The 68,998-nt window shown below is 41.0% G+C and overlaps 1 protein-coding gene across 1 annotated transcript; it reads right to left on the bottom strand.

Annotated features, from left to right (window-relative positions):
• Nucleotides 1-8,756: 8,756 nt before the first annotated feature.
• On the bottom strand, nt 8,757-39,488 carry LOC139352800 (trichohyalin-like). The gene is made up of 4 exons (XM_070995430.1): nt 39,391-39,488; nt 38,266-38,519; nt 10,912-11,226; nt 8,757-9,643 (listed from the first exon to the last, which is right to left on the bottom strand). Exons 1-4 carry the CDS (start codon nt 39,486-39,488, stop codon nt 8,757-8,759), a joined length of 1,554 nt encoding a protein of 517 aa, XP_070851531.1.
• Nucleotides 39,489-68,998: the final 29,510 nt, after the last annotated feature.

The following is a 68,998-nucleotide window of genomic DNA, read 5'->3' as shown; positions in this document are numbered from 1 at the left end:
GACATACAGACATACAGACATACAGACATACAGACATACAGACATACAGACATACAGACATACAGACATACAGACATACAGACATACAGACATACACACATACAGACATACAGACATACAGACATACAGACATACAGACATACAGACATACAGACATACAGACATACAGACATACAGACATACAGACATACAGACATACAGACATACAGACATACAGACATACAGACATATAGACATACAGACATACAGACATACAGACATACAGACATACAGACATACAGACATACAGACATACAGACATACAGACATACAGACATACAGACATACAGACATACAGACTTACAGACATACAGACATACAGACATACAGACATACAGACATACAGACATACAGAAATACGGACATACAGACATACAGAAATACAGACATACAGACTTACAGATTTACAGACATACAGACATACAGACATACAGACATACAGACATACAGACATACAGACATACAGACATACAGACATACAGACATACAGACATACAGACATACAGACATACAGACATACAGACATACAGACATACAGACATACAGACATACAGACATACAGACATACAGAAATACAGACATACAGACATACAGACATACAGACATACAGACATACAGACATACAGACATACAGACATACAGACATACAGACATACAGACATACAGACATACAGACATACAGACATACAGACATACAGACATACAGACATACAGACATACAGACATACAGACATACAGACATACAGACATACAGACATACAGACATACAGACATACAGACATACAGACATACAGACATACAGACATACAGACATACAGACATACAGACATACAGACATACAGACATACAGACATACAGACATACAGACATACAGACATACAGACATACAGACATACAGACATACAGACATACAGACATACAGACATACAGACATACAGACATACAGACATACAGACATACAGACATACAGACATACAGACATACAGACATACAGACATACAGACATACAGACATACAGACATACAGACATACAGACATACAGACATACAGACATACAGACATACAGACATACAGACATACAGACATACAGACATACAGACATACAGACATACAGACATACAGACATACAGACATACAGACATACAGACATACAGAAAAACAGACATTCAGACAGACAGAAATTCAGAAAGACAGACATTCAGATAGACAGACATTCAGATAGACAGACAGACATTCAGACAGACAGACAGACAGACAGACATTCAGACAGACAGACAGACAGACAGCCAGCCAGCCAGACAGCCAGACCGACAGACAAACATTCAGACAGACATTCGGACAGACATTCAGACAGAAAGACAGACAGACAGACAGACAGTCAAACAGACAGACAGACAGACATTCGGACAGACAGACAGACAGCCATTCAGACAGACACAGTCAGACAGACAGACAGACGGACATTCAGACAGACATACAGACTTTCAGACAGACAGACAGACAGACATTCAGACAGACAGACATTCAGACAGACATACAGACTTTCAGACAGACAGACAGACAGACATTCAGACAGACAGACATTCAGACAGACAGACAGACATTCAGACAGACAGACATTCAGACAGAGAGTCAGTCAGACATTCAGACAGACAGACATTCAGACAGACATTCAGACAAACAGACAGACAGACAGACAGACAGACAGACAGTCAGACAGACAGACAGTCAGGCAGACAGACAGACAGACATTCAGACAGACAGACTTTCAGACAGACAGACAGACAGACATTCAGACAGACAGACATTCAGACTGACAGACAGACAGACATTCAGACAGACAGACAGACAGTCAGACAGACATTCAGACAGACAGACAGACAGACAGACAGACATTCAGACAGACAGACATTCAGACAGACAGACATTCAGACAGACATACAGACATACAGACATACAGACATACAGACATACAGACATACAGACATACAGACATACAGACATACAGACATACAGACATACAGACATATAGACATACAGACATACAGACATACAGACATACAGACATACAGACATACAGACATACAGACATACAGACATACAGACATACAGACATACAGACATACAGACATACAGACATACAGACATACAGACATACAGACATACAGACATACAGACATACAGACATACAGACATACAGACATACAGACATACAGACATACAGACATACAGACATACAGACATACAGACATACAGACATACAGACATACAGACATACAGACATACAGACATACAGACATACAGACATACAGACATACAGACATACAGACATACAGACATACAGACATACAGACATACAGACATACAGACATACAGACATACAGACATACAGACATACAGACATACAGACATACAGACATACAGACATACAGACATACAGACATAAAGACATACAGACATACAGACATACAGACATACAGACATACAGACATACAGACATACAGACATACAGACATACAGACATACAGACATACAGACATACAGACATACAGACATACAGACATACAGACATACAGACATACAGACATACAGACATACAGACATACAGACATACAGACATACAGACATACAGACATACAGACATACAGACATACAGACATACAGACATACAGACATACAGACATACAGACATACAGACATACAGACATACAGACATACAGACATACAGACATACAGACATACAGACATACAGACATACAGACATACAGACATACAGACATACAGACATACAGACATACAGACATACAGACATACAGACATACAGACATACAGACATACAGACATACAGACATACAGACATACAGACATACAGACATACAGACATACAGACATACAGACATACAGACATACAGACATACAGACATACAGACATACAGACATACAGACATACAGACATACAGACATACAGACATACAGACATATAGACAGTCAGACAGACATTTAGACAGACAGACAGGCAGAAATTCAGACAGACAGACAGACATTCAGACAGACACACAGACAAACAGACAGACAGACAGTAAGACAGACAGACATTCAGACAGACAGACAGACATTCAGACAAATAGACAGACATTCAGACAGACAGACAGACAGGCAGACATTCAGTCAGACAGACAGACAGCAGGCAGACAGACAGGCAGACAGACAGACAGACAGACACACAGACAGCCATTCAGACAGTCAGACAGACAGACAGACATTCAGACAAACAGACAGACAGACATTCAGACAGACAGAAAGACAGACATTCAGACAGACAGACAGACATTCAGACAAACAGACAGACAGACAGACAGACAGACATTCAGACAGACTGACATTCAGACAGACAGACAGACAGCCATTCAGACAGACAGACAGACCGACAGACATTCAGACAGACAGACAGACATTCAGACAGACAGACAGACAGACATTCAGACAGACAGACAGACAGACAGACAGACAGACAGACAGTCAGACAGACAGACCGACAGACATACAGACAGACATTCAGACAGACAGACAGACAGACAGACAGACAGACAGACAGACAGGCAGACAGACATACAGACATACAGACATACAGACAGATTAACCTAAACCATTGCGAGGTTGCCCAATCGTTGCTAGAGCAAAATGTCATCGAGAAAAACGTAGACATGGCACTCATAAGCGAGCAATACAGGAATAAAAATTCCGGAGAATGGGTAACAAATAATAGTAAAAAATCGGCAATATGGAGCTGCGGTAATCCAAGGCGACAGATTAGCAAGAAAAAATGCGGAAATTGCTTCGCTAGGGCCCAAGTGAATGGTATAGCTTTCTATAGCTGTTACCTGCCGCCAAGCCTTAGCCTCCCCCAGGCAACATCTGCGCTCGAAGAGATTGCAGAAGACGCCCGGGAAAATCGCCCCGCCGTAATTGCCGGGGACTTTAATGCCTGGGCTACGGAGTGGGGCTCCCCCCGAACCAACGCGAGGGGAAAGGCGCTACTCGAGAGCTTCGCCGCACTTGACCTAGTGCTGCTGAACTCTGGAACAAAACCGACTTTTTCAAGAGCCGGCACCAGTTCCATCATTGACCTCACATTTGTGAACACTGGATTGGCCTCGGGCTCCAGCTGGGAGGTTAGTGACACCTACACGGGTAGTGACCATGCAGCAATAATCTGCACGATAAATTCTAGAAGTGGCCCACCACGAGTCCCTAAGACCGTGCCAGGGTACAAAATAGAAACGCTAGACGTGGAGATGGTACAGATGTTGTTCGAGGACCTCTCCACAAGCGGCTCAGCTGAAGAAAGGGCAAACCACATCGCAGAGTATACCAAGGTAGCCTGTGATGCATCTATGCAGAGAAGAGGGAAAAACCCATCAAGAAGAAGACCTGCATACTGGTGGAACCAATCCATTGCGGAAGCCAGGAAAGACTGCCACAGGGCAAGACGCGCATACCAACGCTCAAGAGGAAGGCCCGAATTTGAGGCACTCCAAATATACTTCAGGGAAAAGAGACGAGCCCTGGAAAAAACTATAAAAGAGAGCAAACGCAGGTGCTTTAACAATATCTGCGAGGAAATAGACTCCAACCCATGGGGCTTCGCATACAAACTCGTCACAAAACGGCTGCGGGTATTTAGTCGGCCATCACCGACATGCCCAGTCAGCCTAAAAAGGATCGTGGAAACACTATTCCCAGAGCAAGAAGGTATGGCGCGGACCTCACTGATCGTGAACAGGGCGAGCATAAAGCTCACAAGTGCCGAAGAAGTCCTCCAGGTATTGAAGACAATACTGGACGACAAGGCACCGGGACCAGATGGAATCCCGAATAAAGTTCTCAAAATTGCCATAAAAGCAAATACTAAAGAGTACGTTGACATGTATAACGCATGCCTAACGGAAGGTGTGTTCCCTAGCCGCTGGAAAACACAGCGGCTGGTACTCATACCAAAGGGGGAAAAACCCGCGGATGAGCCTTCTTCGTATAGGCCACTCTGCATGCTGGACACGGTGGGTAAAATTCTCGAAAGAATAATCCACTCCCGGCTAGAAGGTGCCCTTGCCGAAACCAACGGCCTCTCAGAGATGCAGTATGGTTTTCGGAAGGGGCTATCCACCATCGACGCCGTCGGTAAACTGTGTGAAATCGCAGATAAAGCCATTGAGGGGAAAAGGTGGTTGTACGGCACTAAGCAGTACTGCTTAGCGGCAACGTTGGATGTAAAAAACGCTTTCAACTCCGCCAGCTGGCACCACACACTAAATGCACTGAGCAACCTAAATGTACCAGTGTATATACAGAGAGTAATAGCGAGCTACTTTGAAGGCCGCCTGCTCCTGTACGATACTGATTCCGGGCAATCGACCCACAGGGTCACCGGGGGAGTTCCCCAAGGATCAGTCCTAAGCCCTTTGTTATGGAATGTCATGTACGATGGGATACTTAGGATCACGATGCCCGAAGGGGCACGACTCATTGGTTTCGCGGATGACGTGGCCATAGTGGTTACGGCAAAGAAACTCCCAGATACGGAAGAAATCTGCAATGAAGCGGGGAAAAGAGCAAGCGCATGGCTCGACTCCAAGGGACTCGCCTTGGCAGCGCACAAGACTGAAGCAGTCCTGATAAGTAGCAGGCAGAAAGTGGAGGCAGCTACTATCAAAATTGGAGAAGCCACAATTACATCGCGTCCAAGCCTAAAATACTTGGGCGTCATGATCGACCACCGGCTTTCTTTCAAAGAACATCTAGCGTACGCTAGTGGCAAGGCAAGTAGGACCGCGGCCGCGATATCGCGAATTATGGCGAACACTCGGGGACCAAGGCAACCAGGACGTAGATTACTGGTTAGTGCTGTCACATCGACGCTGATGTACGCTGCTCCCATATGGGCTCGAGCCACAAAAAATGGAAGTTATATGCAAGACGGCGACTCCGTGCAGAGATTGTGTGCACTACGGGTATGCTGTGCGTTCCGCACGGTATCCCATGACGCGGCGCTGGTAATATCGGGAGGCATACCGATTGATCTGCTGGCAGTGGAATCAGCTAACATCCGCGCGGGCAGCACAGGGGTCGCAACTGCAGAATCCGTACGGAAAAGGTGCAGAGAACTCACCATTGCTAAGTGGCAAGAGAGGTGGGTAAATAGTAGCAAAGGACGATGGACGTATAAGCTTATCCCAGAACTGCAGAGATGGCTGGGACGGAAGCATGGACATGTGGACTACTACTTAACGCAACTGTTGACGGGACATGGATGCTTTAAATACTATCTGAATAGGTTTAAGCATGAACGTTATCCGCACTGCCCACTCTGCGAGTCGGATAATGAAGACGCAGAACACGTGTTTTTTGTCTGTCCGAGATTCGAAAATGAACGAAGAGATCTGAGCATAAGGGTTGGGAGGACGCCAGCCGCTTGTAACCTGGTGGACATTATGCTTGAATCAGAAGTAAATTGGTCTGCGGTTTGCAACATGGCCACAATAGTACTCAAAAAACTGCGCATCGCAGAAAGACTGCGAAATTCCAATAGGATAGAATCCTAGAGAGCCCTAAGGGCATTCCCCCCCCGGCGAAGTAATACCTAACGGCAGTACCGCCGGGGAAGCGGGGAGGGGGTGGAGTTTTTACTGGGTTAGAGTCCCAGACTTCGGCAAGCTAGTTCAGCTCCGAGTTGGCTTTCGATGCTTTAAACCACCACTAACACAAAAAAAAAAAAAAAAAACAGACATACAGACATACAGACATACAGACATACAGACATACAGACATACAGACATACAGACAAACAGACATACAGACATACAGACATACAGACATACAGACATACAGACATACAGACATACAGACATACAGACATACAGACATACAGACATACAGACATACAGACATACAGACATACAGACATACAGACATACAGACATACAGACATACAGACATACAGACATACAGACATACAGACATACAGACATACAGACATACAGACATACAGACATACAGACATACAGACATACAGACATACAGACATACAGACATACAGACATACAGACATACAGACATACAGACATACAGACATACAGACATACAGACATACAGACATACAGACATACAGACATACAGACATACAGACATACAGACATACAGACATACAGACATACAGACATACAGACATACAGACATACAGACATACAGACATACAGACATACAGACATACAGACATACAGACATACAGACATACAGACATACAGACATACAGACATACAGACATACAGACATACAGACATACAGACATACAGACATACAGACATACAGACATACAGACATACAGACATACAGACATACAGACATACAGACATACAGACATACAGACATACAGACATACAGACATACAGACATACAGAAAAACAGACATTCAGACAGACAGAAATTCAGAAAGACAGACATTCAGATAGACAGACATTCAGATAGACAGACAGACATTCAGACAGACAGACAGACAGACAGACATTCAGACAGACAGACAGACAGACAGCCAGCCAGCCAGACAGTCAGACCGACAGACAAACATTCAGACAGACATTCGGACAGACATTCAGACAGAAAGACATACAGACATACAGACATACAGACATACAGACATACAGACATACAGACATACAGACATACAGACATACAGACATACAGACATACAGACATACAGACATACAGACATACAGACATACAGACATACAGACATACAGACATACAGACATACAGACATACAGACATACAGACATACAGACATACAGACATACAGACATACAGACATACAGACATACAGACATACAGACATACAGACATACAGACATACAGACATACAGACATACAGACATACAGACATACAGACATACAGACATACAGACATACAGACATACAGACATACAGACATACAGACATACAGACATACAGACATACAGACATACAGACATACAGACATACAGACATACAGACATACAGACATACAGACATACAGACATACAGACATACAGACATACAGACATACAGACATACAGACATACAGACATAAAGACATACAGACATACAGACATACAGACATACAGACATACAGACATACAGACATACAGACATACAGACATACAGACATACAGACATACAGACATACAGACATACAGACATACAGACATACAGACATACAGACATACAGACATACAGACATACAGACATACAGACATACAGACATATAGACATACAGACATACAGACATACAGACATACAGACATACAGACATACAGACATACAGACATACAGACATACAGACATACAGACATACAGACATACAGACATACAGACATACAGACATACAGACATACAGACATACAGACATACAGACATACAGACATACAGACATACAGACATACAGACATACAGACATACAGACATACAGACATACAGACATACAGACATACAGACATACAGACATACAGACATACAGACATACAGACATACAGACATACAGACATACAGACATATAGACAGTCAGACAGACATTTAGACAGACAGACAGGCAGAAATTCAGACAGACAGACAGACATTCAGACAGACACACAGACAAACAGACAGACAGACAATAAGACAGACAGACATTCAGACAGACAGACAGACATTCATGCTTCCCTGTTTCCACTAAGGCTTCTATACTGACTAACTCTTTGACTTATATTTTGAATTGCATCGATGGCTGCTTGTCGAGCAGCTATACGTGCACTTCGTCGAGCCAGTGTATTCCTCGCCTGCTCGACGACCCTGCGATCCCTAACACTTCTAGCTGTAGCTCTCCTAGCCCTATCCTGCGCTCTTTCCAACAGGCGATCCTGTGTTGATCTAACCTGTGCTCGTTGCACGGTATTTGCTTCTTGCTCACCCGCACGATACGTAGGATCCAAGCGCCTAATTGAACGACGCCGAGTATCGGCTGCTTGCTCATCCGCACGGAAAGCAGGATTCGAGCGCCTTTCCGAGTGGTCAGCAGTATTTTGCACCAGCTCTGTAGCTCGGACTTGGCTATTTTGCCGCCTAATAAAACGAAGCCTTGTATCGGCTGCTTGTTCACCCGCATGAAAAACAGGATCCAAGCGCCTCCTCAAGTGGTCAGCAGTGTTTTGAGCCTGCTCTGTAGCTCGCACTTGGCTATTTCGCCGTCTAATAGAACGACGCCGAGTATCGGCTGCTTGCTCATCCGCACGGAAAGCAGGATTCAAGCGCCTTTCCGAGTGGTCAGCAGTATTTTGAACCTGCTCTGTAGCTCGGACTTGGCTATTTTGCCGCCTAATAGAACGACGACTAGTATCGGCTGCTTGTTCACCCGCACGAAAAACAGGATCCAAGCGCCTCTCCAAGTGGTCAGCAGTGTTTTGAGCCTGCTCTGTAGCTCGCACTTGGCTATTTCGCCGCCTTTCCCTACGGTTCGCTGTGTCTTGATCCTGCTCTATATCTCTAAGCTCGCTAATCTGTCGCCTTTCTGAACGACGCTGAGTATCGGCAGCTTGTTCGACTGCACGAGCGGTAAGATTAAGGCGTCTTGACCTACGAGACGCTGTATTAACGCCCTGCTCTTCATCCCTGACTAAAATATTTTCCCTTCGCCTACGATGAGCTTCTACTTTTTCTATACTCTCCATCTCTGCATACTCAATGTTTTCCCTATTTGCCCTATTTCTTAATAATTGATTCCTAGCTCGTTGAGACGCAGTAGGTCTATTTAAACGAGGCATTTTTATACAATTTTTTTAATTTCCCCAATGGAAAATATACCTTTAAAATATTAATAGTAAATATAATTTTTTAAAAAGGATTATATAATAAAATTAATAGAACTATTTTATTAGTATATAGAAATATTGAAAATGTAAAATAATATTAATCAAAGAAAAAGTCTTTAAAAAATCCTAGTCTTCAAATATTATTATAATATCTATTTAACTACCTAACAAATATTATTAAAATATTAAAACACTTAATTAAGTGAATTTAATTATAAATAGCCTTAATTTATAAATAGAATTATAAGTGTTAGTCTTTAAAAAGACTAAAACTTATAGGACTATTAGATAATAAATACGTAAATTTATAAAATATAAAAAAAGCCTTTAAAAAGGCAATTTTTTTATATTTCTATAAGTAAGAAAAAAGTGCGAAGCGATTAGAAAAATTTAAAATCAAAATTTAATCGGAAAAAGATTTAAATATGAAAATATAAATATTTATAATTGTCAATGAAACTACTTTAAAATGAAAAATGAACAAATGAAAACAATTTAAAATTGGAAATTTACCAGAAAAAATTTACAACATGAAAATAGAAATGTTTGTTATTGTTAATAAAATTACTTTAAAAAGGGTACTTAGCAAAGTGCGCAGCAACCAGTCATCAGCAAATCGCGGCAGCGACGTCGGCAAAAGCAGCAACAACTCGCGTGCGCGCAACAACACAAATTTATGTTAACTTTTAGCAAAGGAAAAACACAAATTTACGTTAACTTCTTAGCAAAGGAAAATTAATTTATTGAGTTTACGTTAAATTGCCTGCAAAGGTTAATTTACGTTAGGAATATCGCTTTTAAATTGGAAGACACTTGAAAAATTCGCAAAAATCGCATTCAGCACACGGGCAGTAGATTCGCTTACGATGGTTAGGCGTAGACTAAAGAGATAACAGAAGATTTACAGCGCTGTAAAGTTTTTGCCCGCCAATTTTATGTGCTCGGACTTGGCTATTTTGCCGCCTAATAGAACGACGACTAGTATCGGCTGCTTGTTCACCCGCACGAAAAACAGGATCCAAGCGCCTCTCCAAGTGGTCAGCAGTGTTTTGAGCCTGCTCTGTAGCTCGCACTTGGCTATTTCGCCGTATAATAGAACGACGCCTAGTATCGGCTGCTTGCTCATCCGCACGGAAAGCAGGATTCGAGCGCCTTTCCGAGTGGTCAGCAGTATTTTGAACCTGCTCTGTAGCTCGGACTTGGCTATTTCGCCGCCTCTCCCTACGGTTCGCTGTGTCTTTATCCTGCTCTATATCTCTAAGCTCGTTAATCTGTCGCCTTTCTGAACGACGCTGAGTATCGGCATCTTGTTCGACTGCACGAGCGGTAAGATTAAGGCGTCTTGACCTACGAGACGCTGTATTAACGCCCTACTCTGCATCCCTGACTAAAATATTTTCCCTTCGCCTACGATGAGCTTCTACTTTTTCTATGCTCTCCATCTCTGCATACTCAATGTTTTCCCTATTTGCCCTATTTCTTAATAATTGATTCCTAGCCCGTTGAGACGCAGTAGGTCTATTTAAACGAGGCATTTTTATACAATTTTTTAAATTTCCCCAATGGAAAATATATCTTTAAAATATTAATAATAAATATAATTTTTTAAAAAAGGATTATTTAATAAAATTAATAGAACTATTTTATTAGTATATAGAAATATTGAAAATGTAAAATAATAGTAATCAAAGAAAAAGTCTTTAAAAAGACCTAGTCTTCAAATATTATTATAATATCTACTTTAACTACCTAACAAATATTATTAAAATATTAAATCACTTAATTAAGTGAATTTAATTATAAATAGCCTTAATTTATAAATAGAATTATAAGTGTTAGTCTTTAAAAAGACTAAAACTTATAGGACTATTAGATAATAGATACGTAAATTTATAAAAATATAAAAAAAGCCTTTAAAAAGGCAATTTTTTTATATTTCTATAAGTAAGAAAAAAGTGCGAAGCGATTAGAAAAATGTAAAATCAAAATTTAATCGGAAAAAAATTTAAATATGAAAATATAAATATTTATAATTGTCAATGAAACTACTTTAAAATGAAAAATGAACAAATGAAAACAATTTAAAATTGGAAAATTACTTTAAAAAGGGTACTTAGCAAAGTGCGCAGCAACCAGTCATCAGCAAATCGCGGCAGCGACGTCGGCAAAAGCAGCAACAACTCGCGTGCGCGCAAAAACACAAATTTACGTTAACTTCTTTGTAAAGAAAAATTAATTTATTGAGTTTACGTTAAATTGCTTGCAAAGGTTAATTTACGTTAGGATTATCGCTTTTAAATTGGAAGACACTTGAAAAATTCGCAAAAATCGCATTCGGCACACGGGCAGTAGATTCGCTTACGATGGTTAGTCGTAGACTAAAGAGATAACAGAAGATTTACAGCGCTGTAAAGTTTTTACCTGCCAATTTTATGTGCACGGATTTTCGGTCCTTTTCCCCGAAATATACTTCTCTTTTGGCGCATAAAAATGCACAAAGAGAAAAAATGCTAGGAGCAAAAAGCCCTCCCTCCCGCGCCCTTTCTATTGTTTTTGCAATTTAAATCATACATTAACCTGATCGGAATTTGGTAAATACAACTGGTAGACCAATGAACTGGTGTTCGGGTAGAGCCAAAAGGGGAAAAAATTAAGTTGTTTATTATTCAATAGAGTAAGTTAGCCGCGCACTGTGCTCTCTCTTAGCGTTGGCAGCGCTTTTCATTCTCATTTTCTTGTCCCGCTTTTGTTTCAGCCTGCACCAAGTAAGAGAGAGCATGACATAAAACAGACTGAAAACATTTATATTAATGTATGTTTGTTAAGCATCAATAAACAACAAAATAATAGCAATTAGTAAATTGGCCAGAGGACAGAGGGGAAAAGGACAAATAGTTTGAATTGCTAAATATTCAATAGAATAAGTTAGCCCCGCACTGTGCTGTCTCTTAGCGTTGGCAGCGCTTTTCATTCTCATTTTGTTGTCCCGCTTTTGTTTTAGCCTGCGCCAAGGAAGAGAGAGCAAGACTTAAAACAGACTGAAAACATTTATATTAATGTATGTTTGTTAAGCAACAACAGATAGCAAAATAATAGCAATAAGTAAATTGGCCAGAGGAAAGACGGGAAAAGGATAAATAGTTTAAATTGTCAAATATTCAATATAACATGTGAGCCACGCACTCTGCTCTCTCTTTGCGTTGGCAGCGCTTTACATTATCATTTTTTTTGTTTCAGCTTGCGCCGAGAAAGAGAGAGCAAAACATACATAGTTTAAAAGAGTTATATTCGCCGCGCAATTCAGTTTGCAACTATTTACACGCAAACATACATATGTAAATATATGTCATTATATGGCCTGACGTCATTGCTTTTCCTAACTCCTTGGGAAATTTGTAGGCGTTGGAGTGGGCGTGGCAAATATTTTATGGGACAGTCTATAGGTATTGGTTAAAACAGTGCATATGCATATCTGATCTGATATCTGAAGACAGAACGATTTACAGAGCTGTAAAGTTTTTCGCGCCAATTTTGCGTGCTCGGATTTTCGGTCCTTTTACTTCAATCTTCCGTCTCATTTGGCCCATGTGAATGCACTGCGGTAAGAGCAAATGCAAAGAGCGAAAAGCCCTCCCTCCCGCGCCCATACCATTGTTTGTCAGGCACTTAAATCTTATATTAACCTAATCGGAATTAAGTAGACCAATAACATGGTGTAAGGGTAGAAAACAGGGGAGTCTAAAACGACGAGCAAAACATAAAATAGACTGAAAACCTTAATATTTATGTATGTTTGCTTAATATGAACAATTTTAGAGCCTATAATGTTTTCTTCAATTTAAATGTTTCATGTTCAATTTAAAAGTTCTAATCGCTGCTTAAGTCAGTTTGCAACTATTTACATACAAACATGCAGAAATAAAGTGATGTATACATATGTACATTGTCTGAGTGACGTCTGACGTCATTGCTTTTCTCAACTCCTTGGGCGGTTTGTGGGCGTTGGAGTGAACTGGCTATTTTGTTTGACAATCAAAGGCATTGATTAAACATACAAACAACATAAATAAACATACATATCTTTAAAAAGACAACAGAAATATGTACAGCGCTGTAAACTTTTAGCCCGCCAATTTAACGTGCACGGATTTCGGTCCTTTTCCCCCAAATATACCTCTCCTTTGGCGTATAAAAATGCACTAAGAAGGGAAAAAATGCAAAGAGCAAAAGCCCTCCCTCCCGCGACCATGCTGTTGCTTTTCAGCAATTTAAATCTAACGATAATCAGAAATAGGTAATTGAAATTGGTAGACCAATGAATTGGTGTTAGGGTAGAGAACAGGAGTAAATTGTTTACTATTAAATAGAATAAGTTAGCTGCGCACTGTACGCTCTTATCGTTTGCAGCGCTTTTCATTCTCTTTTTTTTGACCTGCTCTCTCTTAGCGTTGGCAGCGCTGTAATTGCCATTGTTTATTTGACCAGCATTTGTTACAGCCTGCGCCAAGAAAGAGAGAGCACAACATAAAATAGAATAAAAACATTTGTATTAATATATGTTCGTTGAACATATGCTATGCTATGCTTTTGTTTCAGCCAGCGCCAAGAATGAGAAAGCAACACATAAAATAGACAAAAAACATTTATATTTATGTATGCAACAATTTTAAGGCACATTCTGTACATTTAAATATACATAAATGTTTGCACTAGTTATTCAATAAAATATTGGGTTGAATAGCTTTGTTTGAAAAAGTTCTATTCGCCCCGGATATTAGCTTGCAATTTTTACACCCACACACATGCATAAATACATGTGTATGTATGTATGTCATTTTCTGGCTCTAGTGTCAAGGCTTGTATTAACTACCTTGGTTTGAGGGCATTGGACTGAAAACGGGAAAGTTTGTCTGGCTCTGACGACATAGCTTTTTTTCTTGGAAGGTTTGTGGGCGTTAGAGTGGGCGTTGCAAATTTTTTTTTGGGTCAATCGATAGGTATTGACAAGACTAATACATTTCAGTTAAAATGTTCTATCTAGCATCAAAACTGTAGGAGTTACAGTTTTGGGCGGTTTGTGGGCGTTAGGGTGGGCGTGGCAGTCTACTGAAACAAACTTGCGCTGCGTTAGAAGCTCAGGAATCTGTACGCCAAATCTCAATAGCCTAGCTCTCATAATTTACGAGATCCAGCGTTCATCCGGACAGACAGAAGGACAGACGGACATGGCTAGATCGACTCGGCTAGTCATCCTGATCAAGAATATATATACTTTATGGGGTCGGAAGCGCTTCCTTCTGCCTGTTACATATTTTCCGACGAATCTAGTATACCCTTTTACTCTACGAGTAACGGGTATAAAAATATGACCGGTTTTATGTCATTGATTTTAATTTTGCTAAAGTTTATAGAAAAGGGCCTTCCTCCATCTCTAAAAGCCCATAACTTGGTCAAACGGACTCGGATTTCGATATGGCATACCTTTATGGGCTTGTGGAATGAGTATGTTGTTATCTGCATTAAAACATTTAACTTTAAAGGTAGTAAAATATATTACAGTTTTTATGTCATTGATTTTAATTTTGCGATGGTTTACAGACATGGGCCTTCTTTCCATCTTTAAAAGCCCATACCTGGGTCAAAATGACTCTGACTTCGATATGGCATACCTTTATGGGCTTGTGGTATGATTATGCAAAATGGTATTATGGTATGCAAAAAAATATATAACTTTAAAGGTAGTAAAAAATATGACCATTTCTATGTAATTGATTTTAATTTTGTGCAGGTTTACAGAAATGGGCCTCCTTTTAAACTTTAAAAGCCCATAACTTGGTAGAAAGGACTCGGATTTCGATATGGCATACCTTTATGGGCTTGTAGAATGATTATGTTGCTATCTGCATTAAAATATGACCGTTTTTATGTCACTGATTTTAATTTTGCAAAGGTTTATAGAAGTGGGCCTTCCTCCATCTTTAAAAGCCAAAAGCTTGGTCAAAGGGACTCTGATTTCGATATGGCATACCTTTATGGGCTTGTGGAATGATTATGTTGTCATCTGCATTAAAAAATTTAACTTCACTATCAGATACCCTTTACTCAGCTAAAGGGACCAAAGGGAAATGGAGATATGCCAGCAGCAAATCGAGATTTAAATACGTCACCTACCGGCGGTAGACAGATTTAAGCGTTATGGGCGTTAGAGTGGGCGTGCCAAAATAGCATCAAAACTGTAGGAGCCACAGTTTTGGACGGTTTGTGGGCGTAAGAGTGGGCGTGGCACATTGTTGAAACAAACTTGCGCTGCGTAAGAAGCTCAGGAATCTCCACGCCAAATCTCAATAGCCTAGCTCCCATAGTTTCCGAGATCTCAGCGTTCATCCGGACAGACAGACAGACGGACAGACGGACATGGCTAGATCGACTCGGCTAGTGATCCTGCTCAAGAATATATATACTTTATGGAGTCGGAAACGCTTCCTTCTGCCTGATACATACTTTCTGACGAATCTAGTATACCCTTTTACTCTACGAGTAACGGGTATAAATATGACCGTTTTTATGTCACTGATTTTAATTTTGTTATCTGCATTAAAACATTCAACTTTAAAGGAAGTAAAAATATGATACCCGTTACTCAGCTAAAGGGACCAAAGGAAAATGGAGATATGCAAGCAGCAAATCGAGATTTAAATACGCCACCTACCGGCGGTAGACAGATTTAAGCGTTATGGGCGTTAGAGTGGGCATAATTTTTTGGATCAATCGATAGGTATTGACGAGACCAATACATTTCAGTTAAAATTTTTTATCTAGCATGAAAACTGTGGCTGTCACAGGTTTTGGCGGTTTGTGGGCGTTAGAGTGGGCGTGGAAAACTTTTTTTGGGTCACTCGATAGGTATTAATGAGAAGAATACACTTCTGTTAAAATTTTTATTTTAGCATCAAAACTGTAGGAGCCACAGTTTTGGGCGGTTTGTGGGCGTAAGAGTGGGCGTGGCACATTGCTGAAACAAACTTGCGCTGCGTAAGAAGCTCAGGAATCTCCACGCCAAATCTCAATAGCCATAGTTTCCGAGATCTCAGCGTTCATCTGGACAGACAGACAGAGGGACAGACGGACATGGCTAGATCGACTCGGCTAGTGATCCTGATCAAGAATATATATACTTTATGGGGTCGGAAACGCTTCCTTCTGCCTGTTACATACTTTCCGACGACTTTTGTGGGCGTTAGGGTGGGCGTGGCAGTCTACTGAAACAAACTTGCGCTGCGTTAGAAGCTCAGGAATCTGTACTCCAAGTCTCAATAGCCTAGCTCTCATAATTTACGAGATCCAGCGTTCATCCGGACAGACAGAAGGACAGACGGACATGGCTAGATCGACTCGGCTAGTCATCCTGATCAAGAATATATATACTTTATGGGGTCGGAAGCGCTTCCTTCTGCCTGTTACATATTTTCCGACGAATCTAGTATACCCTTTTACTCTACGAGTAACGGGTATAAAAATATGACCGGTTTTATGTCATTGATTTTAATTTTGCTAAAGTTTATAGAAAAGGGCCTTCCTCCATCTCTAAAAGCCCATAACTTGGTCAAGCGGACTCGGATTTCGATATGGCATACCTTTATGGGCTTGTGGAATGAGTATGTTGTTACTGCATTAAAGCATTTAACTTTAAAGGTAGTAAAATATATTACAGTTTTTATGTCATTGATTTTAATTTTGCGATGGTTTACAGACATGGGCCTTCTTTCCATCTTTAAAAGCCCATACCTGGGTCAAAAGGACTCTGACTTCGATATGGCATACCTTTATGGGCCTGTGAAATGATTATGTTGTTATCTGCATTAAAATATATAACTTTAAAGGTAGTAAAAAATATGACCATTTCTATGTAATTGATTTTAATTTTGTACAGGTTTACAGAAATGGGCCTCCTTTTAAACTTTAAAAGCCCATAACTTGGTAGAAAGGACTCGGATTTCGATATGGCATACCTTTATGGGCTTGTGGAATGATTATGTTGCTATCTGCATTAAAATATGACCGTTTTTATGTCACTGATTTTAATTTTGCAAAGGTTTATAGAAGTGGGCCTTCCTCCATCTTTAAAAGCCAAAAGCTTGGTCAAAGGGACTCTGATTTCGATATGGCATACCTTTATGGGCTTGTGGAATGATTATGTTGTCATCTGCATTAAAAAATTTAACTTCACTATCAGATACCCTTTACTCAGCTAAAGGGACCAAAGGGAAATGGAGATATGCCAGCAGCAAATCGAGATTTAAATACGTCACCTACCGGCGGTAGACAGATTTAAGCGTTAGAGTGGGCGTGCCAAAATAGCATCAAAACTGTAGGAGCCACAGTTTTGGACGGTTTGTGGGCGTAAGAGTGGGCGTGGCACATTGTTGAAACAAACTTGCGCTGCGTAAGAAGCTCAGGAATCTCCACGCCAAATCTCAATAGCCTAGCTCCCATAGTTTCCGAGATCTCAGCGTTCATCCGGACAGACAGACAGACGGACAGACGGACATGGCTAGATCGACTCGGCTAGTGATCCTGCTCAAGAATATATATACTTTATGGAGTCGGAAACGCTTCCTTCTGCCTGTTACATACTTTCCGACGAATCTAGTATACCCTTTTACTCTACGAGTAACGGGTATAAATATGACCGTTTTTATGTCACTGATTTTAATTTTGTTATCTGCATTAAAACATTCAACTTTAAAGGAAGTAAAAATATGATACCCGTTACTCAGCTAAAGGGACCAAAGGAAAATGGAGATATGCAAGCAGCAAATCGAGATTTAAATACGCCACCTACCGGCGGTAGACAGATTTAAGCGTTATGGGCGTTAGAGTGGGCATAATTTTTTGGATCAATCGATAGGTATTGACGAGACCAATACATTTCAGTTAAAATTTTTTATCTAGCATGAAAACTGTGGCTGTCACAGGTTTTGGCGGTTTGTGGGCGTTAGAGTGGGCGTGGAAAACTTTTTTTGGGTCACTCGATAGGTATTAATGAGAAGAATACACTTCTGTTAAAATTTTTATTTTAGCATCAAAACTGTAGGAGCCACAGTTTTGGGCGGTTTGTGGGCGTAAGAGTGGGCGTGGCACATTGCTGAAACAAACTTGCGCTGCGTAAGAAGCTCAGGAATCTCCACGCCAAATCTCAATAGCCATAGTTTCCGAGATCTCAGCGTTCATCTGGACAGACAGACAGAGGGACAGACGGACATGGCTAGATCGACTCGGCTAGTGATCCTGATCAAGAATATATATACTTTATGGGGTCGGAAACGCTTCCTTCTGCCTGTTACATACTTTCCGACGAATCTAGTATACCCTTTTAGTCTACGAGTAACGGGTATAAATATGACCGTTCATATTTATGATGACCATTCATCTTTAAAGGAAGTAAAAATATGACCGTTTTTATGTCATTGATTTTAATTTTGCAAAGGCTTACAGAAATGGGCCTTCCTCCATCTTTAAAAGCCGATAACTTGGTCAAACGGGCTTGTGGAATGATTATGTTGTTATCTGCATTAAAATATATAACTTTAAAGGTAGTACAAAATATGACCGTTTTTATGTCACTGATTTTAATTTTGCAAAGGTTTATAGAAATGGGCCTTCCTTCATCTCTAAAAGCCCATAACTTGGTCAAACTGACTCGGATTTCGATATGGCAAACCTTTATGGGCTTGTGGAATGATTATGTTCCTATCTGCATTAAAATATATAACTTTAAAGGTCGTAAAAATATGACCGTTTTTATGTCATTGATTTTAATTTTGCAAAGGCTTACAGAAATGGGCCTTCTTTTCATCTTTAAAAGCCCATTACTTGGTCAAAAGGACTCGGATATCGATATGGCATACCTTCATGGGCTTGTGAAATGATTATGTTTTTATCTGCATTAAAACATTAAACTTTAAAGGTAGTACATATATGACCGTTTTTATGTCATTGATTTTAATTTTGCGAAGGTTTAAAGAAATGGGCCTTCTTTCTATCCTTTAAAGCCAATAACTTGATCAAAAGGACTCGAATTTCAGTATGGCATACCATTACAAGCTTGAGTAATTATTATACTGCTATCCGCACTTAAACATTTCAATTTAAAGGTAGTCAAAAATATCACCGTTTTTATGTCATTGGTTTTAATTTTGCGATGGCTTACAGAAATGGGACTTCTTTCCATATTTAAAAGCCCATAACTTGGTCAAAAGGACTCGAATTTCAATAGGTCATACCTTAATGGGCTCGAATTTCGATATGGCATACCTTTATGAGCTTGTGGGATGATTGTGTTGTTATCTGCATTAAAATATATAACTTTAGAGGTAGTAAAAACAAGGAAGAACGCTATAGTCGAGTACCTCGGCTGTCAGATACCCGTTACTCAGCTAAATAGAGATATGCAAGTAGCAAAGCGAGATTAAAATGCGCCACCTACCGGCGGTATACAGATTTAAGCGTTATGGGCGTTAGAGTGGGCGTGGCAAATTTTTTTTGGACCAATCGATAGGTATTGACGAGACCAATACATTTCAGTTAAATTTGTTTATCTAGCATGAAAATTGTGGGCGTCACAGGTTTTGGCGGTTTATGGGCGTTTAAGTGGGCGTGGCAAACTTTTTTTCAGGTCAATCGATAGGTATTGATGAGAACAATACATTTCAGTTAAAATTTTCTATCTAACATCAAAACTGTAGGAGCCACAGTTTTGGGCGGTTTGTGGGCGTAAGAGTGGGCGTGGCACTCTACTGAAACAAACTTGCGCTGCGCAGGAATCTCAGGAATCTGCGTGCCTAATCCCAGTATTGTAACTCTCATAGTTTCCGAGATCTCAGCGTTCATACGGACAGACGAACAGACGGACAGACGGACAGACGGACATGGCTAGATCGACTCGGCTAGTGATCCTGATCAAGAATATGTATACTTTATGGGGTCGGAAACGCTTCTTTCTGCCTGTTACATACTTTCCGACGAATCTAGTATACCCTTTTACTCTACGAGTAACGGGTATAAAAACAAGAAAGAACGCTATAGTCGAGTACCTCGGCTATCAGATACCCGTTACTCAGCTAAATAGAGATACGCAAGTAGCAAAGCGAGATTAAAATGCGCCACCTACCGGCGGTATACAGATTTAAGCGTTATGGGCGTTAGAGTGGGCGTGGCAAATTTTTTTGGACCAATCGTTAGGTATTGACGAGATCAATACATTTCAGTTAAATTTGTTTATCTAGCATGAAAATTGTGGGCGTCACAGGCTTGTGGGATGATTATGTTGCTATCTGCATTAAAATATATAACCTTAAAGGTAGTAAAAAATATGACCGTTTTTATGTCGTTGATTTTAATTTTGTTATCTGCATTAAAACATTCAACTTTAAAGGAAGTAAAAATATTACCGTTTTTATGTCATTGATTTTAATTTTGCAAAAGTTTATAGAAATGGGCCTTCCTCCATCTTTAAAAGCCCATAGCTTGGTCAAACGTACTCGGATTTTGATCTGGCATACCTTTATGGGCTTGTGGAATGATTATGTTGTTATCTGCATTAAAATACACAACTTAAAGTTAGTAAAAATATGACCGCTTTTATGTCATTGGTTTTAATTTTTGGAAGGCTTACAGAAATGAGACTTCTTTCCATATTTAAAAGCCAATAACTTGATCAAAAAGACTTGAATTTCGATATGGCATACCTTTATGAGCTTGTGGGATGATTGTGTTGTTATCTGCATTAAAATATTTTATTTATTTATTTATTTATTTAAGATGATAGTAAAGTTTACAAAACTACTACTAACATAGGGAATGTAGTGCTAGCTACGAGGCCTTCGACTACGAATTTATTTACTTAATTTAACAATTTATTTATTTACTTAATTTAACAATTTTTTTTTTTTTAACATTTAGGATTACATATATTTTTAATTTGAGGGATGTGAGGAGTTTTTATATGCTATGATATAATTTTATTTCTTTTAAATATGTTGTTATTGTTTTGATGTTTTCTATTGATGGGTTTCTAAGGTACTGTATGGCGTTAATGTTATTGAGGATATTAAGTTTTGTTTGGGCTTTGGCGGGGCATGAATTAAGGATGTGATCCATATTAATTGGGAAGTGTATAAGGCAAATTGGGCAGTTTTGTGGGGTGGTGCGATCTAAATAATATTTATGTGTCAGGTTTGTATGTCCTAGACGCAGTCTAGTAAATTTAATTTGATCAAGGCGAGTTATTTGTTGTTGTGTTACGTTTGAGTAGAAAGATGTGTGTGTGTTGTTTGTGTTGATGTTTTGGTACCAATTATTGCATTTAACAAGTATATTCTTTTTGGTTTCGTTGAGTTGTTGTTTTAAGAATTTGTTAATGTCTTTTGTGCTTAAGTTTTGTGTGTATATTAGTGGCATATTTAGTGCTAACTTTGCTGCTTTGTCGGCCATCTCGTTCCCTTTAATGTTGCAGTGTCCTGGGGTCCATAAGATTTTGAATTTTGGGTAGTGTTTTGTTAGGATTGATCGGATTAGGGCTGGGTATATGTTATTGTTTTGTGTGTTTTTTATGGCTTCGATGGCTCCTAGAGAGTCGGAGCATATTACGAATTTACCGTGCATTTTTTGTATTATTTTTAGGGCTTCAAGGATGCCTAAGATTTCCGCTGATTGAATTGAAGAGTAGGGAGGTAAACTTCCGAATGCTAAGCTTTCTGTTTCTGTGGTGATTGCGAATGTTGTTATGGAGTTTTGTTGGGATCCGTCGGTGTATATGAAGATGTGATTTTGGAAAAGTGATTTTGCTTCGTTAAAGAGTGTTTGGTATGTTTCTGGTGTTGTTTTATTCATGTTGTAAATGTGTAATGATGTATTGATAGTGTTGCTAGGTAGTTGCCAGGCGGGTTTTAATTTGTTGATTATTTTTGGTTTATAGGGTATGTTGTATTTTTGACATATTTTAATTGATCGCTGAATTGTTGAGGTCCATTTTTTCGTATTCTTTTTTGGTTTAATTAATTTATGAATCGGGGTGTCTTTTGAATGTAGTAAGGATTTAAAGATTTTTGCTGTAAGATAGTCGCGCTTTTGTTCTATTGTTGGTGTATCTGTTTCGTATAAAAGATTGTGAATAGGTGTTGTATAGAATGCTCCCAGAGATAGCCGGATAGCGGAGTTAAATGATGTTTTTAGTTTGTTTAGAGAACTTTTTGAGGTGTGTCCATATATGTGAAGTCCGTAGTCAATTTTTGATATTAGAATTGCTTTTGTGACATTTAGCAGGGTATGTGTGTTACAATTAAATCTAGGGCTAGCTAGGCATTTTATGATGTTCAGTTTGGAGGAGAGTGCAGGGATGAGAGCATTGATATGGGTGTCCAGTTGTATTTTTTGTTAATCCAAAGTCCGAGGACTTTGATTGATGTTGTGTTGTTTATAATGTTGTTCTTGCAGATGATAGTGCAGTTACAATTGTGTTTTTTTTACAAATGTGTAGGTGCTGGCATTTTGTTGGAGAAAGAGAGGCACCTGAGTAGTTGCCCCAATTTTCGATGTCTAGAAAGAGTGGGTTTAGGTTGTAATTTATGTTTTTGTTTTTTTTTAGGTTTATTATTATAAAAAAATCGTCTGCATATGCGCTGAAGTTAATTTGTTTGTGTCGGGAGATTATGTTTGCGAGTTTGTTAAAAGCTATTATAAATAAGACGACTGATATCGGCGAGCCTTGAGGTATGCCGTTATCAAGAGGACGTATGGAAGAGTTTTAAGTTCCTACTCGGACTGTTATTTTGCGGTTGCTCATAAAATTTTTAACGTAGTTTATTATTTTTGGTCCACATTTCCAATCGATAAGTTTGTCTATTATTGAGTGTGCACCCACTCGATCAAATGCTCTTGCAAAGTCAAGAGAGACGAGTGAGATGTGTTTTTTTTTGTTTAGTGACTTCGTTATGAGATGGTCTACAAAGAGTAGACTATCTGAAGTCGATTTTCCTTTTTTGAAGCCGAATTGGTTTGGATGTATAAGTTTGTTATTGGTTAAAAACCACCAAAGTCTTTGCGATATTATTTTGTCCAATATTTTTCCTATGCAGCAGTTAAGAGAAATGGGTCTGTAGGAGGATATGTCTGTTTTATTCTTATTTATTCTTATTTGTATGATTGTGGTATGTATGTGTTAAAAATGTTGTTAAATTGGGATACTATTCTATCTTGTACTATTGAAGAGCTATTTTTAATCATCGGGTATGACAATCTGTTGAGTCCTGGTGTGGATCCTTTCAATGATTGTAAAGCTATTGTAAGTTCTATTTTTGTTATGTTTTTTCTATTTGTATTGCAGATGTGGATGGGGTGTGGTTTATAATTATTGGTTTATATTTCTGAGATGTGAATTGTAGGTCGAAATTGTAATCTGTGGCAAGGCTAGACCAGTGTTGTGCGAATTGGTTTGCTATTTCATGTGTGTTAGTTGTGTTGTTTATGCAGTGTATTTGTTTACATTGTTTTAAGCCGCAGAATCGTCTAATGTTGTTCCATATTGTTGATGTCGGTGTGTTACTTTGTATAGTAGATGTAAATGCGATGGTGGCTTCTCGTTTTCTTATTTTAATTTCTCTTTTAAGAAGTGCGTTGGCTCTACGATAGTTTATGATGTTGGCTTGCGAAATGTCTCTCTTAAGGGTTTTCCAGGTGTTTTTCTTCGTTTGATGCATTTGTGTAAGTTTTTTGTTCCACCAAGGAACTTTGTGTGAGTGTAGGTTTTGTGAAGATTGTGGTATACTGAAGTGCGCGCTTTGTATTAATATTTTGTTGATGGTGGCTGCTTCTTTGTTGATGTTTGTAGTTATGGGGTATATTTTTCCCAATTGGCTTCTTTGATTTTAAAGAATGGTTTGTTGTAGTTGTTTTGTGGTTCGAAAGGAAATAAGGAAGTTAGAATAGGTTAGGATAGATTGTCCAGTTTGCGACAGGAGTTAACGAAGGTGAGCAGAAAGTAAGGTCTATATGAGTGAAGGTGTTGTGTGTGGTGAAATGAGTGGGAGATTTATCATTTAGGAGTGTAAGGTGTGATTGTTCTATGAATTTGCAGATTATTTTACCTCTTGTGTTTGTGTGTGGCGATCCCCAGTTGGGATGCCATCCGTTGAAGTCTCCTGTTACGACTATTGTTTGATTATTTGTATTTATAACGTTATTAAGGTTATTGCGTGAAAGTGGTTTATTTGGTGCTATGTATGCTGAGTATATTATTATAGTTTGTTTGGATTCTATTTTGGCCGCTATTGCTTCAAAGTCTTCATTGATGATGTGTTGCGTATGTTGGATAGAATTGTGGACTAGAAGAGCTACCCCTCCGAATCTGTTAGTTGCTATGTTAGTGATTAATGTGTAGTTAATTGGTGTTGGTAAATTGTGTGTGGAATGTATGTGTGTTTCTTGAAGGGATATTACATGGGGTGAGTTTTTTTTAATTATGGTGAGAAGTTCGTTGTAGTGGTTAGTGTAACCTTTTATGTTCCACTGCAATATTTTCAATGACATGTATTAGGGTTATAGTTCTTCGTCGTCGTCGTCGTTTTGGCTAGGTTTTGTTTTTGAGTTCTTTATGAAATCAGTTTTGTGCTGGTTTGATTTGGTGTCTTTCGATTTAAGGGTTTTTGTGAGAGTGTTGTATTTTTCTTTGTAGGTACTTCTAAGTATTCTGTGAGTCACGGGTTTGTTTTGTGGGTGAAGACTTGTACAAGGTAGGGTGTTTATTGCTTCAGTGTCTGATTCGTAAGATATGTGTGTTCTCTGTTGTTGTGATGAGGATGATGCTTGTGGTTTGGAGGGGGCTTGTTGGCTTCTTATTGTGTTGTTTTGTTTAGTTTTGTCGAGATTTGTGTTAGCTGGTTTGATAGTTGATGTGTTTGGGGGTGTGGGTTGGGTGATAACCTCGCTTGGAGGTGGGTTTGCCAAGGTTTGGGAGAAGGTAATTTCCTGATTGTGCTTATGGCGCGAAAAATAAATTGAGAGAGCTGTTTTATGGTCAACTTTTTCAGTAGTTTTAATTGCAATTAATTCTTGCTGTTTGATGTATACTGGGCATTTCTTATTATTTGGCTTGTGGTTGTTTTTGCAGCTTATGCAATTGGGTTCTCTGTAGCATTGTTCGGTTTCAGACGTGTGTTTGGTTTGAGAGCAATTGTTACAAATAAAGTTTTCTTGTTTGCAAATTGGTGTGGGGTGACCGTAACGAAGGCACTTGTTGCATCTGCGTGGCTTTGGGATGTATGGGCGAGTAAAGACTACTTCGTACCCTATCATTACTTTCTCGGGAAGAGTAACTGAGTCAAATGTTAGTGTAATTAGGCCCATTAATGTTTCGGTTTTGTCTGCTTCAATTTTTTTCCATTTGTATACGTCTATAACTTTTTGCGATTTTAACTCTTTAAGGATTTCTTCTTCGGATATATTTCTAAGTTGGTTGCAGTATATTACTCCTTTTGATGAATTTAGGGTTTTGTGTTCGGTAGCTATTACTTCTAAGTCTCCAATTTTATTTAATTTCAGTAGTTTTGTGGCTTGAATTATGTGTATTGTTTGAACTAGTAATGTTCCGGATCTTGTTTTTTTGCATGATAGAACTTCGCCTGCACATGTAAAGTCTATTGATTTTTTAATAATAAATGGGTTAACGTTTTCGAATGATTGGTTATCTTTACGAGAAATTACTATACATTTTTGTTGGTTCAGTAAGCTTGCGTTCGTTGCAAATAGTTTGTTTTTGTCGGGTGGAATCATCTCGGTGCACTTGGGGCGAGCCCCGCGTTGTTATTGTTGCTGTGGGCTGTGTGTGTTTTGTTATTGTTTTTTCTGGTTCTGCTTTAGTCACTTGTTTGTTTGTCACAATAATTTTGGCTGAGCACTTGCGTAGCAGGTGTTTAATTGTCGTAGTTACACGTCTTTACTCGGTGAGATCTGGACTGTTACTGTGGATTAAAATATATAACTTTAAAGGTAGTAAAGAAAATGACCGTGTGTATGTTGTTGGCTTTAATTTTGCGAAGGCTTACAGAAATGGGCCTTCTTTCCATCTATAAAAGCCCATAACTTGGTCAAAAGAGCTCGGACTTCGATATGGCATACCTTTATGGGCTTTTGGGATGATTATGTTGTTATCTGCATTAAAATATATAACTTTAAAGGTAGTAAAAGCAAGGAAGAACGCTATAGTCGAGTTCCTCGACTATCAGATACCCTTTACTCAGCTAAAGGGACCAAAGGGAAATGGAGATATGCCAGCAGCAAATCGAGATTTAAATACGTCACCTACCTGCGGTAGACAGATTTAAGCGTTATGGGCGTTAGAGTGGGCGTGGCTAGATCGACTCGGCTAGTGATCCTGATCAAGAATATATATACTTTATGGGGTCGGAAGCGCTTCCTTCTGCCTGTTACATAATTTCCGACGAATCTAGTATACCCTTTTACTCTACGAGTAACGGGTATAAAAATATGACCGTTTTTATGTCATTGATTTTAATTTTGCAAAAGTTTATAGAAATGGGCCTTCCTCCATCTTTAAAAGCCCATAACTTGGTCAAACGTGCTTGTGGAATGATTATGTTGCTATCTGCATTAAAGTATATAACTTTAAAGGTCGTAAAAATATGACCGTTTTTATGTCATTGGTTTTAATTTTGGGAAGGCTTACAGAAAAGGGACTTCTTTCCATATTTAAAAGCCAATAACTTGATCAAAAAGACTCGAATTTCGATATGGCATACCTTTATGAGCTTGTGGGATGATTATGTTGTTATCTGCATTAAAATATTTATTTATTTATTTATAAAGAGCTAACAAATAATTAAAATTATGAGCTAGTAATGATATTGAGCAATGGCGACGTGGGCCTTTAGCTCGAATTGTACATAATATTATTTTTTAGGGTTTTTTATAGGTATTTATTTCTATTGTTAAGCTTAGATAGAGTCATCCTATATGCGGTGGTATAAATTTGTGTTTTTTAGAAATTGTATAATTTTTAATATGTTTGGTGGTGTGGGATTGGACAGTGCTTCTAGTGGGTTGGTGTTATTAAATATTTGTTGTCTTTGGATGTTTAGCGCGTTGCAAGTGGAGAGTAAGTGTCTTATTGATACAATGTCGTTGCAGAATGGGCAGGTATTGCTATGGTTCGGATCGATGTAGTGTGTGTGGGTTATTTTGGTGTGTCCAAGTCTGAGTCTTGTTATTTTTATCTGGTCTAAACGTGAGATGGATAAGTGGTTATCCTTTGTGATGTGGTAGCTATTGAGTTGGAGTTTGTTAATTGACTGGTACCAGGCTGATGTCTTCGTTATGTATGATAGTGTTTTGGCTTGGTGTGTGTTTTTTATATATTTTAGTATGTCTTTTGTGTTAAGATTTTCAATAGTCATAAGTGGTTGTTTAATGCGTCTTTTGCTAGGGTGTCCGCCAGTTCATTTCCTGGTATTCCTACGTGGCCGGGTATCCAAATAGTTTGAATTTGTTAGGGAATTTTCGTAGCAGGTTGCGGGCGTGTGAAGTGTAATGTTCAATATTGTTTGTGTTTTTTATTGCGTCGATGGCAGAGAGAGAGTCAGAGCATATGCAAAACTTGCCTCTTTTGTTCTTTAATATCTCGAGTCCCTCTACTATTGCTAGTAGCTCAGCGGAAAACACTGACGAGTATTGTGGTAGAAGGTCTATTTTTATGCAGTGCGTTTCGTTTGTGATTGCGAGGCTGGTAATTGAGTTTGTGTGCGATCCATCTGTGTAAATGTAGGTGAATTTCTGACTGTCTTTTGTCTTAATTTCTGTGAATAGTTTCCGAAAAATTTGTGGTGTTGTGTTTTTTTTGTTGTATGTACTTAGCGTTGTGTCGATTTTTAACATATCAGTGTTCCAGGGCGGTGTGGTCTGTGCACGTTGAGTAGCTTGTTTGAGGGGGAGGTTGTGGGCTCTGGAGTTTTCTATTATGCGGTCTATTTTTGATTTGTATTGTGGTCGTTTTGGTGGTCGGTATGATTTAAGAATTTTTATTATTGGGGAGTTTTTGGCGTTAATCAAAGATTTTATATTTTTAATAATAATTAATAATAATAATAATTAATAATTTTTGTTGTTGGGAGGTCACGTCTATCTTCTAGTGGGTCTGCGCGTGCTTCGTAAAGTATGTTGTCAATAGATGTCGTCCTGAATGCGCCAAGAGCAGTTCTAAAGGCAGTGTTTATTGGTGATTTTATTTTTCGTAATGTTGTTTGTGGGCAATATCCGTAGATTGGGAGGCTGTAGTCTGCTTTTGTGACGTTTAGAAGTGTAGACGTATTGCAGTTGAATTTTGGGCTTGAGAGGCATTTTATTATGTTAATTGATTGGGGCTGTGTGCGAGTAGTTCTGTGTGCGTATTCCACCTGTATTTGTTATTGAAATGTACGCCAAGTATTTTTAGTGATGTTTCGTTTTGTATTTGTATGTTACCCGTGGATAAAGTGCAGTTGCAGTTGTGCTTTCTGCAAACGTGCAGGTGTTTACATTTTGTGGTCGAGAGCTTGGCACCAGAGTATTTGGCCCAGTCTAGAATGGTGATATGATGGGGTTAAGGCTTACGTTGATATTTTTTCTGTTTTTTAGTTTTAGTATTGAGTGCATTCCAATTCTGTCGAAAGCTTTTGCGAAATCTAGGGATATGATGGATGCGTGGTTTCTTTTTGAGATAGCTCTTGCTAAAAGATGGTCAACTAGCAGTAGACTTGCCATAGCTGATTTACCTTTTCTGAAACCAGTTTGGCTGTTTTGGATAAGTTTGTCGTTTAGTACAAACCACCACAGTCGATTTGCTATAATTTTATCCAGATTTTTTGATAGTCATGAGTTTAGTGAGATTGGCCGGTATGAATTTAGGTTGGTTTTGTCAGTGTTTGGTTTTATTATTGGTATTATCAGACTATTTTTGTAGGCTTGTGGGATGTAGTTATTTAGTATTGAGTTTTGCAGGTTTATTATTCAATTTTTTGTTGTTTTATCTATGTTTTTTTATCATTGTATAGTTAATTCTGTCCAGTCCGGGTGTGTTTCCTTTTAGTGTGTTTAGTGCTGCTGAGAATTCTATTGATGATATGGGCTTTTCTATTTCTATTGCTCTCTTGCTGGGAATGTATGACAGGGTGTGTGTGTTATTAAGTGATGTTTGCTTTTGATGTATGAATGTAGTGGTAAAATTTATATCGGATGAAATTTCTGAAAAATTTTTGCAAAATAAGTCTGCGATTTCTGGTTTATGGGTGGTGTTTTGATTTTTGGTTGGGTTAAATATGCAGTGTATGTTTTTTTGAGGGTTGAGTCCGCAAAATTGTCGGATGTTGCTCCAGATTGTTTTTGGGGGTGTCTCGGGTGAGATTTGGGAAGTGAAGTTGTTTATACTTTGTTTTTTATCTTGTTTTAGTGTTAGTCTAAATAGTGCATTTGCTTTTTTGTACTTCAGGATGTTTTCTGTAGTTATGTTTCTTTTTAGATCGTTCCATTTCTTCATTTTGTCTACTCTCAATCGGCTAAGGTTATTGTTCCACCATGGTACATTTTGGGTCTTTCTTATCGGGTGTGTTTGGGGTATTGCCTTGTGGGCGCTGGAGAGGACGATTTTAAAATATATAACTTTAAAGGTAGTAAAAAATATAACAGTGTGTATGTCGTTGGCTTTAATTTTGCAAAGGCCTACAGAAATGGGTCTTCTTTCCATTTTTGAAAACCCATTACTTGGTCAAAAGGACTCGGATTTCGATATGGCATACCTTCATGGGCTTGTGAAATGATTGTGTTGCTATCTGCATTAAAGGTCGTAAAAATATGACCGTTTTTATGTCATTGGTTTTAATTTTGCGAAGGCTTACAGAAATGGGACTTCTTTCCATACTTCAAAGACCATAACTTGGTCAAAAGGACTCGGATTTCGATATGGCATACCTTTATGGGCCTGTGGGATGATTATGTTGCAATCTGCATTAATATATATAACTTTAAAGGTAGTAAAAAATATGACATTTTTAAGCTATGAAAAAATAAAAAGCGTGCTAGATTAGATAATGTATGAGCTTTGATAGCTGAAATAAAATACAGTTTCTGTAAAACATAGAAAAATTAAAATAAGTACCAAATAATAAAAAAATTAAATTAAATGTTTTCCTAGAGGTTCCAGAACATTGTTAAGCTATGGAAAATTATAAATTGTGCTAGATTAGCCAATATATGAGCTTTGATAGCTAATATAAAATACAGTTTCTGTAAAACTTAGCAAAATTAAAATCAGTAACAAATAATAAAAAAAAATAAAATTAGGCCATGGAAAATTAAAACCCGTGCTAGATTAGCCAATATATAACCTTTGATAGTGGAAATAAAAGACAGTTTCTGTAAAACTTAGCAAAATTAAAATCAGTACCAAATTATAAAAACATAAAATTTAATGTTTTAATATGGGTTCCAGAACATTTTCAAGCTGTGGAAAATTAAAATCCGTGCTAGATTAGCCAATATATGAGCTTTGATAGCTGAAATAAAATACAGTTTCTGTAAAACTTGGCAATATTAAAATTAGTACCAAATAATAAATCAATAAAAATTATTGTTTCCCTAGAGGTTCCAAAACATTTCTAAGCTGTGGAAAATTCAAATCCGTGCTAGATTAGCCTATTGGCTAATATTTTTTTATTAAAATATTTAATAGTTGAAATAAAATACAGTTTCTATAAAACTTAGCAAAATTAACATTAGTACCAAATAATAAAAAAACAAGGAAGAACGCTATAGTCGAGTAACTCGACTATCAGATACCCGTTACTTAGATAACAAATTTTTAAATGAATATGCCTTCATGTATGTTTTTCGCCGCTCGAATTTGCTCCCGATTACTATGTTAAAATCGGTACCCATGGAACACCACGAGGAGGCCGTTGCTTTGCAACGGGTCTTTCAAACCAAAATTTAATTTTGGGGACCTTCGAGTCGACTTCAGATGTCTAACTTTGTACAAATTTAAAAACTCCATGTTCCCCAAAAATTTTGTTTATCCGTACCGTACGGAAGGCATAATTATTAATGGTACCAAATAAATTAAAATATATATTACTTATTTTACGTTACTACAACCTACTCATACTTTTTTTTTGTTTTTTAGTTTTTTCAACAATTTGCTACATTAATACCTATTTAGTTTTTATAAAATAAAGTTAAATGTAATAAATATTTTTTTGGCTTTTTGGTTTTTTTTTTAATAAGAAAAGAAAAAACATAAACAATTGAATAGTTAGCAATAAGCTAACTACTTAATTTTCTATGTTTTTTCTAGGAATATTTATTTTACCTTATTATTAGTTAATATTTGTGTTTTTTTGTAAGACATACAGACAGACATACCGACAGACATTCCGACAGACAGACAGACAGTCAGACAGACAGACAGACAGACAGACAGACAGACAGACATTCAGACAGACAGACATTCAGACAGGCAGACATTCAGACAGACAGACATTCAGACAGACAGACAGTCAGACAGACAGACAGACAGACATTCAGACAGACATTCAGACAGACAGACAGACAGACATTCAGACAGACAGGACAGACAGACAGACAGACGACAGACGACAGACGACAGACGACAGACGACAGACGACAGACGACAGACGACAGACGACAGACGACAGACGACAGACGACAGACGACAGACGACAGACGACAGACGACAGACGACAGACAGACAGTCAGTCAGACAGACAGACAGACATTCAGACAGACAGACAGACAGACATTCAGACAGACAGACATTCAGACAGACAGACGGACATTCAGACAGACAGACAGACAGACAGACAGACAGACAGTCAGACAGACAGACAGACAGACAGACAGACAGACAGACATTCAGACAGACAGACATTCAGACAGACAGACAGACAGACATACAGACAGACAGACAGACAGACAGTCAGACAGACAGACAGACAGACATTCAGACAGACAGACAGACAGACAGACAGACATTCAGACAGACAGACAGACATTCAGACAGACAGACAGTCAGACATACAGACAGACAGACAGACAGACAGACAGACAGTCAGACAGACAGACAGACAGACAGACAGACAGACAGACATTCAGACAGACAGACAGACAGACAGACATTCAGACAGACAGACATACAGACAGACAGACATTCAGACAGGCATTCAGACAGACAGACAGACATTCAGACGGACAGACAGACAGACATTCAGACAGACATACAGACATTCAGACATACAGACATACAGACATACAGACATACAGACATACAGACATACAGACATACAGACATACAGACATACAGACATACAGACATACAGACATACAGACATACAGACATACAGACATACAGACATACAGACATACAGACATACAGACATACAGACATACAGACATACAGACATACAGACATACAGACATACAGACATACAGACATACAGACATACAGACATACAGACATACAGACATACAGACATACAGACATACAGACATACAGACATACAGACATACAGACATACAGACATACAGACATACAGACATACAGACATACAGACATACAGACATACAGACATACAGACATACAGACATACAGACATACAGACATACAGACATACAGACATACAGACATACAGACAGACATTCAGACAGACATTCAGACAGACATTCAGACAGACAGACAGACATTCAGACAGACAGACACAGACATTCAGACAGACAGACAGACAGACATTCAGACAAACAGACAGACAGACACACAGACAGCCACACACAATTTTTGTTTTTAATTTTTTTTTTTGTTAATAAATAGTTAATTAAATTTTAATTACTAATTTTTTTTTTGGTTTTTTTGTTTTTTTTTGGAAATATATATTATTAATATTATATTTAAGTATATACATATGTACACTACCTACTCTGCCTCCCTTATGCTAACTAATATACCACTGTGGTAGCTATACGTGGTCTCAAATGTGCGCGCAGTGGCCCTATTATAGAAAATATTTGAAAACGCAATTGCAATTGGTTGTGGACGAATCCAAATCTAGTAATGAGCTAAAACCTTTTGCATCTGCTAAAAAATCCAAACATTCAGACAGACAGACAGACATTCAGACAGACAGACGCAGACATTCAGACAGACAGACAGACAGACATTCAGACAAACAGACAGACAGACACACAGACAGCCACACACAATTTTTGTTTTTAATTTTTTTTTTTGTTAATAAATAGTTAATTAAATTTTAATTACTAATTTTTTTTTTGTTTTTTTTGTTTTTTTTTGTTCCTACAGCAGGCAGAGATGGAAGGAAGGCACAAATTAAAATCTCCTAACACTAAACAATTACTATTTAAAAACGTGTGTCGCTGAAATAAATCCTTAAATTCTGTTTCAAACTTTATCAACGGATACGTCGGACTTTTATATATAACAATAATCCCTAAAGAACGGTACTTAAAGGTGGCAAACTCGCACACTGGAGAGGCTAAATTTGAAGAATTAGCAAAAAAGCGACCACTTGAACAAAGACTAACATTCTCAAAAAGTTCGTTTCGAATGAATACGAGAATGCCTCTTTTTGGCCGAGCTCCGCTAGCTACTGACTGGCAATCTAGTCGCACTGCTGGGGTAAAGCCAGAAATATCATATGCTTCATTTGAGTATGTGGAAGCCTCAACGAAGCACAAAAGTGAAGACTTTAGCATTAGCTGATCGGATCATACATCGCTAATGTGGGAGTGCAAGCTTTCCGTATTATGGAAAAAGACATGAAGGTTCGGACTATTGAGTAAGCAATCGAAATGGGTATTCAGTAACTTAGCGGAACGCAATTCTCGGAGCTCTTCTTCTGAAGCTGAGTCCTGAGCGGATCTTGGAGGGACGAAAGGTCCAATGATATAAAGACCTGCTGCACTTGTGGCTCTGCTACAGGCTACATACAGTGCAGCTCTCTGCATTCCTGGACTAGTGTGAACCACCACTTTGATGTATATAGCGCCTTGACTTTTGTGAATAGTAATGGCTTCTGCAGGTACCACTGGAAACTGCTTTCGGTCAATGGTAGTGGCCTGGCTAGAATTAATCTGAAAGCTCTTGATAATCTTAACAACTGGGGTCCATGAAGGCTCTTGACGGTGACTGCACCTTGATCGTGCACTAACTCCTATGCTTTCATCTAAAAATTGTATCCAAAGAATATTCGGAGTGTTGGACGTACTGAAGCCTATCTCCCTAAGAACACCTGTGGCTCCATTAACGAGACCATCTGATGTATCTACATTGACCGTCATCATATATTTAGCAGTGGTTTTTAAAATCAGTGAGGTACACAAACCTTGTGTTTCAGATGTTTTTAATACCCTAGCTTGTTCCAGACATCTGTTCCTCTGCTCTGAGCTAAGTTGTGCAGACTTAACTGAGTCTATAGCAACCGAGTTAAACTGATCAGTGGGAATCGAGCTGAGCTTCTCCCTATTGTACCGATGTGTGTCCTGATTGCTTGAGAAAAGGTGAATTGCGTCATTTAGTACTTGACTTTCATCGGAAATTCGGGTTCTAAGTAAGCTTGTATCATCAGACGACATTTGGCCGGACGCCATGTTAGTGAGTGCAATTGCAAACGGCTGGTCATCTCGCTGTCGCATTATCTCTGTGAGTTCGAAAAACTTAAAAGGGCTCCACAGGTAAGATCCAAATATAGCACTGTATGGATCATGCGACGGCGGCTGAAAAATCCAACGACCACATACTGGCCGCAATTGTCTAAGATCGCCGAACACGCTGACCGACATACCTCCGAAGGGAGCATCGACGTTGGAAAAAATTTGCTTTAGGCGAGAGTACAAATGGGAAAACATTGTTGCGCCGACCATAGAAATTTCGTCTATTATAAGTACTTTGAGATTAATAAATCAAGAACGCAGGGTATTTAACAAATCAGGGCTTAAGCTCCTAAATGCAGACCCAGCCTGATTTACAGGGAGAGAGAACATGGAATGAAGAGTGGAGCCTCCGATTCCAAAAGCAGCTTTGCCTGTGGGAGCGCACAATAATATTTTAACCGAAGTTGGGTCGCATCCTCCTCTACCATTATACTCCTTGGAAAGGGACTGAAATAGCGTAGAAATAAGTCTACTCTTGCCAACTAGCATTTCTTCTTGCATTATGCAAAACATGCGTTAAAAAGGTTTTTTGCTTCAAATTGAGTGATCTAACTAAAGTCGCTAAGTTTTGAGCGGAAATACTTGGCGGGAGCTTAATTATCCGGATATTGCTATCCGGATCAATTTCTTGAACATTATTGTTTAAGCTTAAAACATTTATTTGAAAAGATATTTCCGGAAAAGCTAGGGCCCTATACTCCTCATTAACTGCGGCCTCCTCATCTATATTTTCCTCATTATTCTCCTCTACTTCCATGGCCCTTCTAAGCGCGTCTTCCAAACTTTCTATGGAATTAAGTCTATCAAAATTGGCTTTAATAGCCTCTTCATTCCCTAGGTAAAATTCCTCACAATTTCTCTGTACTAAATCTACCTGTTCGTCTCTCCACGGAGAAAAAAGCATCACTAATGCTCTAAAATATTTCTGTCTATCTATATTCCTATTTCTTTCTCTAACAAAACCACTACCGTCGCGAAGCGCGAAATAAACTTCTCCTAAAATATCATTTTCTTCTTCAGCTTCGTTGTCACTATTTTTCCCTTGACGAGTTCTTCCCCGGCTTTTTGAAAACTCATAGTTTTTTAGCAAAATCGGCTAAACACGGGCCTTCATGAGAATCTGGTCTTTGTTCGTATCTGTCCAGCAAACCTTTCTGAAAGATGTCAGTGGAATTCTGAGGCATATTTTGCAGGACGCTTGTAGGTCTAAGCATACGAACTCGTTGTTCTGGAGGGAAGGTGTTTACGTGAACGCATTTATTGCTAGATTCTGACAACGCCAATCCCAGACAACAATATACGGCCTCCTGAGCAGAGATCTCAGTGCCCAAAACAAATTTGTGACCAAGATACCAAGGGCCCAAAATTAACTGGATATCCATATTTGCCCTTTGCATAGAAAGAATGTGTTTATTATAAGCATTAACTTGAATTTCTGCAAATGTTCTCTTCAGAAAAATCTGTGGTTTTTTCAAACTAGACCTAATAGCATATATGTAGTCCTCGTAACTGAGGCTGACCTCATCATGAGAAAGAAAATTTTCAAATATGCTAAGATGGCTAATCAAATCATCTGATTGATCGCGAGGCAAAAAGCTACGAATTTTTTTTAAGTTTTCGTGGTGAAGAGAAAAGTTTTGAGTTTCTTCAGGAAGTGGCTTCAATATTTCCGTTTCGGGCAATGGAGGATATGGAATACCGAATCGACAAACAGATTGTCCGCGCACCTTTTTAAGACACGAATGCCCGTGCTTATGCTTTTGGTATTCAACATACGGAGCCAAATCTGTGTTTGTAATATCCACAGTTACAAACTGATCAATGAAGGCTATTACACTAGACATAGATTCTTCATTGTTGAAATCCACTTCCGGGGCATCTTTCAGCCAAAACATACCGTGAATATGAGGTGAACTTCTCTGTTGAAACTCAACTCGCCAATAATAGGTAGTAACAAAATTACTTCCAAAGATACCACCAGGTTTCTTCATTAACTTAAGAACCTCCCTATATCTATAATCAAAATATCTAGCACACGTCACTGGGTCTGTCCTAATCAGGCGCGCCTTTTCTCTAAATTGTAAATTTAAAGCTTCTTCTTCATTTATTTCAACCCTATCTACATTGCGCTTAAGCAGTACTATCAGCTCTGGCCACCTAGTTTCATCGGCCGACAGAGTTATAAAGAAAGTTGCCAAACCAAACTGGCGAATCATAGCCATGACTTTCTTCTTTTCTTCTTCCCAGTGAGCAGGAGACGTGCGAATATCTTTAAGAATTCGATATCCATCATCATGGCTAATTAAGTTGCCCATAAAATCTTCATCAAGTACGTTAGCAGCTGTTATAGCGCTGGAGGCGCTGCGCTTACGTAAGCAAGTTGAAATATTGTTTCGAATTTTAATTAATTCCAACTTCTTATAATTGAAGAATAATTTGTCAGTTCTACAACCTATTCTATCTACGTTCCTAAGCTCAGACCTAACTACGGTTCGTTAACTAACTCCCTGAAGATGGTCTCTTAATTCTTCAGAGTCAGCATCGAGAATCACGTCGAGAGGTCTTTGCCCCTCACCTGGAGCCATTGTAATTCTCGGAATTCCTACATTGTGTGTCTGGTTATTCTCAAGCATCGTTTCTTGTCCTCCAGGATTTAGCTCTTCGGCTTCCGCATTCTCATCGGAATTAGTCGCCTCCGAATTTACATCCTCCTGCTGGATGGCTAATTGCTCCTCTACTAATGCTAAGTCAACTTGAGATGCTATGAAGGGAACAGTTTCGGATGTATAATCAGAGATCCACTGCTCGTTTACTGACACATTATGCTTTCTGTAAAGCTCGGTATTCACTAAGTATCTAATAGCGTCAGCAATTTTAGAAGGCCTAATGGTCTCTGCCATGAAATCATGTCCATATTCCATTCTTAGCTTGAGGTGGAGCTGTATAACCTCAGCTTCATTAAAAGCTCGTGGGAGGGACGTCACAATATTGCTTACTGGAATTGGAACATTTACAACATCTCCTTTTATAGCACTCTGACGCTCATGACCTATCGACTTCATAATCATAAATGGAAGGCGAGGTGAAATCAGTCGTTGCTCCAAGGGAGTAAGCCCCCTTAAGCAATGAGGAATTTCTGGGAAATCTAGGCCGTTGGAAATGGCACCTTTGGGCTTTCTGCCGGCTTTTATATTTCTGTGACAGGTTGCACAGAACTTAAAAGATTCACCAGTGAAAGCAGGCTGGCTTGCATTTTGGTAAATCTCTTCCCTGAACTCGCAATGTTCTTCTAAATAGGCTCTAGAAAGCTTATTTATTTGCTTTGGGAACCACAATCCTTTACAACAAAGGCAAATCTGATCGGGACCAAGCTTCACTTTTCTATTAAAAGTGGCTATAAGAACTTCAAATTCAGTAGGTCTTCTACTGGGCCTATGCTCCTGAGCCGTATCTCCTGACTTCGGATTGAGTTCCGAAGGTTTTCTGCTTCCCTGTTTCCACTAAGGCTTCTATACTGACTAACTCTTTGACTTATATTTTGAATTGCATCGATGGCTGCTTGTCGAGCAGCTATACGTGCACTTCGAGCCAGTGTATTCCTCGCCTGCTCGACGACCCTGCGATCCCTAACACTTCTAGCTGTAGCTCTCCTAGCCCTATCCTGCGCTCTTTCCAACAGGCGATCCTGTGTTGATCTAACCTGTGCTCGTTGCAGGGTATTTGCTTCTTGCTCACCCGCACGATACGTAGGATCCAAGCGCCTAATTGAACGACGCCGAGTATCGGCTGCTTGCTCATCCGCACGGAAAGCAGGATTCGAGCGCCTTTCCGAGTGGTCAGCAGTATTTTGCACCTGCTCTGTAGCTCGGACTTGGCTATTTTGCCGCCTAATAAAACGACGCCTAGTATCGGCTGCTTGTTCACCCGCACGAAAAACAGGATCCAAGCGCCTTTTCAAGTGGTCAGCAGTGTTTTGAGCCTGCTCTGTAGCTCGCACTTGGCTATTTCGCCGTCTAATAGATCGACGCTGAGTATCGGCTGCTTGCTCATCCGCACGGAAAGCAGGATTCAAGCGCCTTTCGGAGTGGTCAGCAGTATTTTAAACTTGCTCTCTAGCTCGGACTTGGCTATTTTGCCGCCTAATAGAACTACGACTAGTTCGGCTGCTTGTTCACCCGCACGAAAAACAGGATCCAAGCGCCTCTCCAAGCGGTCAGCAGTGTTTTGAGCATGCTCTGTAGCTCGCACTTGGCTATGTCGCCGTCTAATAGAACGACGCCGAGTATCGGCTGCTTGCTCATCCGCACGGAAAGCAGGATTCAAGCGCCTTTCCGAGTGGTCAGCAGTATTTTGAACCTGCTTGTAGCTCGGACTTGGCTATTTTGCCGCCTAATAGAACGACGACTAGTATCGGCTGCTTGTTTACCCGCACGAAAAACAGGATCCAAGCGCCTCTCCAAGTGGTCAGCAGTGTTTTGAGTCTGCTCTGTAGCTCGCACTTGGCTATTTCGCCGTCTAATAGAACGACGCCGAGTATCGGCTGCTTGCTCATCCGCACGGAAAGCAGGATTCGAGCGCCTTTCCGAGTGTTCAGCAGTATTTTGAACCTGCTCTGTAGCTCGGACTTGGCTATTTCGCCGCCTTTCCCTACGGTTCGCTGTGTCTTGATCCTGCTCTATATCTCTAAGCTCGCTAATCTGTCGCCTTTCTGAACGACGCCGAGTATCGGCAGCTTGTTCGACTGCACGAGCGGTAAGATTAAGGCGTCTTGACCTACGAGACGCTGTATTAACGCCCTGCTCTGCATCCCTGACTAAAATATTTTCCCTTCGCCTACGATGAGCTTCTACATTTTCTATTCTCTCCATCTCTGCATACTCAATGTTTTCCCTATTTGCCCTGTTTCTTAATAATTGATTCCTAGCCCGTTGAGATGCAGTAGGTCTATTTAAACGAGGCATTTTTATACAATTTTTTTAATTTCCCCAATGGAAAATATATCTTTAAAATACAAAATAATAAATATAATTTTTAGTATATAAAAATATTGAAAATATAAAATAATAGTAATCAAAGAAAAAGTCTTTAAAAAGACCTAGTCTTCAAATATTATTATAATGTCTACTTTAACTACCTAACATATATTATTAAAATATTAAAACACTTAATTAAGAGAATAAATAAAAACCTTAATTTATAAATAGAATTATAAGTGTTAGTCCTTAAAAAGACTAAAACTTATAGGACTATTAGATAATAAATACGTAAATTTATAAAAATATAAAAAAAGCTTTTAAAAGGGCAATTTTTTATATTTCTATAAGTAATAAAAAAGAGCGAAGCGATTAGAAAAATTTTAAATCAAAATTTAATCGGAAAAAATTTTAAATATGAAAATATAAATATTTATAATTGTCAATGAAACTACTTTAAAATGAAAAATGAAAAAAATTTAAAATTGGAAATTTACCAGAAAAAAATGTACAATATGAAAATAGAAATGTTTGTTATTGTTAATAAAATTACTTTAAAAAGGGTACTTAGCAAAGTGCGCAGCAACCAGTCATCAGCAAATCGCGGCAGCGACGTCGGCAAAAGCAGCTACAACTCGCGTGCGCGCAAAAACACAAATTTACGTTAACTTCTTTGTAAAGAAAAATTAATTTATTGAGGTTACGTTAAATTGCTTGCAAAGGTTAATTTACGTTAGGATTATCGCTTTTAAATTGGAAGACACTTGAAAAATTCGCAAAAATCGCACTCGGCACACGGGCAGTAGATTCGCTTACGATGGTTAGTCGTAGACTAAAGAGATAACAGAAGATTTACAGCGCTGTAAAGTTTTTACCCGCCAATTTTATGTGCACGGATTTTCGGTCCTTTTCCCCGAAATATACTTCTCTTTTGGCGCATAAAAATGCACAAAGAGAGAAAATGCTAGGAGCAAAAAGCCCTCCCTCCCGCTACCTTTCTGTTGTTTTTGCAATTTAAATCATACATTAATTTGTTCGGAATTTGGTAAATACAACTAATAGACCAATGAACTGGTGTTCGGGTAGAGCCAAAAGGGGAACAAAATTAAGTTGTTTATTATTCAATAGAGTAAGTTAGCCGCGCACTGTGCTCTCTCTTAGCGTTGGCAGCGCTTTTCATTCTCATTTTGTTGTCCCGCTTTTGTTTTAGCCTGCGCCAATAAAGAGAGAGCATGACATAAAACAGACTGAAAACATTTATATTAATGTATGTTTGTTAAGCAGCAACAGACAGCAAAATAATAGCAACAAGTAAATTGGCCAGAGGAAAGACGGGAAAAGGATAAATAGTTTAAATTGTCAATTATTCAATATAACATGTGAGCCACGCACTCTGCTCTCTCTTTGCGTTGGCAGCGCTTTACATTATCATTTTTTTTGTTTCAGCTTGCGCCGAGAAAGAGAGAGCAAAACATACATAGTTTAAAAGAGTTATATTCGCCGCGCAATTCAGTTTGCAACTATTTACACGCAAACATACATATGTAAATATATGTCATTATCTGGCCTGACGTCATTGCTTTTCCTAACTCCTTGGGAAATTTGTAGGCGTTGGAGTGGGAGTGGCAAATATTTTATGGGACAGTCTATAGGTATTGGTTAAAACAGTGCATATGCATATCTGATCTGATATCTGAAGACAGAACGATTTACAGAGCTGTAAAGTTTTTCGCGCCAATTTTACGTGCTCGGATTTTCGGCCCTTTTACTTCAATCTTCCGTCTCATTTGGCCCATGTGAATGCACTGCGGTAAGAGAAAATGCAAAGAGCGAAAAGCCCTCCCTCCCGCGCCCATACCATTGTTTGTCAGGCACTTAAATCTTATATTAACCTAATCGGAATTAAGTAGACCAATAACATGGTGTAAGGGTAGGAAACAGGGGAGTCTAAAACGACGAGCAAAACATAAAATAGACTGAAAACATTAATATTTATGTATGTTTGCTTAATATGAACAATTTTAGAGCCTATAATGTTTTCTTCAATTTAAATGTTTCATGTTCAATTTAAAAGTTCTAATCGCTGCTTAAGTCAGTTTGCAACTATTTACATACAAACATGCAGAAATAAAATGATGTATAAATATGTACATTGCCTGAGTGACGTCTGACGTCATTGCTTTTTTCAACTCCTTGGGCGGTTTGTGGGCGTTGGAGTGAACTGGCTATTTTGTTTGACAATCAAAGGCATTGATTAAACATACAAACAACATAAATAAACATACATATCTTTAAAAAGACAACAGAAATATGTACAGCGCTGTAAACTTTTAGCCCGCCAATTTAACGTGCACGGATTTCGGTCCTTTTCCCCCAAATATACCTCTCTTTTGGCGCATAAAAATGCACTAAGAAGGGAAAAAATGCAAAGAGCAAAAGCCCTCCCTCCCGCGTCCATGCTGTTGCTTTTCAGCAATTTAAATCTAACAATAATCAGAAATAGGTAATTGAAATTTGTAGACCAATGAATTGGTGTTAGGGTAGAGAACAGGAGTAAATTGTTTAATATTCAATAGAATAAGATAGCTGCGCACTGTACGCTCTTATCGTTGCCAGCGCTTTTCATTCTCTTTTTTTTTTTTGACCTGCTCTCTTTTAGCGTTGTCAGCGCTGTAATTGCCATTGTTTTTTTGACCAGCACTTTTTACAGCCTGCGCCAAGAAAGAGAGAGCACAACATAAAATAGAATAAAAACATTTGTATTAATATATGTTCGTTGAACATAAGCAATCAACAAAATTACAGCTATAAGTAAAGTGGTTGGAGGACAGATGGAAAAAAGGACAAATAGTTTATTTTTTTGTTCAATATTTAATTGAATAAGTTAGCCGCGCACTTTGTTCTCTCTCCCTTGCTCTCATTTTTCGGCTCTGCTTTTGTTTCAGCCAGCGCCAAGAATGAGAAAGCAACACATAAAATAGACAAAAAACATTTATATTTATGTATGCTTGCAAAACATACACAATTTTAAGGCACATTCTGTACATTTTAATATACATAAATGTTTGCACTAGTTATTCAATAAAATATTTGGTTGAATAGCTTTGTTTGAAAAGGTTATAGTCGCCCCGGATATTAGTTTGCAATTCTTACACCCACACACATGCATAAATACATGTGTCAAGTTGGACACTCACCCAGTTAAGTTGACCTGAACATCGATCGCCAATATATCGAGTTTTTGGTCGTTGTAAACCGTGTTTAATACCTAAAAGTGCGTTTGATTAGTGCGGGACATCTCACGTTGCAGGTACGTACCACAGACGCGACAGGAAGGTTCTACCCAGCCAACAAACCACACTGCTACGCTTTCAAAGCCTGGCCAAGCTTGGTGGACAGAAGGGGGGGATCCTCACTCTCCCGCACCCACACAGCAACGCTCCACTCCAGAGCGCCACATATATTTGGTGCCGCTCACAGCTTCCACAAGCCGCACACGCGCGGTTTTTCCGGCGCAAGCAAACAACATCGATCAGCTGATCGCAGTGCTGGACAGCGCCGCTTCTAACAGAGAGCTTAACAGCGAGCTTACCAGCGAGCTTAACAGCAAGCTTTCCCCGCCGAGCTATACAGCGGCTAAGCGGGAGCTTCTACGAAGTCGGTTGCCCGGGAAATCAAACTAAAATAAAAACACACAAATCCAGAATCCTTAAATCCAACCTAACCACCTCCGCCACTACACACAGGGGTAGATGAGCAAAAAGCCAAGTTACCGGTCAATTTCCAACCCCACCGCGATAGCGGCGCCAGCTCAAACGGGGCTCTGGGGACCGAGCCGGAGCGGTATAGCTCCCATCAGGCAGTAACCGGGGGAAATCCCGGCTCACCGAGGGACCTCCGACTAGTGCAGGCGATGGATAAGGAGAAATCATCCGGACATGACGAGACCCAGGCTCTTGCAGTTGCTAGAGCAGAAGAAGAGCTGCTAAAGAAGTTTCAGATGATGAAACAGAAGGTGCAGCGGTCGCCAACGGGGATGGAGCCGGCTCCCGATGCCTACCCAGTGTCAGCGCCTCCCAAAGTGACTGGGCCAATGTTCAACTTCGGCAGTAACGAGGATGAGCAAACCACCCCGAAGAGAAGTCGGGAACCAACCAGCCCTGAAGAGGCGATCGATGGAGCCAACAAGAAGCAGCGGGTGCAGAAAAGCGCCCCAGCTCTCACCGATGTGCTGGGCAAGATGCTCGACGAAATGATCGCGAAGTTCACGGACACGAAGAGCAACAACAAGAAGGTTGTCCGCCATGTCACGCAGGCCACGATCGACTCATTGCATGCAATGATCAGTGCGACGCTGGATGAATCCCGAGCCAGGGGCCCGACCGCCAGCGCAACCCAGCAGACAACACCATCGCTCTCTGCCCCACGGCAAGAAGGCACCGGCATAAAGAGAACGCATACTGGCGCGGGGAACCCAGGCAGGGTCGCGCCGAGAAACCCGCCCTGGCAACAGGTGGGACCCAAAACCAAGAAGCCCCACGTGACTGCAGCGAGTAATGGGGAAAGCGAAGGCCACGTAAACCGCACCGCGAAGCGCAGGAATCAGCGCTCTGACGCTATCCTAATCAAATGCAGCGAAGGATCGTACGCAGACATGCTCAAGCTGGTCAAAACCGAGCCTACCCTTCAGGGGCTTAAGGATGGAGTGCAAGGCATGCGCAGGACAGCCAATGGGAGTCTGCTACTCAAGATGCAGAAACCCTCAGACCCAGCCACGCAGAAATTGCACACAGTCTGCCGCATAAGACAGAAAACGGAGCCCAGGCGATGCTACAAATGCATGGGTCTAGGCCACATGTCTGCCTGATGCCCAGCGTCAGAGGCAATAGCCAAAAACACGCAGCAATCCTGCTTCAGATGTGGCAAGGATGGCCACAAGTATAAAACTTGTACCCAGGGCAAACCAAAATGCATCATCTGCACAAGAAGCGGAAAATCTGGAGGAGAGGCCGAACATTCGACGATAAACAGAATGGTTAAGGTCCTACAGCTAAACCTTAACCACTGCAGAGCGGCGCAGGACCTGCTAGCACAGACGGTCATCGAGCAGCAGGCTGAGGTGGCAATACTCAGCGAGCCCTACAAGGACAAGCACAAAGGCGTATGGCAACGTAGTTCGGACGGCAGAGCAGCAATATGGAGCTGCGGGCAGCCCCCTGGACACCTATCGCAAAGGGCTTCCAGGACGGGATACACCAGAGCGCAGATCAAAGGGATAACATTCTACAGCTGCTACATAGCCCCGAGCGTACACATTAGCGAGTTTAGAACAATAATGCAGGAGATCGCTGACGACGCACGCGGTAGGCCCCCTGTCCTCATCGCAGGTGATTTCAACGCATGGTCCACAACATGGGGCAGCACTAGTACGACGCAGCGGGGAACCATCCTCCTTGAGGCAGTGGCTTCGCTAAACGTATGCCTACTCAACGAAGGTAATAGACCGACCTTCAGCAAGTCAGGTCGGGAGTCAACTATCGACCTGACCTTCGCTAGCCCTGAACTGGCACGCAACTGCGTATGGAGGGTGTCAGAAATATACACCCACAGCGACCACGCCCTGATCATCACCCAGACAAGCCCCAGACTGTCCGCTCCAAGCAGCCGCCAAACAACCTACAAAGCGCATACCCTTAACACAGTGTCCCTCCTAGCACACATGGAAGGCGTCTGCGTTACAGGTGACGCTAACACATGCGCGAGGAACATAGCCAATAGAGTGAAGGAGGCGTGCGATGCAGCTATGGAAAAGGCCACGAAAGGTGGTAACAAGCGAAGATCAGTACCATGGTGGAACGAGGAGATAGGCTGCGCGAGGAGAGACTGCCTAGCGGCCCGGCGCAGGTGTCGGAGAAGCAGAGGACGCGGAAACCAGGAGCTAAGGGAAACAACCTACAGAGCCAAGAGAAAGGCCCTGAAGAACATGATCAAAGCTAGCAAGGCCAGATGCTTCCAGGAGCTGTGCGAAGCGGCGGATGCAGAACCATTCGGGTCAGCATACAGGATGGTCATGGGTAAGCTCAACAGACAGCCGACCCCTACCGGCCACTTACAGCTTGGCCAAATAGTGTCCACCCTGTTCCCCACCCAGCCGCCCCTTACCTGGCAAGCTACCGGAGAAGGCGATACTGTTCTCACCAGCCAAGCCGAAGTCCTGGCTGCGCTAAGGAAAATCAAAATCGAAAAAGCCCCTGGCCCCGACTGCATTCCCAATGCTGCACTGCACACATTGGTGGCACAATACCCGGGTATATTCACGGAGATGTACAACATGTGTCTCACCCAACGAACCTTCCCCATAGGTTGGAAGCGTCAAAGGTTGGTGCTTATCCCAAAACCGGGCAAGCTGAACGACGACGCATCGTCATACAGACCTCTATGTATGCTGAATACAACGGGGAAGATATTCGAGCGCATAATCTGCACCCACCTCGAGAAAGAACTCGATCAACTTAGAGCGCTTTCGGACCACCAGTTTGGCTTCCGGAGGAAAAGAAGCACCATCGACGCGATCCAAACGGTCACCCAACTGGCTGCTAACGCAATTGAAGGAGAAAGGTGGCTAGGTGGCTCAAAAGAGTACTGCCACGTCTGCACCCTGGACGTCAAGAATGCCTTCAACTCTGCCAACTGGAACCTTGTCCTGCAGGCACTCCATCGCATGGGAATCTCGAATTACCTGATCGACCTCGTAGCGGACTACTTCAAGGACAGAGTGCTAACATATTCCTCTGATGTCGGAGAGCACGAGTACCTGGTGACAGGAGGAGTACCTCAAGGCTCAGTCCTGGGCCCAATACTGTGGTACGTCATTTACGACGGGATCCTAAGGCTGGTACTACCCGCAGGATGCACTGTGGTGGGATTTGCGGACGACATAGCGCTGGTAACGGTAGCGAAAACCCTCGACGAGATCACAAATAGGTGCAGCCTCGCGATAGACACCCTCATGTGCTGGCTCGCAGACAACGGGTTAGCAGTCGCCGAGCACAAAACGGAGGCAGTGCTCATAAGCAGCAGGAAGACTGTGGAGAAGGCCACAATACGAGTCGGATCAACTCCAATAGTAACAAGCGCCTCAATCAAGTACCTTGGAGTACTGATCGACCACAGGCTATCGTTTAAGACGCACCTATCGTATGCAGCAGCCAAAGCATCCAGATCGACTGCAGCCATCTCAAGGATGATGGCCAATACTCGAGGACCGAAACAGCACAGCAGAAGGATAATAGCCACAGTGGTGACATCTACCATATTGTACGCCGCGCCCATATGGGCCGAAGCCATGAAGACCGCATCATACAGCCGCCAGTGCAAAGCTGTTTACAGACGCTGCGCACTGCGCATCACAAGCAGCTTCTGCACTGTATCCGAGGAAGCCGCGCTAGTGGTAGCCGGTACTATACCGATAGACCTGCTGGCGGCAGAACGAAGAACTGGGAGCACAGGAAGCAGGACTCAGCGCAGCAACACGATCGAGGCATGGCAAAGGAGGTGGAACAATGCGACCACAGAGCGGTGGACTCACAGGCTAATTCCCAGTCTAACCCCCTGGCTGCAGAGGCGACACGGACAGGTAGACTTCTACCTCACGCAGATGATCTCCGGGCACGGATGTTTCAAGGAATACCTGCATAGGTTTAACCACGAGCCAAACCCCTACTGCGACCACTGCGGCACAGGAAGCATCGAAGACGCGGAGCACGCGCTATTCATCTGCCCCCTATTCGTTAGGTACCGAGCCGAAGCTGAAACGACAACCGTTTGTAACTTGACAGCGGAAAACGTGATCAGCTGCATGCTGGAAGGCCAAAGCAAGTGGGACGCGATAGCCAACATGGACGCTGGCATCCTGAAGGAGCTAAGGCGTCGATAACGGAGTCGACGCATCCAGTCATAAGGACGAGCGGCAACCTGACCGCCATCCGACCCGCGAAGTATAGCTTTGCGGCAGTCCCGTGGGATCGGAAAATTTTTTACCTCTTCTCTTCTTCTACCACTTATATAATGTACTATACTTAAGCTTCATTTAATAAAAAAAAAAAAAAAAAAACATGTGTATGTATGTATGTCATTTTTTGTCTCTAGTGTCAAGGCTTGTCTTAACTACCTTGGTTTGAGGGCATTGGACTGAAAACGGGAAAGTTTTTGGGGAAAATCTATAGGTATTTATTAAACCAATACATATTCATTGAAAGAGATAAATAAAGATTTACAGATCTTTAAAGGTTTTTGCCCGTCAATGGGACAAATAGATAAATTGTTCATTATTCAATAGAATAAGTTAGCCGCGCACTTTGCTCTCTCTGAGCGCCGGCAACTATTTACATACACACACATACACGCGTAAAAACATTTCGCATTGTCTGGCTCTGACGTCATAGCTTTTTTTCTTGGGAGGTTTGTGGGCGTTAGAGTGAGCGTAGCAAAATTTTAGGTCAATCGATAGGTATTGACAAGACTAATACATTTCAGTTAAAATTTTCTATCTAGCATAAAAACTGTAGGAGTTACAGTTTTGGGCGGTTTGTGGGCGTTAGAGTGGGCGTGGCAGTCTACTGAAACAAACTTGCGCTGCGTAAGAAACTCAGGAATCTGTACGCCAAATCTCAATAGCCTAGCTCTCATAGTTTCCGAGATCTCAGCGTTCATCCGGACAGACAGACGGACAGACGGACATGGCTTGATCGACTCGGCTAGTGATCCTGATCAAGAATATATATACTTAATGGGGTCGGAAACGCTTCCTTCTGCCTGTTACATACTTTCCGTTGAATCTAGTATACCCTTTTACTCTACGAGTAACTGGTATAATAAAATAAATGTTTCCCTAAAGCTTCCAGAACATTTTTAAGCTATGGAAAATTAAAATCCGTGGTAGATTAGCCAATATATGAGCTTTGATAGTTGAAATAAAATACAGTTTCTGTAAAACATAGCAAAATTAAAATCAGTACCATAATAATAAAAAAATAAAATTAAATGTTTCCCTAGAGGTTCCAGAACATGTTTAAGCTACGGAAAATTAAAATCCGTGCTAGATTAGCCAATATATGAGCTTTGATAGCTGAAATAAAATACAGTTTCTGTAAAACTTAGCAAAATTAAAATCAGTACCATAAAAATAAAAAAACAAGGAAGAACGCTATAGTCGAGTACCTCAACTACCAGATACCAGTTACTCAGATAACAAACTTTAAAATTAATATGCCTTCATGTATGTTTTTCGCCGCTCGAATTTCCTGCCGATTACTATGTTAAAATCGGTACCCAGGGAACACCACGAGGAGGCCGTTGCTTTGCAACGGGGTCTTTCAAACCAAAATTCAATTCTGGGGACCTTCGAGTCGACTTGAGTGGTCTAACTTTGTACAAATTTGAAAACTCCATGTTCCCCAAAAATTTTGTTTATCCGTACCATACGGAAGGCCTAATTATTAATGGTACTAAATAAATTAAAATATATATTACTTATTTTACGTTACTACAACCTACTCATACTTTTTTTGTTTTTTAGTTTTTTCAATAATTTGCTACATTAATACATATTTAGTTTTTATAAAATAAAGTTAAATGTAATAAATATTTTTTTGGTTTCTTGTTTTTTTTTTAATAAAAAAAGAAAAAACATAAACAAATAAATAGTTAGCAATAAGCTAACTACTTAATTTTCTATAATGTTTTTAGGAATATTTATTTTACCTTAATATAAGTTAATATTTGTGTTTTTTTGTAAGACATACAGACAGACAGCCAGCCAGGCAGACAGACCGACAGACATTCAGACAGACAGACAGACAGACAGTCAGACAGACAGACATTCAGACAGACAGACATTCAGACAGACAGACATTCAGACAGACAGACATTCAGACAGACAGACAGACAGACAGACAGACAGACAGACAGACAGACAGACAGACATTCAGACAAACAAACTACAGACATACAGACATACAGACATACAGACATACAGACATACAGACATACAGACATACAGACATACAGACATACAGACATACAGACATACAGACATACAGACATACAGACATACAGACATACAGACATACAGACATACAGACATACAGACATACAGACATACAGACATACAGACATACAGACATACAGACATACAGACATACAGACATACAGACATACAGACATACAGACATACAGACATACAGACATACAGACATACAGACATACAGACATACAGACATACAGACATACAGACATACAGACATACAGACATACAGACATACAGACATACAGACATACAGACATACAGACATACAGACATACAGACATACAGACATACAGACATACAGACATACAGACATACAGACATACAGACATACAGACATACAGACATACAGACATACAGACATACAGACATACAGACATACAGACATACAGACATACAGACATACAGACATACAGACATACAGACATACAGACATACAGACAGACATTCAGACAGACATTCAGACAGACAGACAGACATTCAGACAGACAGACACAGACATTCAGACAGACAGACAGACAGACATTCAGACAAACAGACAGACAGACACACAGACAGCCACACACAATTTTTGTTTTTAATTTTTTTTTTTGTTAATAAATAGTTAATTAAATTTTAATTACTAATTTTTTTTTTGGTTTTTTTGTTTTTTTTTGGAAATATATATTATTAATATTATATTTAAGTATATACATATGTACACTACCTACTCTGCCTCCCTTATGCTAACTAATATACCACTGTGGTAGCTATACGTGGTCTCAAATGTGCGCGCAGTGGCCCTATTATAGAAAATATTTGAAAACGCAATTGCAATTGGTTGTGGACGAATCCAAATCTAGTAATGAGCTAAAACCTTTTGCATCTGCTAAAAAATCCAAACATTCAGACAGACAGACAGACATTCAGACAGACAGACGCAGACATTCAGACAGACAGACAGACAGACATTCAGACAAACAGACAGACAGACACACAGACAGCCACACACAATTTTTGTTTTTAATTTTTTTTTTTGTTAATAAATAGTTAATTAAATTTTAATTACTAATTTTTTTTTTGTTTTTTTTTGTTCCTACAGCAGCCAGAGATGGAAGGAAGGCACAAAGTAAAATCTCCTAACACTAAACAATTACTATTTAAAAACGTGTGCCGCTGAAATAAATCCTTAAATTCTGTTTCAAACTTTATCAACGGATACGTCGGACTTTTATATATAACAATAATCCCTAAAGAACGGTACTTACAGGTGGCAAACTCGAACACTGAAGAGGCTAAATTTGAAGAATTAGGAAAAAAGCGACCACTTGAACAAAGACTAACATTCTCAAAAAGTTCGTTTCGAATGAATACGAGAATGCCTCTTTTTGGCCGAGCTCCGCTAGCTACTGACTGGCAATCTAGTCGCACTGCTGGGGTAAAGCCAGAAATATCATATGCTTCATTTGAGTATGTGGAAGCCTCAACGAAGCACAAAAGTGAAGACTTTAGCATTAGCTGATCGGATCATACATCGCTAATGTGGGAGTGCAAGCTTTCCGTATTATGGAAAAAGACATGAAGGTTCGGACTATTGAGTAAGCAATCGAAATGGGTATTCAGTAACTTAGCGGAACGCAATTCTCGGAGCTCTTCTTCTGAAGCTGAGTCCTGAGCGGATCTTGGAGGGACGAAAGGTCCAATGATATAAAGACCTGCTGCACTTGTGGCTCTGCTACAGGCTACATACAGTGCAGCTCTCTGCATTCCTGGACTAGTGTGAACCACCACTTTGATGTATGTAGCGCCTTGACTTTTGTGAATAGTAATGGCTTCTGCAGGTACCACTGGAAACTGCTTTCGGTCAATGGTAGTGGCCTGGCTAGAATTAATCTGAAAGCTCTTGATAATCTTAACAACTGGGGTCCATGAAGGCTCTTGACGGTGACTGCACCTTGATCGTGCACTAACTCCTATGCTTTCATCTAAAAATTGTATCCAAAGAATATTCGGAGTGTTGGACGTACTGAAGCCTATCTCCCTAAGAACACCTGTGGCTCCATTAACGAGACCATCTGATGTATCTACATTGACCGTCATCATATATTTAGCAGTGGTTTTTAAAATCAGTGAGGTACACAAACCTTGTGTTTCAGATGTTTTTAATACCCTAGCTTGTTCCAGACATCTGTTCCTCTGCTCTGAGCTAAGTTGTGCAGACTTAACTGAGTCTATAGCAACCGAGTTAAGCTGATCAGTGGGAATCGAGCTGAGCTTCTCCCTATTGTACCGATGTGTGTCCTGATTGCTTGAGAAAAGGTGAATTGCGTCATTTAGTACTTGACTTTCATCGGAAATTCGGGTTCTAAGTAAGCTTGTATCATCAGACGACATTTGGCCGGACGCCATGTTAGTGAGTGCAATTGCAAACGGCTGGTCATCTCGCTGTCGCATTATCTCTGTGAGTTCGAAAAACTTAAAAGGGCTCCACAGGTAAGATCCAAATATAGCACTGTATGGATCATGCGACGGCGGCTGAAAAATCCAACGACCACATACTGGCCGCAATTGTCTAAGATCGCCGAACACGATGACCGACATACCTCCGAAGGGAGCATCGACGTTGGGAAAAATTTGCTTTAGGCGAGAGTACAAATGGGAAAACATTGTTGCGCCGACCATAGAAATTTCGTCTATTATAAGTACTTTGAGATTAATAAATCAAGAACGCAGGGTATTTAACAAATCAGGGCTTAAGCTCCTAAATGCAGACCCAGCCTGATTTACAGGGAGAGAGAACATGGAATGAAGAGTGGAGCCTCCGATTCCAAAAGCAGCTTTGCCTGTGGGAGCGCACAATAATATTTTAACCGAAGTTGGGTCGCATCCTCCTCTACCATTATACGCCTTGGAAAGGGACTGAAATAGCGTAGAAATAAGTCTACTCTTGCCAACTAGCATTTCTTCTTGCATTATGCAAAACATGCGTTAAAAAGGTTTTTTGCTTCAAATTGAGTGATCTAACTAAAGTCGCTAAGTTTTGAGCGGAAATACTTGGCGGGAGCTTAATTATCCGGATATTGCTATCCGGATCAATTTCTTGAACATTATTGTTTAAGTTTAAAACATTTATTTGAAAAGATATTTCCGGAAAAGCTAGGGCCCTATACTCCTCATTAACTGCGGCCTCCTCATCTATATTTTCCTCATTATTCTCCTCTACTTCCATGGCCCTTCTAAGCGCGTCTTCCAAACTTTCTATGGAATTAAGTCTATCAAAATTGGCTTTAATAGCCTCTTCATTCCCTAGGTAAAATTCCTCACAATTTCTCTGTACTAAATCTACCTGTTCGTCTCTCCACGGAGAAAAAAGCATCACTAATGCTCTAAAATAATTCTGTCTATCTATATTCCTATTTCTTTCTCTAACAAAACCACTACCGTCGCGAAGCGCGAAATAAACTTCTCCTAAAATATCATTTTCTTCTTCAGCTTCGTTGTCACTATTTTTCCCTTGACGAGTTCTTCCCCGGCTTTTTGAAAACTCATAGTTTGCAGCAAAATTGGCTAAACACGGGCCTTCATGAGAATCTGGTCTTTGTTCGTATCTGTCCAGCAAACCTTTCTGAAAGATGTCAGTGGAATTCTGAGGCATATTTTGCAGGACGCTTGTAGGTCTAAGCATACGAACTCGTTGTTCTGGAGGGAAGGTGTTTACGTGAACGCATTTATTGCTAGATTCTGACAACGCCAATCCCAGACAATAATATACGGCCTCCTGAGCAGAGATCTCAGTGCCCAAAACAAATTTGTGACCAAGATACCAAGGGTCCAAAATTAACTGGATATCCATATTTGCCCTTTGCATAGAAAGAATGTGTTTATTATAAGCATTAACTTGAATTTCTGCAAATGTTCTCTTCAGAAAAATCTGTGGTTTTTTCAAACTAGACCTAATAGCATATATGTAGTCCTCGTAACTGAGGCTGACCTGATCATGAGAAAGAAAATTTTCAAATATGCTAAGATGGCTAATCAAATCATCTGATTGATCGCGAAGCAAAAAGCTACGAATTTTTTTTAAGTTTTCGTGGTGAAGAGAAAAGTTTTGAGTTTCTTCAGGAAGTGGCTTCAATATTTCCGTTTGGGGCATTGGAGGATATGGAATACCGAATCGACAAACAGATTGTCCGCGCACCTTTTTAAGACACGAATGCCCGTGCTTATGCTTTTGGTATTCAACATACGGAGCCAAATCTGTGTTTGTAACATCCACAGTTACAAACTGATCAATGAAGGCTATTACACTAGACATAGATTCTTCATTGTTGAAATCCACTTCCAAGGCATCTTTCAGCCAAAACATACCGTGAATATGAGGTGAACCTCTCTGTTGAAACTCAACTCGCCAGTAATAGGTAGTAACAAAATTACTTCCAAAGATACCACCAGGTTTCTTCATTAACTTAAGAACTTCCCTATATCTATAATCAAAATATCTAGCACACGTCACTGGGTCTGTCCTAATCAGGCGCGCCTTTTCTCTAAATTGTAAATTTAAAGCTTCTTCTTCATTTATTTCAACCCTATCTACATTGCGCTTAAGCAGTACTATCAGCTCTGGCCACCTAGTTTCATCGGCCGACAGAGTTATAAAGAAAGTTGCCAAACCAAACTGGCGAATCATAGCCATGACTTTCTTCTTTTCTTCTTCCCAGTGAGCAGGAGACGTGCGAATATCTTTAAGAATTCGATATCCATCATCATGGCTAATTAAGTTGCCCATAAAATCTTCATCAAGTACGTTAGCAGCTGTTATAGCGCTGGAGGCGCTGCGCTTACGTAAGCAAGTTGAAATATTGTTTCGAATTTTAATTAATTCCAACTTCTTATAATTGAAGAATAATTTGTCAGTTCTACAACCTATTCTATCTACGTTCCTAAGCTCAGACCTAACTACGGTTCGTTAACTAACTCCCTGAAGATGGTCTCTTAATTCTTCAGAGTCAGCATCGAGAATCACGTCGAGAGGTCTTTGCCCCTCACCTGGAGCCATTGTAATTCTCGGAATTCCTACATTGTGTGTCTGGTTATTCTCAAGCATCGTTTCTTGTCCTCCAGGATTTAGCTCTTCGGCTTCCGCATTCTCATCGGAATTAGTCGCCTCCGAATTTACATCCTCCTGCTGGATGGCTAATTGCTCCTCTACTAATGCTAAGTCAACTTGAGATGCTATGAAGGGAACAGTTTCGGATGTATAATCAGAGATCCACTGCTCGTTTACTGACACATTATGCTTTCTGTAAAGCTCGGTATTCACTAAGTATCTAATAGCGTCAGCAATTTTAGAAGGCCTAATGGTCTCTGCCATGAAATCATGTCCATATTCCATTCTTAGCTTGAGGTGGAGCTGTATAACCTCAGCTTCATTAAAAGCTCGTGGGAGGGACGTCACAATATTGCTTACTGGAATTGGAACATTTACAACATCTCCTTTTATAGCACTCTGACGCTCATGACCTATCGACTTCATAATCATAAATGGAAGGCGAGGTGAAATCAGTCGTTCCTCCAAGGGAGTAAGCCCCCTTAAGCAATGAGGAATTTCTGGGAAATCTAGGCCGTTGGAAATGGCACCTTTGGGCTTTCTGCCGGCTTTTATATTTCTGTGACAGGTTGCACAGAACTTAAAAGATTCACCAGTGAAAGCAGGCTGGCTTGCATTTTGGTAAATCTCTTCCCTGAACTCGCAATGTTCTTCTAAATAGGCTCTAGAAAGCTTATTTATTTGCTTTGGGAACCACAATCCTTTACAACAAAGGCAAATCTGATCGGGACCAAGCTTCACTTTTCTATTAAAAGTGGCTATAAGAACTTCAAATTCAGTAGGTCTTCTACTGGGCCTATGCTCCTGAGCCGTATCTCCTGACTTCGGATTGAGTTCCGAAGGTTTTCTGCTTCCCTGTTTCCACTAAGGCTTCTATACTGACTAACTCTTTGACTTATATTTTGAATTGCATCGATGGCTGCTTGTCGAGCAGCTATACGTGCACTTCGAGCCAGTGTATTCCTCGCCTGCTCGACGACCCTGCGATCCCTAACACTTCTAGCTGTAGCTCTCCTAGCCCTATCCTGCGCTCTTTCCAACAGGCGATCCTGTGTTGATCTAACCTGTGCTCGTTGCAGGGTATTTGCTTCTTGCTCACCCGCACGATACGTAGGATCCAAGCGCCTAATTGAACGACGCCGAGTATCGGCTGCTTGCTCATCCGCACGGAAAGCAGGATTCGAGCGCCTTTCCGAGTGGTCAGCAGTATTTTGCACCTGCTCTGTAGCTCGGACTTGGCTATTTTGCCGCCTAATAAAACGACGCCTAGTATCGGCTGCTTGTTCACCCGCACGAAAAACAGGATCCAAGCGCCTTTTCAAGTGGTCAGCAGTGTTTTGAGCCTGCTCTGTAGCTCGCACTTGGCTATTTCGCCGTCTAATAGATCGACGCCGAGTATCGGCTGCTTGCTCATCCGCACGGAAAGCAGGATTCAAGCGCCTTTCGGAGTGGTCAGCAGTATTTTGAACCTGCTCTCTAGCTCGGACTTGGCTATTTTGCCGCCTAATAGAACTACGACTAGTTCGGCTGCTTGTTCACCCGCACGAAAAACAGGATCCAAGCGCCTCTCCAAGCGGTCAGCAGTGTTTTGAGCATGCTCTGTAGCTCGCACTTGGCTATGTCGCCGTCTAATAGAACGACGCCGAGTATCGGCTGCTTGCTCATCCGCACGGAAAGCAGGATTCAAGCGCCTTTCCGAGTGGTCAGCAGTATTTTGAACCTGCTTGTAGCTCGGACTTGGCTATTTTGCCGCCTAATAGAACGACGACTAGTATCGGCTGCTTGTTTACCCGCACGAAAAACAGGATCCAAGCGCCTCTCCAAGTGGTCAGCAGTGTTTTGAGTCTGCTCTGTAGCTCGCACTTGGCTATTTCGCCGTCTAATAGAACGACGCCGAGTATCGGCTGCTTGCTCATCCGCACGGAAAGCAGGATTCGAGCGCCTTTCCGAGTGTTCAGCAGTATTTTGAACCTGCTCTGTAGCTCGGACTTGGCTATTTCGCCGCCTTTCCCTACGGTTCGCTGTGTCTTGATCCTGCTCTATATCTCTAAGCTCGCTAATCTGTCGCCTTTCTGAACGACGCCGAGTATCGGCAGCTTGTTCGACTGCACGAGCGGTAAGATTAAGGCGTCTTGACCTACGAGACGCTGTATTAACGCCCTGCTCTGCATCCCTGACTAAAATATTTTCCCTTCGCCTACGATGAGCTTCTCCATTTTCTATTCTCTCCATCTCTGCATACTCAATGTTTTCCCTATTTGCCCTGTTTCTTAATAATTGATTCCTAGCCCGTTGAGATGCAGTAGGTCTATTTAAACGAGGCATTTTTATACAATTTTTTAAATTTCCCCAATGGAAAATATATCTTTAAAATACAAAATAATAAATATAATTTTTAAAAAAAATTTTAAATATGAAAATATAAATATTTATAATTGTCAATGAAACTACTTTAAAATGAAAAATGAAAAAAATTTAAAATTGGAAATTTACCAGAAAAAAATGTACAATATGAAAATAGAAATGTTTGTTATTGTTAATAAAATTACTTTAAAAAGGGTACTTAGCAAAGTGCGCAGCAACCAGTCATCAGCAAATCGCGGCAGCGACGTCGGCAAAAGCAGCTACAACTCGCGTGCGCGCAAAAACACAAATTTACGTTAACTTCTTTGTAAAGAAAAATTAATTTATTGAGGTTACGTTAAATTGCTTGCAAAGGTTAATTTACGTTAGGATTATCGCTTTTAAATTGGAAGACACTTGAAAAATTCGCAAAAATCGCACTCGGCACACGGGCAGTAGATTCGCTTACGATGGTTAGTCGTAGACTAAAGAGATAACAGAAGATTTACAGCGCTGTAAAGTTTTTACCCGCCAATTTTATGTGCACGGATTTTCGGTCCTTTTCCCCGAAATATACTTCTCTTTTGGCGCATAAAAATGCACAAAGAGAGAAAATGCTAGGAGCAAAAAGCCCTCCCTCCCGCTACCTTTCTGTTGTTTTTGCAATTTAAATCATACATTAATTTGTTCGGAATTTGGTAAATACAACTAATAGACCAATGAACTGGTGTTCGGGTAGAGCCAAAAGGGGAACAAAATTAAGTTGTTTATTATTCAATAGAGTAAGTTAGCCGCGCACTGTGCTCTCTCTTAGCGTTGGCAGCGCTTTTCATTCTCATTTTGTTGTCCCGCTTTTGTTTTAGCCTGCGCCAATAAAGAGAGAGCATGACATAAAACAGACTGAAAACATTTATATTAATGTATGTTTGTTAAGCAGCAACAGACAGCAAAATAATAGCAACAAGTAAATTGGCCAGAGGAAAGACGGGAAAAGGATAAATAGTTTAAATTGTCAATTATTCAATATAACATGTGAGCCACGCACTCTGCTCTCTCTTTGCGTTGGCAGCGCTTTACATTATCATTTTTTTTGTTTCAGCTTGCGCCGAGAAAGAGAGAGCAAAACATACATAGTTTAAAAGAGTTATATTCGCCGCGCAATTCAGTTTGCAACTATTTACACGCAAACATACATATGTAAATATATGTCATTATCTGGCCTGACGTCATTGCTTTTCCTAACTCCTTGGGAAATTTGTAGGCGTTGGAGTGGGCGTGGCAAATATTTTATGGGACAGTCTATAGGTATTGGTTAAAACAGTGCATATGCATATCTGATCTGATATCTGAAGACAGAACGATTTACAGAGCTGTAAAGTTTTTCGCGCCAATTTTACGTGCTCGGATTTTCGGCCCTTTTACTTCAATCTTCCGTCTCATTTGGCCCATGTGAATGCACTGCGGTAAGAGAAAATGCAAAGAGCGAAAAGCCCTCCCTCCCGCGCCCATACCATTGTTTGTCAGGCACTTAAATCTTATATTAACCTAATCGGAATTAAGTAGACCAATAACATGGTGTAAAAGTAGAAAACAGGGGAGTCTTAAACGACGAGCAAAACATAAAATAGACTGAAAACATTAATATTTATGTATGTTTGCTTAATATGAACAATTTTAGAGCCTATAATGTTTTCTTCAATTTAAATGTTTCATGTTCAATTTAAGAGTTCTAATCGCTGCTTAATTCAGTTTGCAACTATTTACATACAAACATGCAGAAATAAAATGATGTATAAATATGTACATTGCCTGAGTGACGTCTGACGTCATTGCTTTTTTCAACTCCTTGGGCGGTTTGTGGGCGTTGGAGTGAACTGGCTATTTTGTTTGACAATCAAAGGCATTGATTAAACATACAAACAACATAAATAAACATACATATCTTTAAAAAGACAACAGAAATATGTACAGCGCTGTAAACTTTTAGCCCGCCAATTTAACGTGCACGGATTTCGGTCCTTTTCCCCCAAATATACCTCTCTTTTGACGCATAAAAATGCACTAAGAAGGGAAAAAATGCAAAGAGCAAAAGCCCTCCCTCCCGCGTCCATGCTGTTGCTTTTCAGCAATTTAAATCTAACAATAATCAGAAATAGGTAATTGAAATTTGTAGACCAATGAATTGGTGTTAGGGTAGAGAACAGGAGTAAATTGTTTAATATTCAATAGAATAAGATAGCTGCGCACTGTACGCTCTTATCGTTGCCAGCGCTTTTCATTCTCTTTTTTTTTTTTGACCTGCTCTCTTTTAGCGTTGTCAGCGCTGTAATTGCCATTGTTTTTTTGACCAGCACTTTTTACAGCCTGCGCCAAGAAAGAGAGAGCACAACATAAAATAGAATAAAAACATTTGTATTAATATATGTTCGTTGAACATAAGCAATCAACAAAATTACAGCTATAAGTAAAGTGGTTGGAGGACAGATGGAAAAAAGGACAAATAGTTTATTTTTTTGTTCAATATTTAATTGAATAAGTTAGCCGCGCACTTTGTTCTCTCTCCCTTGCTCTCATTTTTCGGCTCTGCTTTTGTTTCAGCCAGCGCCAAGAATGAGAAAGCAACACATAAAATAGACAAAAAACATTTATATTTATGTATGCTTGCAAAACATACACAATTTTAAGGCACATTCTGTACATTTTAATATACATAAATGTTTGCACTAGTTATTCAATAAAATATTTGGTTGAATAGCTTTGTTTGAAAAGGTTATAGTCGCCCCGGATATTAGTTTGCAATTCTTACACCCACACACATGCATAAATACATGTGTCAAGTTGGACACTCACCCAGTTAAGTTGACCTGAACATCGATCGCCAATATATCGAGTTTTTGGTCGTTGTAAACCGTGTTTAATACCTAAAAGTGCGTTTGATTAGTGCGGGACATCTCACGTTGCAGGTACGTACCACAGACGCGACAGGAAGGTTCTACCCAGCCAACAAACCACACTGCTACGCTTTCAAAGCCTGGCCAAGCTTGGTGGACAGAAGGGGGGGATCCTCACTCTCCCGCACCCACACAGCAACGCTCCACTCCAGAGCGCCACATATATTTGGTGCCGCTCACAGCTTCCACAAGCCGCACACGCGCGGTTTTTCCGGCACAAGCAAACAACATCGATCAGCTGATCGCAGTGCTGGACAGCGCCGCTTCTAACAGAGAGCTTAACAGCGAGCTTAACAGCGAGCTTACCAGCGAGCTTAACAGCAAGCTTTCCCCGCCGAGCTATACAGCGGCTAAGCGGGAGCTTCTACGAAGTCGGTTGCCCGGGAAATCAAACTAAAATAAAAACACACAAATCCAGAATCCTTAAATCCAACCTAACCACCTCCGCCACTACACACAGGGGTAGATGAGCAAAAAGCCAAGTTACCGGTCAATTTCCAACCCCACCGCGATAGCGGCGCCAGCTCAAACGGGGCTCTGGGGACCGAGCCGGAGCGGTATAGCTCCCATCAGGCAGTAACCGGGGGAAATCCCGGCTCACCGAGGGACCTCCGACTAGTGCAGGCGATGGATAAGGAGAAATCGTCCGGACATGACGAGACCCAGGCTCTTGCAGTTGCTAGAGCAGAAGAAGAGCTGCTAAAGAAGTTTCAGATGATGAAACAGAAGGTGCAGCGGTCGCCAACGGGGATGGAGCCGGCTCCCGATGCCTACCCAGTGTCAGCGCCTCCCAAAGTGACTGGGCCAATGTTCAACTTCGGCAGTAACGAGGATGAGCAAACCACCCCGAAGAGAAGTCGGGAACCAACCAGCCCTGAAGAGGCGATGGATGGAGCCAACAAGAAGCAGCGGGTGCAGAAAAGCGCCCCAGCTCTCACCGATGTGCTGGGCAAGATGCTCGACGAAATGATCGCGAAGTTCACGGACACGAAGAGCAACAACAAGAAGGTTGTCCGCCATGTCACGCAGGCCACGATCGACTCATTGCATGCAATGATCAGTGCGACGCTGGATGAATCCCGAGCCAGGGGCCCGACCGCCAGCGCAACCCAGCAGACAACACCATCGCTCTCTGCCCCACGGCAAGAAGGCACCGGCATAAAGAGAACGCATACTGGCGCGGGGAACCCAGGCAGGGTCGCGCCGAGAAACCCGCCCTGGCAACAGGTGGGACCCAAAACCAAGAAGCCCCACGTGACTGCAGCGAGTAATGGGGAAAGCGAAGGCCACGTAAACCGCACCGCGAAGCACAGGAATCAGCGCTCTGACGCTATCCTAATCAAATGCAGCGAAGGATCGTACGCAGACATGCTCAAGCTGGTCAAAACCGAGCCTACCCTTCAGGGGCTTAAGGATGGAGTGCAAGGCATACGCAGGACAGCCAATGGGAGTCTGCTACTCAAGATGCAGAAACCCTCAGACCCAGCCACGCAGAAATTGCACACAGCCATCAAGTCTGCCTTCAGCGGCAAAGCCGAAGTGGCTATGCTGGAGGACACGGTGCAAGTGGAAATCCGCGACCTGGACGAAATGACCACCTGCGAGGAGGTATTACAGGCAGTTTACGCTGAGGAGGAGTGCGACATCCCGGCGGGCGCTGCACCTAGGATGCGGAAGGCGTATGGCGGAACCCAAACGGCGACGGTCCACCTCAGACCTGAGCATGCGCAGCGGATCCTCGACAAGGGAAAAATCAGGGTTGGATGGGTCGTCTGCCGCATAAGACAGAAAACGGAGCCCAGGCGATGCTACAAATGCATGGGTCTAGGCCACATGTCTGCCAGATGCCCAGCGTCAGAGGCAATAGCCAAAAACACGCAGCAATCCTGCTTCAGATGTGGCAAGGATGGCCACAAGTATAAAACTTGTACCCAGGGCAAACCAAAATGCATCATCTGCACAAGAAGCGGAAAATCTGGAGGAGAGGCCGAACACTCGACGATAAACAGAATGGTTAAGGTCCTACAGCTAAACCTTAACCACTGCAGAGCGGCGCAGGACCTGCTAGCACAGACGGTCATCGAGCAGCAGGCTGAGGTGGCAATACTCAGCGAGCCCTACAAGGACAAGCACAAAGGCGTATGGCAACGTAGTTCGGACGGCAGAGCAGCAATATGGAGCTGCGGGCAGCCCCCTGGACACCTATCGCAAAGGGCTTCCAGGACGGGATACACCAGAGCGCAGATCAAAGGGATAACATTCTACAGCTGCTACATAGCCCCGAGCGTACACATTAGCGAGTTTAGAACAATAATGCAGGAGATCGCTGACGACGCACGCGGTAGGCCCCCTGTCCTCATCGCAGGTGATTTCAACGCATGGTCCACAACATGGGGCAGCACTAGTACGACGCAGCGGGGAACCATCCTCCTTGAGGCAGTGGCTTCGCTAAACGTATGCCTACTCAACGAAGGTAATAGACCGACCTTCAGCAAGTCAGGTCGGGAGTCAACTATCGACCTGACCTTCGCTAGCCCTGAACTGGCACGCAACTGCGTATGGAGGGTGTCAGAAATATACACCCACAGCGACCACGCCCTGATCATCACCCAGACAAGCCCCAGACTGTCCGCTCCAAGCAGCCGCCAAACAACCTACAAAGCGCATACCCTTAACACAGTGTCCCTCCTAGCACACATGGAAGGCGTCTGCGTTACAGGTGACGCTAACACATGCGCGAGGAACATAGCCAATAGAGTGAAGGAGGCGTGCGATGCAGCTATGGAAAAGGCCACGAAAGGTGGTAACAAGCGAAGATCAGTACCATGGTGGAACGAGGAGATAGGCTGCGCGAGGAGAGACTGCCTAGCGGCCCGGCGCAGGTGTCGGAGAAGCAGAGGACGCGGAAACCAGGAGCTAAGGGAAACAACCTACAGAGCCAAGAGAAAGGCCCTGAAGAACATGATCAAAGCTAGCAAGGCCAGATGCTTCCAGGAGCTGTGCGAAGCGGCGGATGCAGAACCATTCGGGTCAGCATACAGGATGGTCATGGGTAAGCTCAACAGACAGCCGACCCCTACCGGCCACTTACAGCTTGGCCAAATAGTGTCCACCCTGTTCCCCACCCAGCCGCCCCTTACCTGGCAAGCTACCGGAGAAGGCGATACTGTTCTCACCAGCCAAGCCGAAGTCCTGGCTGCGCTAAGGAAAATCAAAATCGAAAAAGCCCCTGGCCCCGACTGCATTCCCAATGCTGCACTGCACACATTGGTGGCACAATACCCGGGTATATTCACGGAGATGTACAACATGTGTCTCACCCAACGAACCTTCCCCATAGGTTGGAAGCGTCAAAGGTTGGTGCTTATCCCAAAACCGGGCAAGCTGAACGACGACACATCGTCATACAGACCTCTATGTATGCTGAATACAACGGGGAAGATATTCGAGCGCATAATCTGCACCCACCTCGAGAAAGAACTCGATCAACTTAGAGCGCTTTCGGACCACCAGTTTGGCTTCCGGAGGAAAAGAAGCACCATCGACGCGATCCAAACGGTCACCCAACTGGCTGCTAACGCAATTGAAGGAGAAAGGTGGCTAGGTGGCTCAAAAGAGTACTGCCACGTCTGCACCCTGGACGTCAAGAATGCCTTCAACTCTGCCAACTGGAACCTTGTCCTGCAGGCACTCCATCGCATGGGAATCTCGAATTACCTGATCGACCTCGTAGCGGACTACTTCAAGGACAGAGTGCTAACATATTCCTCTGATGTCGGAGAGCACGAGTACCTGGTGACAGGAGGAGTACCTCAAGGCTCAGTCCTGGGCCCAATACTGTGGTACGTCATTTACGACGGGATCCTAAGGCTGGTACTACCCGCAGGATGCACTGTGGTGGGATTTGCGGACGACATAGCGCTGGTAACGGTAGCGAAAACCCTCGACGAGATCACAGATAGGTGCAGCCTCGCGATAGACACCCTCATGTGCTGGCTCGCAGACAACGGGTTAGCAGTCGCCGAGCACAAAACGGAGGCAGTGCTCATAAGCAGCAGGAAGACTGTGGAGAAGGCCACAATACGAGTCGGATCAACTCCAATAGTAACAAGCGCCTCAATCAAGTACCTTGGAGTACTGATCGACCACAGGCTATCGTTTAAGACGCACCTATCGTATGCAGCAGCCAAAGCATCCAGATCGACTGCAGCCATCTCAAGGATGATGGCCAATACTCGAGGACCGAAACAGCACAGCAGAAGGATAATAGCCACAGTGGTGACATCTACCATATTGTACGCCGCGCCCATATGGGCCGAAGCCATGAAGACCGCATCATACAGCCGCCAGTGCAAAGCTGTTTACAGACGCTGCGCACTGCGCATCACAAGCAGCTTCTGCACTGTATACCGATAGACCTGCTGGCGGCAGAACGAAGAACTGGGAGCACAGGAAGCAGGACTCAGCGCAGCAACACGATCGAGGCATGGCAAAGGAGGTGGAACAATGCGACCACAGAGCGGTGGACTCACAGGCTAATTCCCAGTCTAACCCCCTGGCTGCAGAGGCGACACGGACAGGTAGACTTCTACCTCACGCAGATGATCTCCGGGCACGGATGTTTCAAGGAATACCTGCATAGGTTTAACCACGAGCCAAACCCCTACTGCGACCACTGCCGCACAGGAAGCATCGAAGTCGCGGAGCACGCGCTATTCATCTGCCCCCTATTCGTTAGGTACCGAGCCGAAGCTGAAACGACAACCGTTTGTAACTTGACAGCGGAAAACGTGATCAGCTGCATGCTGGAAGGCCAAAGCAAGTGGGACGCGATAGCCAACATGGACGCTGGCATCCTGAAGGAGCTAAGGCGTCGATAACGGAGTCGACGCATCCAGTCATAAGGACGAGCGGCAACCTGACCGCCATCCGACCCGCGAAGTATAGCTTTGCGGCAGTCCCGTGGGATCGGAAAATTTTTTACCTCTTCTCTTCTTCTACCACTTATATAATGTACTATACTTAAGCTTCATTTAATAAAAAAAAAAAAAAAAAACATGTGTATGTATGTATGTCATTTTTTGTCTCTAGTGTCAAGGCTTGTCTTAACTACCTTGGTTTGAGGGCATTGGACTGAAAACGGGAAAGTTTTTTGGGAAAATCTATAGGTATTTATTAAACCAATACATATTCATTGAAAGAGATAAATAAAGATTTACAGATCTTTAAAGGTTTTTGCCCGTCAATGGGACAAATAGATAAATTGTTCATTATTCAATAGAATAAGTTAGCCGCGCACTTTGCTCTCTCTGAGCGCCGGCAACTATTTACATACACACACATACACGCGTAAAAACATTTCGCATTGTCTGGCTCTGACGTCATAGCTTTTTTTCTTGGGAGGTTTGTGGGCGTTAGAGTGAGCGTAGCAAAATTTTAGGTCAATCGATAGGTATTGACAAGACTAATACATTTCAGTTAAAATTTTCTATCTAGCATAAAAACTGTAGGAGTTACAGTTTTGGGCGGTTTGTGGACGTTAGAGTGGGCGTGGCAGTCTACTGAAACAAACTTGCGCTGCGTAAGAAACTCAGGAATCTGTACGCCAAATCTCAATAGCCTAGCTCTCATAGTTTCCGAGATCTCAGCGTTCATCCGGACAGACAGACGGACAGACGGACATGGCTTGATCGACTCGGCTAGTGATCCTGATCAAGAATATATATACTTAATGGGGTCGGAAACGCTTCCTTCTGCCTGTTACATACTTCCCGTTGAATCTAGTATACCCTTTTACTCTACGAGTAACTGGTATAATAAAATAAATGTTTCCCTAAAGCTTCCAGAACATTTTTAAGCTATGGAAAATTAAAATCCGTGGTAGATTAGCCAATATATGAGCTTTGATAGTTGAAATAAAATACAGTTTCTGTAGAACATAGCAAAATTAAAATCAGTACCATAATAATAAAAAAATAAAATTAAATGTTTCCCTAGAGGTTCCAGAACATGTTTAAGCTACGGAAAATTAAAATCCGTGCTAGATTAGCCAATATATGAGCTTTGATAGCTGAAATAAAATACAGTTTCTGTAAAACTTAGCAAAATTAAAATCAGTACCATAAAAATAAAAAAACAAGGAAGAACGCTATAGTCGAGTACCTCAACTACCAGATACCAGTTACTCAGATAACAAACTTTAAAATTAATATGCCTTCATGTATGTTTTTCGCCGCTCGAATTTCCTGCCGATTACTATGTTAAAATCGGTACCCAGGGAACACCACGAGGAGGCCGTTGCTTTGCAACGGGGTCTTTCAAACCAAAATTCAATTCTGGGGACCTTCGAGTCGACTTGAGTGGTCTAACTTTGTACAAATTTGAAAACTCCATGTTCCCCAAAAATTTTGTTTATCCGTACCATACGGAAGGCCTAATTATTAATGGTACTAAATAAATTAAAATATATATTACTTATTTTACGTTACTACAACCTACTCATACTTTTTTTGTTTTTTAGTTTTTTCAATAATTTGCTACATTAATACATATTTAGTTTTTATAAAATAAAGTTAAATGTAATAAATATTTTTTTGGTTTCTTGTTTTTTTTTTAATAAGAAAAGAAAAAACATAAACAAATAAATAGTTAGCAATAAGCTAACTACTTAATTTTCTATAATTTTTTTAGGAATATTTATTTTACCTTCATATAAGTTAATATTTGTGTTTTTTTGTAAGACATACAGACAGACAGCCAGCCAGGCAGACAGACCGACAGACATTCAGACAGACAGACAGACAGACAGACAGTCAGACAGACAGACATTCAGACAGACAGACATTCAGACAGACAGACATTCAGACAGACAGACATTCAGACAGACAGACAGACAGACAGACAGACAGACATTCAGACAAACAAACTACAGACATACAGACATACAGACATACAGACATACAGACATACAGACATACAGACATACAGACATACAGACATACAGACATACAGACATACAGACATACAGACATACAGACATACAGACATACAGACATACAGACATACAGACATACAGACATACAGACATACAGACATACATACATACAGACATACAGACATACAGACATACAGACATACAGACATACAGACATACAGACATACATACATACAGACATACAGACATACAGACATACAGACATACAGACATACAGACATACAGACATACAGACATACAGACATACAGACATACAGACATACAGACATACAGACATACAGACATACAGACATACAGACATACAGACATACAGACATACAGACATACAGACATACAGACATACAGACATACAGACATACAGACATACAGACATACAGACATACAGAAATACAGAAATACAGACATACAGACATACAGACAACCATTCAGACAGATAGACATTCAGACATTCAGACAGTCATACATTCAGACAGACAGACACAGACATTCAGACAGACAGACAGACATTCAGACAAACAGACAGACATTCAGACAGACAGACAGACATTCAGACAGACAGACAGACAGACAGACAGCAGGCAGACAGACACACAAACAGCCACACACAATTTTTTTTTTTTTAATTTTTTTTTGTTAATAAATAATTAATTAAATTTTAATTACTAAATGTTTTTTTGTTTTTTTTTTTTTTTAATATACAAGGGTGGTCAAAAGTATTTTCACAAAAAAAAAGTTAAATATATTCATAATTTGAACTTACATCTTGTTAACTTTGGCATCAATGGAAAGGTAATTTAAATGCCGTTTGAATGACACAATACATTTCTTAACACATTCAGTACTTATTGAAAAGGACGAATTTGTGTAAAAATGTCCT

The sequence above is a fragment of the Drosophila suzukii genome, chromosome 3 (genome assembly GCF_043229965.1).
Source record: "Drosophila suzukii chromosome 3, CBGP_Dsuzu_IsoJpt1.0, whole genome shotgun sequence".
Lineage (NCBI taxonomy): Eukaryota > Metazoa > Arthropoda > Insecta > Diptera > Drosophilidae > Drosophila > Drosophila suzukii.
The sequence above is the reverse complement of the archived record's forward strand: the minus strand, read 5'-3'. Positions and strand labels throughout refer to the sequence as shown.

Bases quoted from the DNA above. Each gene is read 5' to 3' on its own strand.
- LOC139352800 (XM_070995430.1), bottom strand. From the start codon at position 39,488: ATGAGCAAGCAGCCGATACTCGGCGTCGTTCAATTAGGCGCTTGGATC. The intron at 38,520-39,390 runs GTTAGATCAACA...CGAGCTTTACAG, and splicing joins ATACCCTGCAACGAGCACAG to AAAGCATAATGTGTCAGTAA. The intron at 11,227-38,265 runs GTGAGGGGCAAA...CCGCTCGTGCAG, and splicing joins GAGAATTACAATGGCTCCAG to TCGAACAAGATGCCGATACT.